Below are 72,089 nucleotides of genomic sequence, written 5' to 3' on the forward strand. Positions count from 1 at the left end.
GCACGGGCCCGTATCAACAGCGTTCATCATTATGACAATAGTTTTCTGTACACCCACTTAGTACGAGTATCGCGAAATTTCACATCTTTGCAACAGGTTTTTAGGGTAGAGTCACAGTGAGCGGTTAAAATAGGCTATAAACGCGGTAAAAGATATTCGTAGTACCATATTTCATGCTTTTGCTTATGATGAATAATGCTTAGAATCCTTTTGCTCGATAATAATGACGGCAACGGGCAAAAGCTTCAAATACTCAGAGAATATATAATTGTATATTCACTTTAAAATAAATTAAAATGAAGTAAATATTAAAGGGTTCTCCCATACAACAAGATTATGGTACGAAACCCTTCCCCGACTCGCATTTGGTCGGTTTTAAATAACATCCAAGTCTTGATAGGCTAGGTTTTTAACAATCTGATCAATTACGTAGCGCAAAAAGGTGGACCGACGACCTCGTAAAGGAAGGCACTGGATGCAGGCTGCTACCGACTGCGCGATATGGAAATCATTGGGGTAAGCCTAATTATTATAATAATTTCAGCAGTGGACGTCCTGTGGCTGAAATGATGATGATAGAGTGCAAAATGATGATAGAATGAAGTAAATGAAATCGGACGTGCTACGATTATTTCCTCTAATTCAGTTCTTCAGTGTGAATAGATCCTTCGAGCACACGCGAGTCCACACCGGCGGTATTACAAAGCATCAGATATTTGCGAACGAAACGTCTTCCTAGTACGAACCTGAATTTATGGCCCCGCTGCAGCTTCAATAAGAGCTTGTTCAACAGTTATCGGGCCTGTTACTCGGATTGCGGCTAAGTATTGTTGGAATAAGTGAGATTTATGTAAAGGATTTATGTAGGTAACATTACGAAAATGACGGGCTTATGACGTGTCCACACAATGTTATGCAAGTGATATCTCTGTCGGATATAACCTTAATGGAAACCACGTCTTAGCAAACGTGGCCTAGGATTCTGATCTCAACCGAGGACCTCTTAATACTCGTTACTCGCAGTGGCTGTATCAAACAAAGCTGTAGATCTTGCATGTGCATGTCCAGCAGTGGACTGATATTGGCTGAAATGATGAAGAGCCTCTTGTCTCATGATCATTAACAACTACGTCTTTATTGCTGGCAAGAATTTCACGCAAGGTTACCTCGATCCAACTGACACTTAGAAACATTTGAAACATCAGATTTGCTTAACAATAAACCTAAAGTTATTTGACTAACTGCCCAATCACTCCAACTTTGGAATCACTGTACCAACTGTTCTGAGCCCGAGATACATTCCCCAATATACCCTAGAGCCGTATGACACAATATTTCTCAAAGTTTCAACAATATTGAGCAACTCCGACACTCAACGGCCAAAGTTCCGGCTGCATTGTGATAAACGCCAAACAAACTTGCCAGCAACTTGCCGGATTTCGGACGAAAGGTGCAGTGAGCCATAGTAAAAGTAAATAAGTAAGCTTACTTGTGTTCCGAACGACAATAGCCTACACGTAGGGCTGTCATGTCACTTTTAGTTTATTCAAACCTTCAAATAAGAAGAAGGGTCAATTAATACGTCGCTTTACTCTATTTCGTCTCTTTATATTACTATGATTCTCCTCTAAGCTGCAAAAGCGCAGATACGTGGCGCGTGCAGCATTACGTATGGTACACAGCCTTGACTGGCGCATCTTTCACTGCCAATGTCAAATTGACACCTAAGTATTTTGTGTGCGTGCGTACGTTATACGGCGCGTTCACATACAAACCTCACTCGTCGCGTCTACCAATGAAGTTAACATACTTATTTCCTTTTACTATGATCGAGTGAGTACTCGTAAACAAACTGGCGAAGTTTTAATTGCGCCGGATTGCACCGGCACAGCCCGTTTGTGAAGTGACGGCCATAGGAAACGCAAGTTTTCGAGTTAGCCAACTCCATGTGGTCCCTAACTCAATTATAATATAGGGTAGAATAGCGTGAGACTATAATTGAATAGTCAAGTCACTTGCGTATTAGAAGTTTTTTGCTTAAGTCCTTGTGGACTTTATTCAATCCTTATCCAAATCCGCCCGTCATTCTGCCACAATATGTGACTTTAGTTGTTTTTACATATTCGTATAAGTTTACAAGAATATTTAACAATATTAAAGTGTAAACGCATCGAAAATTATGGATCTGATCGAAACAGATTAAAATACAGATAAAGGATAGATTTGGATTAGGGTTGATTTCAAAACTGGTTTTAAACTTACTCGAACTAAGATCTTGAATGTTGAAACAAAATATCTTTTTTCTGTATAATTACTTACTCCTCGAGAAATTTTGAAATATTTCTACATAAATATAAAATCAAATCATATTATTACGACTCAAAAATTCAAACAGTGCGCAAAGCCTTTCGATACATTTTTAATCATTTCATAGCACCGTTACTAAATACTTAATGAGTTTGATATTTGAATAGCAACACGAAATCTACAGGCGTGTACAAATAGCAACATAGATCCAAATACATAATTATACACACGAGATTATTAATGGAATATCAATTCCTAATTGATTAGTTACTTGAGATAAGATCCAGTCTCGCTCATTGAATATTATTAATGCAGTTGTTCAGTACCTCTAGCACGAAAAACTATCGTTTTTATCTATTTTTATAATCGCCATCGAAAGATTTTGTAGGTATGGAAACTTAAACTCTACGGTCGTAATGAAAACAAATAATTAATAGCACGAATCTTGTGACTTTTGTTTTATATCGAGATCGAATAAGACAAGTGAACGTGACGTAATGTGTACTTAGTGTGAGAAATGGCTACCATTTCAAACTAATTTTGACAATATTTTTCACGTTATCAAGTAATTTGAAGGCTGGGTGTCTTGGTTGTATACGCAATCGATTTGAAGACGAAAGTTTTTCATGCTAGAGGTATAGTACCTACAATATCTACAGCCTACATGAACCAGTAATTATGTTTGTGCAATATCAATTTCTGTCGAGTATTTGCATATTTTGCTAAGCAACAGGTAGCTATATCGACCTACGCTGTATAATAGTGTCTGGGTATTTAGTAATACTCGTAAATATTTATCGTTCGTAGTGTCAAACTCTTTATTGACATTTGAAATGTGTGGTGAAATGTGTCCTGTTTAATCAAATAAGCAGTAGATTATGAAATTCTAATGAAAATAATTTAAAGAACACAATATTTATAGGTAGGTACCTTGTGTGTAGGTAAAGCAAGAAAAGCCCTGTAGTCCTATTTTTTCTACCTTAATCGCCCTTACACCGATATGATCTGAAACTGAAGATAATATGAATTCACACTATTCACTGTGGGATTCACAATTTTCTATCTAGTAGTTTTGTTGAAACAACAGTAGAACTGCAATGAGCTCATTTTATTATATTATTTTGTTAAGAAAGAAAAAACAAAGACAATAACAACAAACTGTTTTATATGTGCGGCACGTTAGCCAAAACTGTTGTCTCAGCACTCAGCTCTTCAACGCAAGCGAGTATCTGCAAAATTGCGACAAGACAAATGCAAGTCGGAGTGGCTCGTACGGTTACTGCTCCAGTTCGCAGCTTTGTGACTTGACTCTATCTGGATCACATACAACTGCTGCAGGTTTTGTGGTCCAAGCTATAAACTTATCGTCTCTAATGCCGCTGAAAAATAAAATAGTCTTACCGGTAGACCTAGATTTAGTAACCACCATATTATGTTTTGGCTCATATTCAAAATTGCGACAAGACAAATGCAAGCCGGAGTGGCTCGTACGGTTACTGCTCCAGTTCGCAGCTTTGTGACTTGACTCTATCTGGATCACATACAACTGCTGCAGGTTTTGTGGGCCAAGTTATAAACTTAACGTCTCTAATACAACTGAAAAATAAAATAGACTTACCGGTAGACTTAGATTTAGTTACCACCAGATTATGTTTTGGCTCATATTCAAAATTCCGACAAGACAAATGCAAGTCGGAGTGGCTCGTTCAGTTACCGCTCCAGTTCGCAGCTTTGTGACTTGACTCTATCTGGATCACATACAAATGCTGCAGGTTTTGTCGCCCAAGTTATAAACTTAACGTCTCTGATACAAATGAAAAATAAAATATCCTTACCGGATGACTTGGATTTAGTGACCACTAGATTATTTTCTGGCTCTTATTTCAAAATTGCGACAAGACAAATGCAAGTCGAAATGGCTCGTACAGTTACCGCTCTAGGTCTCAGATTTGTTGCGACGCTTTGTAACTTAACTCTATCTGGATCACATACAAATGCTGCAGGTTTTATGGCTCAAGTTTTAAAACAATTGAACTGTATTCTATAAATACCCAATTACTAACGTGATACATAGATCTTTTAAATATAAAATTATGGCTTTCGGAATTATACTCAAACACTATTAACAACACTCCAGCTGAAATGTGAATAGTTTTTTTTTTACATCAGATTTGAGAATAGAATAATATTTATGATATCGCTACCGCTTAAGATTTGGACAGCTGTTAGCCACGAACTTTGCGTTCCGAGCAAAATAATAGGAACTCCGACCTTGCTTTCTAATAGTACAACGATCAGGGCGTTCTATACTATAATTTTAATGAGCCTAAATTAAGCCAAGGCTATGCGTACTGATCTCAAAGATAAGTTCAGGAGTTTTGCTCCTAATTACCGGATTGCTACTTAAACTCGATAAGATCTTATTTCGTTGTATCGCGTTCGGTCTATTTGTTTCTGACTATCAAGATCCGATTGTGTAATGCTTTCTGCTGTTAGATCTGGTGTATTAACCGAAGATAGTATTATTAATATTAGGCTTGCTTATTGACACATTAATTGTCTTTTACTAACCCTTCGTAATTAGCTAAATTTGCTAGTGTCAAGTGGGTTCAACAGCAGCGGCGGCGGGGTTCGAACTCAAGTTTCTCGGATCGGCTAGTCCGACCCCATCACCGTTCGACTATCATGGCTTATAAAATAGTATCTCAAAGTAAAAAAAAAGTAAAATAGTACCCAATTTTACCCCAAGTGGCTTTCTAAAATAGCATCCTAAATTCTTATTTGGATGGAGATTTAGGGTTATAATGCTCTGCAAGTTTCATAAATCGTTTTAACTGTCATAACAATGCATGTGCAATTCTACAATTAATCTGTCGCTAGATTGTTACATTTAAGATCACTTAAATTGCAGTTACTTAAACCATAATTACGATTCCAAATCTTAATTATAAATAGCCACATTGGAACGTGTCTCGTGAGATACATTTTAAATTATAATAATACGCAATTTAGTTTCACCTTTAGGCAGGCGAACCTGTCTCAGATATTCTAATTACCGTCCACATTGTATTGCGACAGATGACGGCCTCAAATTCTTAATAATGAAACCGAAGCGGCTGACATAACACCCCGTGACCATGATACTGTTGGCAGTAGGGTCACTTTGAAGTAGAGCACATAGCTAGGCTGTTCTAGTTCTTTTAATGGCTAGCTACTAGCTAGCCTAGCTTTCTGTTACTGCAAAAGAATTCAAGACGTCATTTTATCACAATAAAACGTCCACAAAAAATGATATATTGTAGATACAATAGTTGTGCTGTGTACTATCCATAAATAATTCCGAAAACGCTTCGTTTCTTCGTTTTTGTGCGCAATCGGTTGTTAATTTCTAAATCATGACGCATTTGTTGACTGAACCTAACAGATTAGAGTTTAACATAATAAAGTAGTTGGACAAAAATAATCCTACTTTATTAAAATCTATTAGACTAGTAACCGTCCTTCGGATAAGCTGATGAAATAATTACATACAACTCAAACACACGTTATAATTACAAATCTTTACATTGCCCACCAACTGTGTGAAAATTTTATGGAAACAATTAAACTTTGTATGGAAGCGTTCGCTGCGGCACCAGCGGATGCAATTAGCTTACATTTGTATGTAATTAATACAAACGTTTCTACAGTACGTCTACGAGGCATTTCCGAGGGCGTATCTCCAACGAATTTTTATCAGAATTGAGGTGATTTCAGTAACTTCACTTGTGCAGGTGATTGCTGGAACGAGTTTTCAAAAATTATTCCTATGTTGCCTCTATTTTCGAAATGCTGTGATCTCAATTTTAATTCTAATACTTCAAAATACCAATGCTGTACTTCCAGAATAAAATTACCAATACATGACGCAATGTCTATGCACACCTTACTGTACATCAAATTACAGATTTTTGATGCAAAAATGCACTTATACCTATCTACATAAAACGCCATCGCCACAGTTTAGCTTATTGCCTACTGTTATATTCTCTTATACACATCATCACAGAGTGGTCTTACTATTTCTCTACTTTATTGTGTGCCTGATATTATAATAACATTAGTCATTCGAGGTTTTTGATATACTTAATTTCTGGGAAACATAGAGCCTTTTACACGGCTGCCTGAGGCAAGAAGTTGACGATCTAATTTGAAAGGATTTAAGTATGATTCACGTGTCAAAATCTCGTATGATGAAATAGCTCTGAATTAATAAGCTACGTTGCTTACACGCATACGTGTCAGCGTATATTCATATAGAATCTATCTATACTAATATTATAAATGCGAAAGTAACTTTGTCTGTCTGTTTGTCTCGCTTTCACGCCTAAACCACTGAACCGATTTTGATGTTTGGCATAGAGATAGTTTGAGTCCCGGGAAAGGACATAGAAGTTTTTATCAAACAGGGACGCGCGCGATAAAGTTTTTCTGTGACAGACAAAATTCCACGCGGGCGAAGCCGCGGGCGGAAAGCTAGTATTATAATAATCTACGAGTAAAAGCGAAAGGTTACTGACTGTCACATTCACCACGAAATCTCAGAAACTACAAGTGCTAGGAGTCTCCGATTATGGAATTTTGCATGGGGGTACATTTTAGGACGTAGGTGCTAACTAAGATGGGATTTTGGAAAATTCAACTCCTAATGGGGTAAAACGGGGTTTGGAAGTTTAAATGAAAGTGCTATGTTTTCATGCGTGCGAAGTCGCAAGCGGCCGCTAGTTTTACATAAAGGTTTTAGAAGTTATTTTTAAGAGCTTATTTTGCACCTACGCGAATAAATTATTTTGTCACAAAAACGTAGTCTTTTTGTGACAACGTAAATTAAATTTGTAGCTAGAATATTGTGGAATTGAAATAGAAAATAATTAAGAATACGTACAATGTAATCTGGCTATGAAAACAAAATAATAAAGCTTTTTTGGTTTAACTTTTTATAATATTTATTCCAGGAATAAAGTATGTTTTATGGTAAAATACTTTGTTAAGGGCTGGTAATATGTTAGGCGGGCTGTTAGAATAGTATAGGTAGTATTTTAAATATTTTTCTATTATAATTTATACAATATATTGCCTCCTGGCTCTTCCCTCGACCTTTACCAGATCGTCGGTCCACCTAGTAGGAGGCCTGCCCACACTACGTCTTCCAGCCCGTGGTCGCCACTCGAGAACTTTCCTGCCGGACCGTTCATTGTGGAAAACCTTGGGGGAGGCCTTTGTCCAGCAGTGGACGTCATTTGGCTGAAACACATTGCCTCCTGACCAGTCGAAACAAAGAATCATCAATATTAAATACACAAGTTAAAATACAAACTCGAAAACTATTTGTTAACTGATAGGCTACCATTTTTCAAACGACAAATCGCATCAAGATCTACTTAAACACAAAAATGACATTTATTTACGTTGTGTCACTTAAGGTCACGCTAAATGCCAGCGTGTCAGAACTAGCGTGACAAATAAAATGGCGCGGCCCGATCGGGCATAAATTGAACACCTCTCACTTTTGCTCGAAGCCGCGGCGTACACTGGTACAATAAACTTCGTGAATCTAGTGTGCTCTGCTAAGAAGCTGTTAATGTTAATATTACTTCGCACAATGGTAATTTATTTTATTAAATAAATTATTAGAGGTAATTGCACGCTTATCATACTGTTCGGAAGAAATGTCTTTTCGTTAATGCAAAAATATTAAAAATAGTCTGCGTAAGTTTTCCTCAGTGCCAAGGGTCCGTGCCGAGGACTCTACATAAAAGAAAATGTTATATTATAAAACTTTTTAATTACTGCCGTCTTATTCAATACTCAATAGTTCATTGCATCCATAATGTTACAAATATTGCGTTTAATTTGCCCATAAGACGTAAATACGAATTAGTGACGATTTTTTCATTTGTAAAAGGAACTTGAGATAACTCTATGACAGCTTTTTTTATTAGCAATATACGAAAAGAATATCGAGCCTTTACCGCCAAATTATCGTAAGCGACACTTTTGTCAAAAAACCGTTTTTTATCGATACTAGTATTTTGAACCGTAACGGACCCATCCCTGTTGGTGTTTCCCGCCAAAAAAAAACCGTTACAAAGTTACAGCAAGTGCTAAAATTATCGTGAATACACATTTTTTCTAAAACTTAACGTAAGCGACACATGCATTTTATCGCAAGCGACCGCACTTGTTATCGCAAGCGACATTAGCGCTTCACTGAGGGCGTTTACTAATAAAAAAACCTGTTGTTTATATCAGCAAAAGTTCTGATGCAATTAGAGATTGCAATCGAATATTCGAATATTCGAATTTTTAATTTCAAATTAGTATTCGAATAGTAAATATTACAAAAATAAACAGAAAAGATAGAAAAAAGACGACTTAGTGTTTGCAAATGCAGTCGGAAGCATCAAATACATATCACCAACTAAAAAAAGTAGTCATTGATGTTACCGACTGCATTTGTGAACACTAAGTTGTCTTGTTTCTACCTTTTCTGTTCATTTTTACGTAGTTGTGTTTCTTTCGCTACTTTGATACACATAGTATAAAAGAGGCGATAGAGCGAAACCAAGGTTCCAAATAACTTGAAAGAGACAACTCTATTGATCAAAGTCAGCTGACGATGCTGAAGACGAAGGACAGTAACGTCAACAAAAGCCGAGGTTCTGGGTGAGATCAAAAAGATCTATGGACAGCTATATACCTCCCAACCTATTAATAGCTCAGCAACAGACGCAAGAGATAGGTTAACGCGACACTATACCAAAGACGTCCCGTATTATCAGCCTATACGAGATTAGGAAGGCTCTCAAACAGCTAAAGAACAACAAGGCACCAGGTGATGACGGCATAACCTCGGAGCTTTTGAACGCAGGTGGAACACCGAAACTCGTTCAGAGACTCTTTAACTCCGTCTTACTTCAGGGAACAACGCCGACGATAGGAAAAATTTACGAACGGCTCCTTAGGAAACGCCTCTGGGATTTTGTTACCGCGAACAAAATTCTCATAGACGAACAGTTCGGATTCCGCTCAAAACACTCGTGCGTACAACAAGTGCACCGCCTCACGGAGCACATTCTGATAGGACTAAATAGGCGTAAACAAATCCCGACCGGCGCCCTCTTCTTCGACATCGCGAAGGCGTTCGACAAAGTCTGGCACAACGGTTTAATTTACAAACTGTACAACATGGGAGTGCCAGACAGACTCGTGCTCATCATACGAGACTTCTTGTCGAACCGTTCGTTTCGATATCGAGTAGAGGGAACTCGTTCTCGTCCCCGTCAACTGACTGCCGGAGTCCCGCAAGGCTCCGCGCTCTCCCCGTTATTATTTAGTTTGTATATCAATGATATACCCCGGTCTCCGGAGACCCATCTAGCGCTCTTCGCCGATGACACGGCTATCTACTACTCGTGTAGGAAGATGTCGCTGCTTCATCGGCGACTCCAGATCGCAGTAGCCACCATGGGACAGTGGTTCCGGAAGTGGCGAATAGACATCAACCCCACGAAAAGCGCAGCGGTGCTCTTCAAAAGGGGTCGCCCTCCGAACATCACTTCGAGCATCCCACTCCGTAGTAGGCGCGCAAACACCTCCGCCGTTAGTCCCATCACTCTCTTTGGCCAGCCCATTCCGTGGGTCTCGAAGGTCAAATATCTAGGCGTCACCCTCGACAGAGGGATGACATTCCGTCCCCATATAAAAACGGTACGCGACCGCGCCGCGTTTATTCTAGGACGTCTCTATCCAATGCTTTGTAGTCGAAGCAAACTGTCCCTCCGTAATAAGGTAACTCTCTACAAAACTTGCATACGCCCCGTCATGACAGTTTTTACTTGAAATTGATACTTAAATAACTCCAAAAAAGAAGCGTAGGATCATTAGTTGGGAATATAGTGCCATACTTTATGAAACGACTTGAAAATTCGCCAGTTGAAAAATATCCGGAAAAGGAAGACTCAATTGGGTCGGAATCCGAATATGTTCCTGAAAACATCGTTCTGGAGCAAAGTGACCATGATTCGGAAGCCGAAGAAAGTGTTTTTGAAGATGAAGGACCAGTTGACGAGAATCAGTCAGAAAGTGAAAATGACCGACCACTCTTATGCCAAACAATAAATGTCCTGACAGCCAATAAAAAATACAAAAGTTTCACCACTGCCAGTTTTCTAAGATTATAGGTTACCTATGTGTGATAGGTTTTTTTAAATTGATTATCATTGGAACTATAATAAAAAATACTAATTTTGTTATAATTTGTTGATTTAAATTTCTTATTTGCGATTATCGATCTCATCTCTAGTTTTTTGATTTTTATTACTAAATATAATTTAACAGCAAGTTCTGCATTAAAAATTATATTTAGAGTTTATTATTTTATTTAAATTTAATTCTTATATATGCTAATAATCTGTTTTTAAAGATTGTGGTATGCTACCGTACCTAGTTTCTATGCTACAGTCTTGATACGGTAGCGGCCTCTCAGACCGCACGTCACCAGTTACGTTACACAAAAACCATGTCACCAGTTAAAGGTTAAATCTCTAAAAATCATTAACGTAAGTATGTCATTTTTCTTGTTATTAGCACACTTCTGATTAAAAATATTTAAAAAAAACCTTCTCCTGTAAAATTTGGTTTTTGTCGGTTGCGCTAAAATGGCGGTAAAGGCTCGATATACATACAGACGTCAGCACATCAGACTACATTTTTGTTGATTAGTGCTGAATTTGACCCGCTGTAATCTGTACAATACCCATATTTAAATTTAAAAGAAAATAAGTTTCATGTCAAAAAATAGTACATCACATCAAAAACTTTCTCAGTAAGCGTCGCCCCTAATACACCAGTTGCTATAATGCTTCACCGTTCCGATAAACAATTTTGCAATAGAACCTATTCCGATCACAATTCGATCAATGCCCGAGCTTACAGCTTAATCGGATAATCAGAATGTTTTACAACGCTCGCGGTTTTGGTGCTTAAGACATTGATATTGCTGTCGAACCTTGAATTTTGTTTTATTTGTAATGTCATAATGAAGGTATAAGCCATAAGGTGACCCCAATAACAAGCACAATGCACCGATACTTGCAATGAAATAGGTAGGACTTTACAATACATATACGTTATTAGGGACTAGGACTTTTTTTGTTTTATTGTGGCTCTATAGTACCATGCAACGTCGCCATAAAGATAATCAAAATTGAAAATATCACTAAAATCTACGGCGTAGACTCTACGCCTTTATTAAGTTAGTTCAGTTTTTTGCTTTTGAATAGTTTTTAAAGGAATCGTCTACAATGCAGTCGAAAATTACACTTTACGTTCACAATACTTTGTATTACGAGTATAGTTAAGGCGATTACATGGCCGAACGACCTTGAGCATTAGAGCGAGACAACGAGCCTCCCGCCGCGCGCCCGCGCTTCTCCCCGATATCAAAGAGCGCTCAGAATACAGATGCGAAGCGCTGCCAATTCTAACATAACTGCCTACGGGAATGTTGACTCGATTTTAATTTATGCAGATCGAAAAATATTGCGATGCTTATTTTGTGTTTCAAAACAGAATTAAAAAAAAATCATATATAGAATAATAATAATTCTCGTCAGCATAATTCAAACTAAAACAAAATTAAATTATTGAAATATAATGATTATATTTCAATTAGTACATCGTTGGTTCGTTCGTTCGTTTCAGCCGAAAGACGTCCACTGCCGGACAAAGGCCTCCCCCAAGGATTTCCACAAAGACCGGTCCTGCGCCGCTCGCATCCAGGCACCTCCCGCGACCTTCACCAGATCGTCGGTCCACCTAGTGGGAGGCCTGCCCACGCTACGTCTTCCGGCTCGTGGTCGCCAGTTAGTACATCATTATACTTCAATTAGTACCATAACTATGAAAAATAAACAATTATTTCCTCCTGTAAAGTTTGCTCAAAGGGACATAAAAAAAAAATCTCGTCTCGAAGTTTATGTAAATCTAGAATAAATAGATAAATAATCAGACAAATAAATCTAGAAAAATAGATAATTAGCATCTTGTGTACCTATGTATTTAAAATATTTTATAATGCCTATACTTATTTAAAATGACGTACTCAGATCACTAATTCAGCAGCCGAACTACTTTGAGTACCGAGTGTACCATCTGCGCTATAAATTCTTTATAGAAAAACAAAGGAGCGGAGCGGGTCGACATGCGACACAGCCTCCCCGTGCGAACGCTAGTGAAAGACTGAGCTCCCGCATTCGAGTGGCCCGCGTGTGGAAATTACAGGGTATTTTGAATGTATGACACGTAATACAAGATTTTTGAAAAAAAATGAACAACAATTTTTTAGACCATTAAATTATCTATCATTTGGTGAAATAATCATTAAAATAGCTTCAGCCGTTTAGGAGTAGTAGGAAATTTCTATGGTGAAATTAGAAGAAAGTTAAGATTTTTTTCTGTCAAAACTAATAGTTGTAACAAAAAAAACGAACAACAATTTTTTAGTTTAAGATTTTATATATCTCACACATATTTTTCTTTCTTGTTTGGATCATCCATTTAGGAGGAGTAGGGATTCAAAGAGAGGTCTATTTTGCAGTTTTGCCTCACCTATCGCCTTAATTTGAAATATCAAATCAATATCTTTATAGGTAGTTGTTGTAGTGTAGTGTGGCTTTCATGGAATAAAAAAAATGATATTTCTTTAACAATTATGAAAAGCTCGTTATATCAGGATTCAACATACCAAGTTCTTCGATTTCTTTCAAAAATCTATCAAATCTATGTTACCCGTAGTTTCACGGCGCAGGTGTAGCAAATCCAGCTAAAACAATTCGGTAGTCACCACGTTCACTGGGCATAATTCGCGAATGCATTTTACGCCCGTATTCACACACATTACAGTGAGGTCTCACAGTGCGCGTGGACGCACAGGGTGACACACGAACAATTCACACGCCCGTATTCACAAACGATGCTTAAGTGACGCAGCAAATCGAACGTACAGCGTTGAAAAGAGCTCTGTGATTGGTTCGTGTGTCACCCTGTGCGTCCACGCGCACTGTGAGACCTCATAGTAATGTTTGTGAATACCGGCGCCAGAGCTCTATTAAACGCTGTGCGTTCGATGTGCTGTTTCACTTAAGTAAGTATCGTTTGTAAATACGGGCATAATTTCACGAATGCATTTCTGGCCCATTTTGGTAGAGTCCAGTTAGTTACCATGGAAACTCTCAAAATTGTTATTTGCTGAAACCGAGTTTTCAATCAATTCGACTTTGCAGCACATGCTGTTCTCGATTGCATCGGAATATAAATTGAATTCGGTTTGCTGTGCCAAGTTTAGAGTTTGTTCGATAACTAATACTATTATTAATATTACCTAGTATAGTAATATAAGTAAAATGTGTAAGTATGTTTTCGTAAAAAGACTGATCCTGAATTTAAATTGATTCTTGCTTCTAACAACAAAAATATTGTTTGTTACCATAACACTGATTATTCGTTCGTTTTTGCCGAAAGACGTCCACTGCTGGACAAAGGCCTCCCTCAAGGATTTCCACAAAGAACGGTCCTGCGCCGCTCGCATCCAGGCACCTCCCGATTATTATTACATAAGTAAACTATTTTACTTGCATTTTAATTTTGATAAGGTATGTTATACCAACAATCTTAAAATAAAGTCAAAATTTTCCAAAAATGCAGTTGAACTTGAACCACACGCATTATGGATTAATGCCGCTACTCCCCGCTAGGCGGCGCAAGTATGCACGAATGCATTTTATTAACGTTGACAATATTAATATCATTCGTAAAGCATGGTCGACTAACCGTTATTAGCTATAGTTGAAATAATATAATATCATCATCATCATTTCAGCCATAGGACGTCCACTGCTGAACCTACAAGGTGGACCGACGCCATCGTAAAGGTAGCAGGGAAGCGCTGGACGTAGACCGCTACCAATCGATCAACATGGAAAGCATTGGGGGAGGCCTATGTTCAGCAATGGACGTCCTATGGCTGAAATAATATAATAATTATTAAAATTATGATAATTCTGAAACTATAGCCAAACTTCAAATGAGTTTAGATAGCACGAATCAAATATCCAATTAAGCTTTAACATAGATAGATCAACTCGATAGTTGGTAAAGATCAATATAAAACTTAGCCTGTGGCCCGTCGATCTTCATTTGGTATTCTTCGAGCGATTCCAGTGAAACATCGCAGCCAAACACCTCCCCACTGAGATTGGGTAATTTGACGTAGGTATCAGACTGGAGGATGAATTATTAAGTGTTTGCGTCTAGCATAAACAAGATTAAAGGCAACGCAATTATGAAAAGGAAAATATTAGTCGTTTAGCAGATTATTTGGAAACGGAGGTTAGGTCTGATTTTCAGGAGACAAAGTTTGGTAAGTAGTGCCTTAAATTCTGTTAATTTGGTCGGATTGAATAATTGATCCAACTGTGTGATAATAATATAACAGACAAATGAAAAGACGACTCCATGCATAAGATAAACAAAAATAAGATATCAATATGACGTAGTTGACAATACGAAACCAATTTATGACCCTTAAAGCCAAGCTATAGAAAAAAAATGCAAAGTAGGTGCAAATATAAGGTAGGTACGTGTAAGTAACGTCATAGCTTGGAAACAGTTCGGATATTTCAAAAAAAGTTAAAATTATATTAAATTTTAAGTGTAAATCAAAGCAAATTCAGTTTGGTTTAATGCCAATCATCTGCCAATAAAGAATGACGTTCACTGTAGGACGCTTTGTAGCTTAAAGGTTATTGAAGTTGTTATTTTAATCACTTTGTTACATGAAAATTAACCTATGAAATTCAAAAAGTGAAGAAAAACCATTGTGTTACGTGAACGAACACTGAAGTGTTCACAAGTCAGGTACCTTATCTTTACAGTTTATGTAATAACCACACTATGAGAAAAGTTTTCACCAACCTGGTTTAGTAAAGTCCAGACCATCGACTTGACTATACCAAATTAATTAAGAAACGAGTATTTATCTTATTTCGATAAGTGAAATTAATGAGGAGATTCAGAAATATATTTTCATTAATTTCAGAGGTTGAAAAGAAACAAACTCATCATTAAATTACATATTAAATATTTTAATGAGAATTATTATAAAATAAATTTTCACGGTAACAATTGAGGTAATAATGCAAATTGCTACCGTCAAATTGCCTCAATCTCGAAATAAATCTCGCAAAAACTTTATGGGGCGAGTAAAGTGTGAGTTTGCTCGAACGGTTCGCGGCAAAATTTATCGGAAGAGATTTGTGTGCGACGCCAATGCTGCAATTTGACTATCGGAAAATATATTTTATGACGTCCACGGCACTTTGTCGGGCTTAATAGCGGTTTCGGAACGTTTTTTCGGAGATTCAGGATTTCAGGACCTCCGACGGCAGACCTGATTTGTTGGTTCGTGGTACCCGAATTTATGTTATTACTTTTTTGAGGAAAAAATTATAGAAATACCACTATCGTCCATTCAAGACTAAGGCTGAGTTGCACCACCTAAATTCACCGTGACTATAACGGTAACCGGTGTTTTTTGTATGGAGTTTGACAGATTTTTGACGTTTGCTAAAATTATAGAGATGGTGCAACCCAGCCTAACATTAGTTATTCTTTTGGCACATAATTTCGGCAGTATAGAGGTGATAACTATGTCGCTTAAACAGCAAAGAAGACGATATGCCCCTACATTAACTAAGGAGGCTTTTTGTTTACCGTAGATTTTAAATTAGATATTATTATTCACTTATCAAAATATTTATCATACAAAACGAAAGGGAAAACATGAAAACAGACTTTATTTATCTAAATGCAAGTACCAAAATATTTATTGTAATATTTGTACTTTTCTAAGATTTTTCCTTTTACCATATGCTTTCACTTTGCTGAGTTAGGAATTTTCATAACCGCAATTTGTCAAGAAGTGCTTGAAAACTATGGTTTATGTTTAGATTTTCTTTACACAAGGAAAATAAAATCGCTGCCGTAAATTGTTTCTCATGAATAAAATAATCGTTAAATCTTCTCTAGTTTAAAAAAAAATTAAGATTTTATAAATACTTTTGAATGTTAATAAACGTAAAAGATTAAATACGACAAGATGTTGATTATTAATGTTGTATAACTTAAGTTTATATTTTTGCTTACACTCGTAGGCAATCATTGTCCTTTTTCCATAATAAAATATGAACTTTACATCTCATTCAAGCCCGCGGCGACTGACTTTAAAGGCCTAAAATGATGGAAGACAGTTGTTAATCACCAAAAACAGAAAAACTACGCCCGTTCAATTTCAGTTCCCTTACAACTCAAAACCGACTGAATGTCTTTATTAGTAGAGTATATTTTTGTGTTGGTAGTAAGGTTTGAGTTGATAAGCATCGGGCAGATGCTGCGAAGAACCTGTTAATTACGAACGACTTTTAAAATACTAGTTTCGCAATAATTACTCGGTAGGGCGCGCGACGTACGGCGGCAAAAAGCTGAACAAAAATAACGCGTCTGTCTTGATAAAACTTGTTGATTGCAAGATCAACTGAGAACTAGTCTGAAGCAGTCAGAGATCGTTTTGTGCCTTCAATTAAATGGCATAAAGATTAGAATAAGAATTACGGTAGGTTTTTAAAAAGCTTGAAATGCATTTTAATGTGCTACTTCATTTGTTTTATAGAATGCTCGAAATGCATTTTAATGTGCAACTTCATTTGTTTTATAAAATGCTCGAAATGCATTTTAATGTGCAACTTCATTTCTTTTTATGTTGAAAGATACCTAATTTAACTTTAATAATAAAGGTGTTAAAAATATTTAGTGAGAAAGGATAGAATCTACCAATACTGAACATAGGTATTTATCTTAATTAATATTGGCTAGTATTTATTTTTGCGCCTCAATTTATACTTAATTATTTTTCTCGTTATTACATTTCTTTTTGTTTCTGTACAATAATCTCCAAGTTCAAGAGATCGCTTCCTTATTATAAGACCGCCTAAATGTGCGTGTCTATTTTACCTATCTATTGATTTTATGTCAATAATTAAAGGTTTTAAATATGTTCTATTCTTTACGCAAGTACATTGCTTTTCACTAGAATTGATACATTTACTACTTCTTAGTCTAAATCCATAGTCGTTCGTAACTACTTATTAAATTACCATCATTTAAACTTCCAGTTTAGGTTGAACAGAACAATGTGACATTGTGACTTTGTAACACAAATCTAAAGGGTCTGTTAGCACAACTATGCAGCATTTAAAGTATGTCCACAGTGTCACTTCTACAATGTAACTCATCTTTGCGATCCTGTAGGACAGCGGTCAGCTGGCGTCAAGGACATAAAACGCGGACAATGTATGTACAATTACTGCAGTTGGACGTCTTGTGCTCGTTCCAATTAATTTAGAACGAACCATCAACACGGCTCGTGCAAATAAAGGCATAAAACTACACGAATCTACAGTTTAATATAGAGTTAGTGTTCTGTAAGACCTATAATCTTTTATCTATGGTTAAAATGTAAATTGAGCTGCCATATCAAGATTTAGTTTTTAAATTATATTCTTTATGATATTTTTATCACAAAATTGTAACAGTTGCAGAATAAATTACAGTTTATGATCGCCTAGAGGCAGTCATTATAAGATTGTTAACAAAACTACGAAATCGACTAATGTTCGGTAAAGTGGTATAATTTCAGCTATTCTCGTTCTGCATTACTTACATTATTTACAACGTGTAACAAGGACAAAATTCTGATAATAATTTATGAAATATAGTAATGGAAGACAAATTGCATTTGGTAATACCGAGATGATTGTTAGATTGTATCTGACATTTTGTGCAAATAGTTCAAAGTGGTTATATCTTCACAATCCAATTTAGGTTTCTCTGGCGTCTTCTGTAAATAGGTATCTATTTCAGTATTACATTAGTAAAACCATAAAATTGCTATAGGAACATTAGAAGTAAAATTTTAGTCTAAATGAATGGTACAAAGAAAAAGAAATTCCACAAAATAGGTTTCTTGTTCTTTCACAGTTGTTTTTTCCTATGTAAAATAAGTTTTTGCTTCTGTGAAGCAATGTCAGTGTCAATTTTCCGGCCAAGCCAATATTGGCGCGAAACGTTACCTACACTAGTCCACCAAGTTTCACTATTTTTGTATCCCCTTTACTCACCTTATTTTATAAGCGAAATAAAAATAACTGCACACAAAAACTGAAAGTCAAAGCATGCGACAGCAAATATTTCTGCATCAAGCATCCTCAATACCAGACGATATAAAGACTTAATGACACGCGACCGGCACCAGGTTGAAGGAATCACAAAAATGACAAGTGATAAAAATATGAAAAAGAAGTACTTGATTGACCTTATAAGTAAGAAATGGGCTCAGAAATCTGCCCCAGTCAGCACCTGTCACCGATTAAATGGACAAGCAACATTGCAGCCGTTGTAATATTCAAGGCATAGACCATTTTTTGCGGGCAGTACTGGATGCGGGTGCGTTTACACATCACGATTGATATTGGAATAAAAGAGATTTATGCGATTAGAGCTGTAGATGTACAACTTAGTTTTATTCACAGTAATGTAAACCTTGAAAACTGAGTGTTTATACGTATGTACAGTCAAGGAATGAAAAGGTTCGTCAGTTTTCAAATTGATTCCTTCAACGAATCGCGAGCTCATATTACCTTTTGAAACTATGTTACAGAATAATCTCGAGTTAGAGAAAATAATCTTTAACTGTTCGTCAGTAAAGTTCAAAATTATTCAGATCAAAGTTGTTTGACGATTTATCTTGTCAAGATTATTATGATTGATAAACTAAAACCTTCTTGTTGGTTCAGCCTGCCATTATTATTTCTATTAAATAAAAAAAAAACTACATTTTGTAACATTGCATGGGATAGAAAATTAAATAAGCAAAACCTTATTCGTCAGCAAACGTCATATTTATTTAAATGTTAGCAGCACTGTTTCTTGCACTGTTATGTTGGCAGGTTTGACTCTTACAGTACCTAGTGCAAGCGAAAACCGACACTAAGGTGACGAACCTTTTCATTCTGCGACTGTACAACAAAGTTCACGTATGTACAGGTTTGTTAGGACGGTTCCCGCAGAAGTACATCTCCTTGTTCTGGCTATTGGACAACTTGTAAATTATCTACCTACATAACATTTGTTAATTTCTCATGTAAGTGACTGTAATGTTTTTAATAAGAAATAAATGTTCTTTAAACCTAGCTCTTGCACTTGTTTTATGACGAAGTGCATGATAACCAATAAAATGATTTCAAATAAATTAAAAATAACGTTTTTACAAAGTATGATGGTGATTCCAAAAGGTGTATTAATATTAATAACCCAGCACTTAACTTTTCATAAATGGTACTTTATCTACCAGGAAATAAATCAACAATCAAAACCGATTTCCCATGAAAAAACCTGAAAGATCCATCGATCAACTTGCGGTTTTAACTCAACATTATTGAAATAAGTTTTATTCATAGCGTATACTGAACCTTATTTTTACTGGAAAACAATTGAACCTTGCGGTTTCTAGTCCAGTCAATAAAGCATTATAGATGGAAAACTGTAGAACACAATTTCTGACTTCAGGACTTTATTTAGACTAGTTAGGAGGTGAACATAGCAAAAGTCCCCGCCCTTAGCCCTTGAGCCGGCGGGGAGAGGGGGGTTTAAAGGTGCCACTTTTCGGTTTTTCGCTTAATCCTCGGAAACTATGCGTTCTAGTGACATGACTACTTTGAACCAAAAAAAGCATATTCAATTTGATACAGGTGAGATAGACAAGTTTTTCTATAAATTGTATAGTTTTCGCGGCATCTGCTCTAGAAGGTCTGTAATATTGGAAATTTTATTTTTGTCTTACATGTTTCCATCAGGAGAAAATCGACTAAATCAACATTGAGCAATCATTCTAGACATGCGGGAGCATGTTAAGCCTATGCTCCCGCATGTCTATAGTGTTTGCTCAATGTTGATTTAGTCGATTTTCTCCTGAAAGGAACATGTAAGACAACAATAAAATTTCCAATTTTACAGACCTTCTAAAGCAGATGCCGCAAAAACTATACAAGATATAGAAAAACTTGACGGTCTCACCTGTAGCAAATTGAATAAGCTTTTTTTGGTTCATAGTAGTCATGTCACTAGGAGGCATAGTTTCCGAGGATTAAGCGAAAAACCGAAAAGTGGTACCTTTAAACCCCCCTCTCCCCGCCGGCTCAAGGGCTAAGGGCGGGGACTTTTGCTATGTTCACCACCTAACTAGGCTAAATAAAGTCCCGAGGTCAGAAATTGTGTTCCACGGATTTCTCTCTACACCGTCGTTAAGGCATTCATTGACTGGACTATTCGCCATATTTTATGTTGGTAAACCAATAAAATTGTTTTACCTAAATATTGGAAGTCAAAATAAGGACTAATATTAAACGTAAGTTTTTTTAGTCACTTTTAATGGCCGCTGACCAGATGGCGAAAACTTAAATCTGAAACATTTATTTTGTAATAAATGTTTACATTTGTTTATGTATCATATTATTATTACCGTACCTACCTATGCATTATTTGATACTTTCTTGTCTGATAAATCATTTTATCAGACAAGAAAGATCAAAATAATCAAAATTATTTTATTAATTGCATTGCTTTTTATGCCCATTTCGCACACGTAATTATGTAAACTGCCTAGACAACGTTTTTTTTTCAGTCATGACCTATTTTTCAACTTACTAAATCGTCTCGTAAACGTGTCGTGTCATATTAATCTCATTTTCCGACTTGTGCCACGACGGTTTACGGGTGAAAACGAGCTAAACTAGTTATCACTGAGTGCCAGGTGCATGCGAAAATAGATTTTAAATATAGATCATAATTACTACTGGCGCTCTTTAATTTCCTTTCGATAAATTAACAGACAGGTTGAAAAGGGTNTCTAAGAATGGGGATAGAGAAAGCAAGCGATGTTTGTGAGGTAATGATTGCTGTGATTTAAGAATGGCATACTCATTTGGAAATACTTCAATTTGTACTTTACGAATTATTAAATTTAATGCATTTTGAAGTTCTTGTGTTGAAAGATGACCGACTAATTTGTTATCTTTATGTTTACAATTGTGTATAAATCGTAATAAGTATGCCATTGAGCGTTGTAATGACATGAAATTTGATTTTTTATGAATAAAGCAGCTAACTACGTCCTCAGCATTACTATCTACTAAAGCGACTAAATAAGCATTAGGTTGATCATTGCGCGCTACTGCTGAAGAAACCAACTCTGGTAGATCTTGTTTCTCATTGGGCTTTTTAGGCCAATGGGTTGGATCCCGTAATAAGAAGGTGGGGCCTGACCACCACAAAGTAGAACCGCTGATAAGATCGGCCTTCAGCCCCCGGGAAACAAGATCCGCCGGATTGTCGGCCGACGGTACGTATCTCCACGTGTGACCCTCCGTGCTCTCCTGTATCTCGTGAACACGGTTCCGAACGAAACTTTTAAGTTCACCAGCCGCAGTTTTTAACCATCCGAGCACTATGGTGGAATCACACCAAAAGGTACATTTGTGAATAGGTATGGTTAAGGAAGCTAGAACCTTTGTACACAGTCTAGTGGCCAGTAAAGCAGCGGACAGCTCCAAACGAGGAATGCTAAGGGGCTTGATGGGTGCTACTCTACTTTTTGAAGTGAGCAAATAAACTTTGATTGACCCTGAATTATCGATTGAACGTATGTATATACATACTCCGTACGCTCGTTCTGAAGCGTCTGAAAAGACGTGAACTTCGTGCGTCACGGAGTTGTTTGTGAGTATCCAACGAGGTATTTTTAATTGATTAAGAAAGGGCAGTGTATTTGCAAAGGCTAACCATGATTTTTTTATTTCATGACAAACTTCCTCGTCCCATGTGCATTGTTTTATCCATAAACTTTGCATGATAATTTTAGCTTCAACGACACATGGACCTACAAGGCCTAAAGGGTCAAATATCTGACTAATAACTGAAAGTATGTGCCGTTTAGTTACTTTACTATTTAAATTAATATCAATAGAGAAAGACAAAAAATCTGTACTACAAATCCAATTTAATCCAAGTGTTTTAGAATTTGAATTTAAATCAATATCTGATAAATTTAATACTTCAGTTAATTCAGGGGAGGAAGGTGAAATTTGGTCAAGTATTTTTTGACTATTTGATTTGAATTTTCTAAGATGAAATTTGGCACTTTCTAACGTGGCTATGACGCCTTTGCAAATTCTTACCGTGTCCTCTATAGAAGATGAGCCTCCTAAATAGTCGTCGACGTAGAAGTCTCGCTTAATAGCCTGTTTCACGTCCTCGTCCTGAAGATGTTAAATTGCAATGAAATGAAAATATGCACTCACTAAATTGGGCTATTAGCAATTCTGTAGCGAAAAGAAAGGGAAAAAGAAGGAAATAAATTGGAACGAACTCACAAAATACCCAAACCGGCTTCCGATCCAAGTTCGTTTCCTCGCTACGCCTCGAACAATCGACGGGTCCAAAGTCCAACTCGTTGGTCGATCGGCTAAAAAGCTTCTTTCTTGAGCTTCAGTGGCTGCGATGCGTAGATTCTTCACCAGGGATAAGACCTGTCAGGTTCCCGAAGAAATCTTGCTGCTGAAGACCGCCCTGAAGAGCTCTTGAAATCTTGCGTACGTCGACAGTCCGATACTATTTCCTAATCGCGCGACTTTTTGCGAAGAAGGACCAATGAAAAGGGTCCTACTGGGAACTTAAATGAAAGAGTGGACTGTATTTCAATAGGGCTGGTTTAATAGCCGTTTACAATTAGGTTTAAGTATTAAACTACGACGTGGTGATACAAAATGGCGATCGCGAGTTGGAGGTCCGAACGAGTAATACGTGCTATGTACGGCTGGGGGCCCAATCGAGTGTGTGGCGCGCTCGGCGGACGGCGCGCTGCTCGTGGTGGTGGGATTCCTCCCGCACGTCTCCTCCCGTGCGTCAAGACCGGTCCGCGACACAGGTTGTCGTGTGTCGAGGCAGTCCTGACGCCTTTGAATCTTATTCGTTTTGAAATTAACTGGAATAAAATTCATGGTACTTTTGGTTTGATATTTGCTCTATATTTTTCGTTTTAAAACACTGTATTCATTATACCTAAAGTTAAACTTAGGAACTTTTGAAGGCCTCTGACATAACTGGGAACATATCCACCAAGTTATTTTACACTAGTAAAGTGACATTGTGTGAAAATCAATTCAGAACTCAAAGGCAAGTCTTGAGAATCTTTACTTATACAGAAGAAGAATTAGTACTTATGAGTTATTAAGCCTATCGATTAAAAAATGCTTCTCAGTACTTCGAACTCCAAAATGATGTCTTAGGCATATGAAGATTACTTTTTGCCAAAGAACCACTTTGGTCCCGCACCACTTCCATTATTCTATAAAAATCAAGCATGCATTGAGGGAATGTGGCCGCTTGGAGGTTTGTTTAGTGGCCACAATGCACTACGCTAACGAGTCGCGGGCCTGAATAAAACATTGCCGGTTTGGTAGGACAAGGGACGAGCAGTTGCGGGTTAAAATCTCTGCCTCAATTATGGGGTGGGACCAAAGAATTTTCAGAGCCATAATCTTAGATTAATCCGTATTTTAGAGGTAGCATCAAAGTTATTATGGGTACAAGATGGTCCCCTAATAAGCGTTCTAAACGAACTACAGTAAGAGGCGAAACAAGGATAATGCTCAGGATCTTAATCTTAGTCGCTAACTCGTGGTTGCGAATGAATTTCATAAGAAAACTCCGAATGTTTTGTTAGTGTGACAGTTAAATTACCTATCCAATCGATGTTTGGACACATGTAATGCAAAATGAAAGATTTGATTTGACATGATCATCAATGTCCAAGCTCTAAACATAATGATTAGTTTGAGCTTCAGGCCTTCAGCTTCAAGATTTTCGGTTTTATTAATTTATGTAATAAGCTCTACAATATCTACAGGAAGTGATATCACTCCATATAATTATTATGTGACATATAGGGTATCTGATCTAACATTTCCATTGGAAAAGATGAACTTTACATTGCGTGCATTATAATGTGCAGTGCAGCTGTTAATTGCACCATGCACCGGATTGCACCGGTCTCAATGTAAGTACCTGTTACAAGAAAACACTCTCATTCCTTTAAAATCACGTACCTAACTCTCAAGATCGCCGATGAGTCTTCATTAAAACCCTCCTTTTATCCCTTACACCATCTACCAAACAGGAACGTTTCACTTTGCACAATAGACACGGTTTGGCTGTAACCTAAATATCGGATTGTGGCGGTACAACGTTCTAGGGAAATGCTGTTTATTCTATTGAATAAAATATAATTCGGTGGACGCGCACCTAATAATTTGGAATCGCAAACGAGCGAGCGCAGTGGAAGCCGATTTGTGTTTCAAGAACTAATGCTCCATTGCAGAGTGGTGAGGAAAATATGTATTTTGGGGGAAATATAATAGTTTGTGATCATTTTGGCTATCATTACGAAGCAAATAGAGACAATACACACAAACCGTCTGATAAATGTGACACAAAATAAACTTGAGTGGACTAGAATATTTTTTTAAAAGCTAATTCTAAACAACAAGATGTAATAAATGAATATGTAGAGTCCTAAGTAAGCAATCGGTTTTAACTTTCGCGCGTATTCACAAACATCACTATGAGGTCTCACAGTGCGCGTGGACACACAGGGTTACACACAAACCAATCACAAAACACAAAACACAAAAAATTAGCAATTTGTATTACCCAAATTACTAATAGTCCCATTAGCCCCTCATGTTAAGCTTAATAAGCTTGTGTTACGAGTGGACTCACCACAATAGTCGAGCGGCGGTGGGATTCGAACCCGCGTTTTTGAACAATGTTTAGAGCTTTTGGAACGCAAAACAATAATAATGATGCCAACAAGTATTCAGTAGTACTTATATTATAACAATTTTATTGTATAAACACTTTCACTATTAACATATTGTGATGAACATATGATAGCATTCTGTATTCTTCCTTTCGCATATGTATACAGCCCTGAGGCGTCAACAGACCTTAAGGAAGAAGCCGCTTGTATATTTACGTTTACATTACGAACCATAATATTCCATAAGATAAGATAAAAGATATCTTAATTAAGTCGATATTATACCTAATTATAATAATCAAAACGAAACATAATGCAGTAAAATATTCTAATTAATACATCATTTAAAAATGTTTAACTTTTAACAATAATTTGACTTCTGGCTTGACCTCTGTTGATATCATATTTTCACCAAAATTCTTGGAAGTAGGTTCAAAAATCAAGAGTTTTTTAACTCACGGGCTAAGTTTTAATTACAAGACAAAGTTTAAAAATTAAAAGAGACCTGTTAAAGTCACTTTTACATGAAAATACATCAAACAAATTTTACAAAAATTGCGTTCGTATTTTAATGAAAAAATAAGATCATGCATCTATAACACTAACTTGAATTAGAAATGAGATGCCTAATAAAAAATCACAAAACTGCAAAAAAAAATTAGCTAGACGATACTTTTCTAAAAATTGACTAAGTATGGCCACCACCTAACTTTAACAATGACTATAACGATAACCGGTGCGTTTTGTATGGAGTTTGACAGATTTTTGACGTTTGTTAAAGTTAAATTAAGATGGTGCAACCCAGCCTAAGTATTTAGCTATGCTCGTGATAATATACGGAAGGGGACATAAATGATGTGACAGCTCTACTGTCACATACAAGTCGTGATACAAGTCTGAAGAACATCTGAAGTTAATTAATAAAATGAAATAAATAAATAAATAATAATAGCTCGTAGAGACGATGGCCGTTGGGGCAGGAAAGTTCTCGAGTGGCGACCACGGGCTGGAAGACGTAGCGTGGGCAGGCCTCCTACTAGGTGGACCGACGGTCTGGTAAAGGTCGCGGGAAGAGCCTGGATGCGGGCAGCGCAGGACCGTTTATTGTGGAAAACCTTGGGGGAGGCCTTTGTCCAGCAGTGGACGTCATTTGGCTGAAACGAACGAACGAACGAACGAAATAAATAAATGTTTCGCTGACGTTTGCCACAAAAAACGCTCTCCCGTGCCGCTCCCTTTCCTCAGGCACTGTATGTCTCAGTTAGCCGCTACACTTGTAGTTATACAGGGTGACTTTGCAGTCTCCAATTTTTTTTAAATAAACTCTTTAGAACAAATCCACCCTGTATAATTTTGATAATGTTAATTAATTTTCTGCACTGTTCGTAATGCGACTATAACTACCCATAACTTGCTGTGGTAATACAGCAGTTGCAATATGAGCACTTGTTACTCACGCTCCACCTAAGTGGTTCCGCGGTAATGCACACATACTCGTATTTGCATTTCATTACCGCACCGCCCTGTTTTGTTGTGCTTACAATAATAAAGACGTGTTGCGGGTGATGTGTGAACCCAGACATTAATGAGAAAGACTGGATCAAAATGTTTGAGCACTTTGTACTCATTTTGTATGGCAATAGCGAAATACTGTTGGATCAGGAATTGCGTAAGACTTAGATAAATTTCACAAAAAGTTCCTCGTACTAGTTTGCAAATGTCTAAATTTTATAAACTGTATATTGTTATAAATACCTATATCCATTAAAGTTCATGAAATTTGCTTCTGAAAGTTTTACTTATCACAGTAAAATTGCCACTAGGTAGGTACTTTTACTAACCAACAACATTTAGCTGGCACTTTACTAACTCGTGTGCCTGTGAATGAAACATGACGTGATAGACGTTTTATAAAACGGCTGACCAAACAGTTTATCCGCAACAGCTAATACTAAGCCCGCTTATAAACACCCTCCTTACAGCTTTCTAAACTGTATTAGGGTAGAAGTCTCAGTATTTGAATAAGCCCGTAGTAAACCACGGTGTTTTGCAAAAACCCTACTTATTAACCCAAAATTTTGGAAGTAAAATAATTATCATTGGATCATTGTTATCTTTAAACGAATAAATTGAATTGAATTGAATTGAATTATTTGATGACGTATGATTGTTTGCCTATTAATAGAGTAAGTATCATTATTTGCAATAAAACTATTTCTGGTAATAAAAGAACCAAAGTTCGTCCTACCAAACGGAGTATCTGTTATTTTACTATGACTCTTCAGTATTGAAATTGTGTGTCTTTCATTTTAAATGAAACATGTAGCGCAGAATGCAGAAGTGGAAATTAGTAGCACAACACTTTTTTGTCCAGCAGTGGACGTCAACTTTTCTTACGCGGTGGATCGCTTTCCTTCAAACTTATCCCGATTATAATTGAATATTTCGACAGATTTGTTTACAAGGGATGTTGATATTCATTAGCATCCATTCAAATTGCAAAACATCTTAACCGTGATTAACTTTGTCCAAACGAATCAGGAATATTTCGTTGAAGTATGTATCAATCCGTAGATTGATCTCAGAAACGGTCGCACAATTACAACAATTGGTCACAAACGTTGATCACACGTCGAATCACTGAGCCCACATTACCGGCTCACTAAAGCGATAAATTCGAGAGCGAAGCAGGAAATGAACGGCAGCGATCGGCTTATGCAAAACCCTGAATATTTGTTCACATCATACAAAACGATGATCGAACGAAGTGTATTGGCTGAAAGTACATACAAGCTTTTTAATACGATAACAAATTTTTGGTAATTTTTAAATCGCTTCCTCGAAGACTGAATTTAGAATGATCGGGTCTGTTCTGGTGAGCTTGGAAATTTAATTCAGAACCACCGATATTGTCATTTAATTTTTACGAAAACAGGATTAATAAGAAGCTAAGTGAAGGATTTAATATGTTTGAAAGTTGATAATGTGATGATATGATATCACGAATTTATATTGCATTAATTAATAAAATTGATCCTAATTAAAATTAAACCTTCAATCTTATTTCATTTTATAACGAAAACCTTCATAGTAAGTGAGCTGGTAGGTACCTACCTACTATTTTAGTTATAATTTTTTACGACCTAACTTCGCAAAATTTGGTGCCAGCAAATATTTAACGTTCCTATTTCCAATGAAACCAAAATTTCAGAAAAAAATATGATATCAATATGTCGGTTAATCAAGTCCAGTGCTTGTTAGATGACAATTAGCGTATAAATTATCAGATGTATTCCAGTGAAATCACTTATAAATGCCGTATCAAATGATATACATGCCAGAATTAATTAATATCAGTCCAATTGGTAGTCACTTAAGCGGAAGCAAAACAGTTTACCTAAATAATTAGCATAAATAAAACAAAGCATATTTCGGTTAACCACAGCGTCATGGATAGATCTATAGACTATGGGAGACGTCAGCTGTGTTGTAGTGATGTGCGGGATCTGTAGTTCATGTATCATAATTATCGATATTATTTAATGTTGAATTAAAAACAGTGAGTAATTCTGCGAAAAAATAATAAGTATCAGTTTTGTAAAATAGGACCCCAGGATAAGTTTAAATAGATAAATTAGGTACTAGGTTATCTATCACAGTAATTAAATTATATTAAGCCTATCTTGGCTCTTCTTTCTTATTGTCATATACAAAAAAATATTATACCTCACTTATACAACTTACCTGACCAAAAGGTTTTTGAAATAAAACTTAGTCTATGCAGAACGATACAATAATAAACGTTTAGAACTTCGTTCAGTTGTAAATTAAATGCAAATTTTGTCATAAGGCAGCATTAGGCTTGTGCTTGTTACCTTTGTTCATGCAGATCGATATCGATCAATTTATCATGTCGACACATGGCCAACACTAATCTGTTCCACCATGTTCACAGCCATTTCGCAGACTGTAAGTGCGTTCAGGAATTAATTTGCAACGCAAATGAGATCGAGCAATAAATAAAAAATATACGCAGACATAAATGGATGCGAAATGCATAGGTTGGAATATGCAGTAGTTGTCTGTGAACTTTTTGTAGCATTGTTCAGTAGTTTATTTCATTTAGGTATGATAATATTGAAGAAAATAATAAATCCGCAATTTCTGTAAATGTATTAACATATTCTGAAATACATTTATTTCACACTAACTGACCCGGCAATCCTCGAACCGATAACAAAAATCAATTTTGAAATAATGTTGATTAACAGGGATATGAAGGATTCTAATAATAATCTTGCAAATCTCTTTTCGTTACCAGATCTGAAATAAATATGTTTCAGTTAGGCTAATTAAGGGATCTTTCCCACGGTGTCATCCCGTTTTTTGCAGGAAGTGTCCCGTTTTTTTGCAAAAATCGCTTCATGCGAACTTGAAATTCGAAATTCAAACACACTTGTGTTCATATGACAGTCCAGTTTTGCTCTTGACGGGATCCCGTAAAACTAACCCTAAGGCCCAGAACAGACGGTGAAACGCAACTGCAACGAAACTGCAACTTTGTGATGATTCTGATGAATGAAACTGAAACTGAAAGTTTCAAACTGGTCGCGTCATGTGTGGTCTCTCAACGGACGCTATGGCAGAAACTTAGATGCAACTCAAAAGTAACTAGCAGTTGCAATTTCGATGCAGTTGCGTTTCACCGTCTGTTCTGGGCCTAACGGTTTGCTGTGAGATTAGTAGTAAGCGCTCTTTCACATTTAGGCAATTTAGCAGCGCGACAAACGCACTGCCGAAAATTTCATACTATGTGACAGCGGATGCATGCCTTCACATTATAAAAACCCTTTATGCGCAAATTGCCAAATTTGCAAAATGTCAAATGCGCAAATTGTCAAATTCGCTAAATGTCAATTTTTAAAAATGTCCAGTTGTTTAGGTTTAATAACAAAAGTCAAGTAATTAATTGGCAGAACTTTTAATCATTAAAATGTTAAGGTTTTTTGAAATATGAAACCATAAAATCGTAATATAAAGACATTTTTAAACATGTCATTTTGCGAATTTGACAATTTGCCCATTTGACATTTTGCGAATTTGACAATTTGTGAATTTGGCAGATTTCGACCGCTTGACAATTTGCGAATTTGACAATTTTCGCATAAAGGATAAAAACGCCGCTGCTGCGCTGCTGTCGCGCTTCTATCGCCCTAATGTGAAAGCGCTCTAAATATTAATATTATTTACTTGTCAATCTAGTTATTATTATTAGCACTATTCCCCTGTCGAAGCTTATTAAACCGACCCCAGTTAATCCTAACTAGGTCCTACCACGTGAGCGATCCCATTACTCAATTACCTATCGAAGATTAGTACTTTGGCGTGTAATTAATGATTCTGGTATTCAGTATCGAGATTAGGGCCCTATCTCACGACAATCCAGTTATGTATTATTATCTCAATACATACTTCCATAGTGAGGATTTACTTGAATGAAATAATAGGGGAGAGAGGAGATATTTTTCGGCCGTTTGGTGTAGTGGTTCAGAACGGACTACTATGCCGAGAGGTCCCGGGATCGATTCCCGGCCGGATAGAAATTGAAATGATAAATTTTAATTTCTGTGACGGATCTGGGTGTTTTCTATGTATAATATGTATGTTTTTTGTAAATACTCGTACATACATACATATGTACAAGCTTTGCTTAGTTTGGGACTAGAGGCGCAGTGTAAATGTCCAAGGATTTTTATTTATTATTATAGACTTATTACACAGACACACGTCATAATAATAACAGCACGTACACTTTGGTGCAATACATATGCATCAAAATCAAAACAACATCAAATCTTCAGAAAGTTTACTTAATAACTAACCATCAAATAAATAAATAAACCACCCAGACAACATATTGATGGAGTTAGCTTCTGTTTTGCCACGGGAAAATAGGGCTAATTACCATGAACGCTTCGCACCATTTGTTATTGAGCATTTCTAATTAAATTGACAGGCTCACCTACGAATGTGACAACACGCATGATTTCCCACGAGCTGTTGTTGGCTACAATGAAATATGCAAGCGTGACGCACGCGTGAAATAACGTTAGGCGTTAGGGTTCGGCCAAACCAACGCGATCACAGCGCGATCAGCCGGCGTGCAGCGATGGCGACCAGACCTAAATGCATTGATCGCCATCGCTGCACGCCGGTTGATCGCGTTGGTTTGGCCGAACCTTTACAAGTCTGTACCAACCCTCTGTAGAAAACTCGGCGACGGAACGTTCGCGTTGTCACCTACGATACGATTTTTAAATATCTCGTACGCGTAAAATAACGCTAGGCATTTATTTCTTTCTTCGAAACGATGCTTGTCTATTGGGCAAGCGATTCGATTTTAAAAATCCCGTACGCCTAAAGTAACGTGTACGTTAGGCGTTTCTTTCTTTCTTTGAAACGATACTTATTTTTCTTGGGCAAGCGTCAAGTATTGAATGAGAGAGACATCAAGAACTTTTTTTGTTGTTTTTTTTTTAAAACATGGTATATTTTATCAAAAAAATAATAGGATGGTAGTGAAAACGCTCACGCAGCTTTGCATTGTCGATAAAGTTCTGATATAATTTTTTGATATCGCCCGAGGGGCGCTTTGACACCGCCGAAGCGACTCCGATAAATTCGAATCTAAATCCAATATCTCTCTTTATAACTCGCGAAAGTATTTTCTGGTATGAAATCTTTTTTCAGTAGTCGGAATATTACTAGTTCTTTAAATATTAATCGAACGAGTGAACTTGCAACTTGGCTTTGTATGTCAAAGCGCGAACCATCTAAAAAGCTTTTAATTATTTATCATTAGTAATTAAAATAAGGTCCAAATTGTAACATACCATTATAACGCCCGTATTCACAAACGATGCTTGCTTATGTGAAGCAGCAAATCGAACGCACAGCATTGAATAGAGCTCTGTGATTGGTTCGTCCACGCGCACTGTGAGACCTCATTGTAATGACGTTTGTGAATTCAGGCGTAAATCTTAACGTAATCGTAACGACCACCAGTATCCTACTTGTGTAGTTATGTGTATCTTACTAAGGAAAATGAGGTCTACAATGTTTATCCTATTTAATATCAGTTAACAAACAAAATTAGTGTTGACACAAAATTGCTCCGCTGACTTAATTTCCCTGTATTTTCCACCCACACAAACAAATAAATAACTCACTCATAAACTCAAAGCCGTATATTTAGTCATCGTAACGCAGACGTAAACATCATAATGGTTTCTCGTATTGATTTTCCAATCACACATTCAATTTGGCCCGATCTCCCTCGACAGTTGGTGTGTCAATAATAATTCAGGGTAACTGTATACTGTTGAATAAAATGATTAACCTACGGGTGGGGTACGGCTGACCGGAGTTTTGTTACTGTCTGACTATACAGGCTGGTTTTTTTATGTAATACTAGCGGCCGCCCGCGACTTCGAGCGCGTCCCGTTTTACCCCCTTCATCTATCTTACGCGGTTTAGATTTTTTCATACAAATGTTTTTTCCCGCTAACTTCCGTTCCCGTGGGAATTTCGGGAATTCCTTTCTTAGTGCACCTCTACGGTACCTAAGCTACGTGCCTTCCAAATTTCAAGTGCCTACGTTTAGCCGTTTAGGCTGTGCGTTGATCTGTAAGTTAGTCAGTCAGTTTCTCCTTTTATATATTTAGATTTAGGTCAGGTTAAATATCTGAGAGCATACTGTGAGTATAGTGGTTTAGAAAGGACTACTGTGCCGAGAGGTCCCCGGTTAGATTCCCGACTGGGCAGAAGTTGAAATGATGAATTTTAATTTCTGTGACGGGTCTCGGTGTTACCTACTTACTCGTACTATGTTACGGATGTTAGATTAAGAACATGATTATACGAATTGTAAAATATTAAAATTATAGTATTTTCCCTTTGAACTACGAAAACATGTCAGACTGGACGTAATGCCATGTACGTAATTAATCAATTCGATAATAATGATGCCGAAATTACAGTCTGTAATTTGAATCATTGACATTCTGTAGTCCGATATTAATAGACCGTTCCACGAAGTCGGACCTTTCATCGACATTTGATTGGACAATTTGTTAGAAACAAAGAACACCCTCTATTGTTAACAAAATGTCAACATGGAAGCATCGCGAACATTGGTGGATATGACATAAATTTTATGTGGACCCTACTTACGAATCGAATGAAATAAAGAGCATACGTATATCGGCTCGGGTTACGTGCGCCGCCTGTGTTAATTCCATAGACTGGGTGTGCTTTAATTCAAAAGCTTACGTTTTACTTTTAAATTCTGTGAACTGGGGATAAAATTTAAAAGTTACAAATTTTAAATTTAAATACACTCCAAGGTAGAGCACAGAGCATTTCTAGTTAAAAAAAAACAATTGAGTACCTTCTCCTTTTCTGAAGTCGGTAAATTTGTGATTATTTCAACTTAAATCCACCAAACAATATGTATTAAATTTCATTATTGTTGTGTAGCAACAGTGAAAAATAAAATATTACTTGAATAGCTCGATATTTATAGAAGTTTTTGGCTATTTTGGGTGTTTCAAACCACTTAAGTACAAACTAATTGAAGCTGATGATTGTACCGTTTTGCTTCAATTCTTTCTTTTGGCAAGTACGAGTAGTACGAGTTCCCTTAACATTTTGAATTCTGGTATTTAAAAATCTAGCTAACAGATTGTTATTAGCTACCAACATCAATTGCTTCCACTCGCTTCCTCCCACAACTCGACCTCCCCTTCAAAAGCGATACACATTGTCATCGCTGCACACTGATTGTCACAGCTAAAATCAGTATGACAGCTCATTGTGGTATAATTACAGCGCATTGTTCATTTATGTGCCCCCGTATTGTCGGGATCATACAATCAGACTTAATAAAATCAGTTGTTTTCAACCTGCTTTGTTTTTTTGCATTGTAAAGGGCATGGAAAGAGCAACTGTTTCAATATGTTACAGTTTGTCCTTAGCGAAAATGTGCCATTGAATGAATATTGAAGTTGAAGTGGCAATGGGCAGGGCGTCCACCCACAAGGTTGACCGACGACCTCATAAAGGAAGGCGCTGGATGCAGGCCACCACCAACCGACCATTGTGGAAATCATTGGGGAAGGCCTATGTTCAGCAGTGGACGTCCTATGGCTGAAATGATGATGATGATGAAAGACAACATTGATTATTTCAAGAGGTACCTTCCTTGGAATAGTTGAGTTTATTCGAAGATATAAGGTTTGAGTTTCAAATAGATAATGCGTTCTGATATTTATCAGTTAAATATCATGATTGAAACATCGATTTCAATTTGCCTTTCAATATTTGACATTCGGTTCCTGAATATCTTGGAGATCAGTGCATAAAATAACACGAGGAACCGGAGTCAAGAAACCTGAACCCACCAAAAACATTCTGTAAAAAACTAGCCAAGTCTCGATGGAGCTGCTTGTTTATCTCTAAAAAGTAATGAAATCTAGACAAAGTCGTGCCAAGTCTATGGTTCCTTACTGCAATTTCTTTATTATTATAGTTAGTGTTGTGTGACTTGGCCGTTGAAGGGTACAAAACCAGGTGCTCCATGACACCATTGCACCAATCTGTCGCCAGAACCGCTACCCATTGACGATGGAAAATTGCCACTTGGAAAACGTTGATTCAATAACCAGTCAAGTAGGCTTGATAAAGCTGCGTATTTCAATAATACTCATGTATGAATCTTATAAAGATTGTTCAACGGCCAAGTCACAAAACATTAACTATAATAATAAAGAAATTGCAGTAAGGAACCATAGACTTGGCACGACTTTGTCTAGATTTCATTACTTTTTAGAGATAAACAAGCAGCTCCATCGAGACTTGGCTAGTTTTTTACAGAATGTTTTTGGTGGGTTCAGGTTTCTTGACTCCGGTTCCTCGTGTTATTTTATGCACTGATCTCCAAGATATTCAGGAACCGAATGTCAAATATTGAAAGGCAAATTGAAATCGATGTTTCAATCATGATATTTAACTGATAAATATCAGAACGCATTATCTATTTGAAACTCAAACCTTATATCTTCGAATAAACTCAACTATTCCAAGGAAGGTACCTCTTGAAATAATCAATGTTGTCTTTCATCATCATCATCATTTCAGCCATAGGACGTCCACTGCTGAACATAGGCCTTCCCCAATGATTTCCACAATGGTCGGTTGGTGGTGGCCTGCATCCAGCGCCTTCCTTTATGAGGTCGTCGGTCAACCTTGTGGGTGGACGCCCTGCCCATTGCCACTTCAACTTCAATATTCATTCAATGGCACATTTTCGCTAAGGACAAACTGTAACATATTGAAACAGTTGCTCTTTCCATGCCCTTTACAATGCAAAAAAACAAAGCAGGTTGAAAACAACTGATTTTATTAAGTCTGATTGTATGATCCCGACAATACGGGGGCACATAAATGAACAATGCGCTGTAATTATNCGGCAGTGTTTGCTTCGCGCTCGACTTGGCGGGGGCACTGCCGTGCCCCCAGATTATGCATGTGCAAAGTTCGGCGAAGGAATAAACTTTAACAGCTCTATAATTACGCAACATCGATTCAGATAGCATCGGCGGGTATCGGGAATATCGAGATGCAATCGATTCATCGTACGTCCCGAGATCCGATTCCAATGACCGCGTCCAATTTTATTCAAGAAACATTTAGGGCTAGATAAGATCTGAGTCTCGGGTTCAGTCTTTAAAACAATATGCGGGGTCGGGCGTGCCATTGTGCTTCCAAGCTGGTATCTTCTGACGAACTAGAAGAGTTAATACATGGTAAAACAGGTGCCTATGAGTACCTATTAAGTTCCCTTAATTATTTGGATACTTTTTGAAAAAGCATAGATTTTGCCAAAACAAAATAGAAGAAAAAATAAGCTACTATTTATCTTACAGCTACAGCTATTTTTTTACATTTAACTAATGCTGTAATTTAAACAGGGCCCCACATTATTGGTTTAATTACTTAAATTAATTTGGTCTTTTCAACTTTTTCTTAAATTAATTTCTTTTTGTAAAAGTTATTTGATTTTTTAGTAATGTTACTCTTTGTACGCCACATAACATTACAAAATAAACGGAATGTTTTAATGTTAAAAAGTATAACGTGTAATTTAACATAAAATAAAAACTGACTAAAAAGAGCACCAACGCCCTTAAAATCTTTTAAAATTAGCAACAGTTATCTGTAGGAGCGTAACAATTTCGCGATCGGTAAATTTCAGAGATAACGAACGATACACGGAAGCGAAATCAGGACGAAGATTGATCAACTCGAAAAAGGTTTGATAAAAAAGTTCTTAATCGCCACATCTGAGGGGAGTTCCAATTATTATTAAAATCGTTTTCGATAAAATCGAGTTAATGACGAACTCTATAAGGGCGCGTCTTCATCGAGCCGAGATTCCGATCAAGTACACATCGATGGTGAAGAAAATTGATCCGTTATTTGGCAGAAACTTTCAGTTACTCGTAAAACTGAAATTCGTGTGGAAATATCTGATTAAAAATATCCGTCAAAAGTACAGTTATATTAACAAAAAAGAATAAAAAGTACATACCTTTAGTGAAGACAGCGACTTGAAGAATTGTGGAACGCGAACATTTCAAATCTTCTAAGATGATGTTCTTTTCCAACCGGGTAACATGGAAAGCATTGGGGGAGGCCTATGTTCAGCAGTGGCTGAGTTCCTATGGCTGAGATGATGCTGATGATGATGATGATGATGATGATGATGATGATGTTCTTTTGCGTTCGCTTTGGTTTCTAGAAGTCATACTAAAATGTCATAACAAAACTTTGCTCCCTTGTCCCCGTACGGGTGCTTTGCTTGTACCTACGGGATTTGGACTCGCAACTGCTAACATCCTAGACTAGTCTAAATCTAAAGGCCATTATTAGCCGCTATTATCGCTACAATGATCGGATGCTCCGCTTACATTCTCAGTGTAGTCGCACCTTTAGGCGATCGACAGCGTACCAACTTTGAAATTGATTTCATTCCACGGACGCGAGTCGATGCCGCCCGATATCGGCCCGATATCATTTGCGGATGCTTTCCGCGTAACCTTTAAAGCGGTTGGATGCAAAATAGCTGAATTTGTTTTTGGTGCGTGCATTTGCGGTGAGGTGGGCACGTAGTGATAAAGTTTTTTGTTAGAATAGTTCAGATTTCATTACACTGCCGTTTCAGCCAAATGACGTCCACTACTGGACAAAGGCCTCCCTCAAGGATTTCCATGACGAAGCTTCAAGGTGGACCGACGATCTGGTGAAGGTCGCGGAAAGTACCTGGATGCGGGCAGCGCAAGGCCGGTCGTTGTGGAATTTATGGCATTAGATCAACATTTCAGAGATTATTGATTTTTTTTATCAACCGTCTTACTTAATACCCATGTTACACCAAATAAAAAAACAAATGAAAACACACTTGTCGCATTTAAAACCCTTTGATGACAACGCCGCGTAAAGAGAATATTCAAATTCATGTTCTCGTCAATATCGAGATGGGAAGCCGCTGAATACAAATAGGTTTTTGTAAGTGGTTAAGAATAAGTAAGGCTTTTACTCGTGGATTTGCGTGAAATTCTCTAGAATTAAACTCTAGTTTCCTGGTAAAATAGTAGCCTAAAACAGTCAGTGTATATGTTAAGTAGCTACCTACTTACTACTACTAGTTTTTTTAGTTAGACCTACGTCTAACTAAAAAAAACGGTACTTTTACTTTACAGCTTCCCACTTCTTCTTCTTCTTGTCGTGTCGACAACAAACCTACACAGCGTCGGCCCAAAACTCTGCCACAAGAATGAAGCTTCCCACTGTTATAATAGTAGTCTAATAGGTAGCTTACTTTCAACTCATCCTAATCATGATGCTCATCAAGATAGAGGACAAATGTCAGTGAGATGAACACCTACGTCACGGATATTATTAAATATTCAAAAATGTTTCTCAGTTTGAGACTAAGGCTGAGTTCACCACCTAACTTCATATGTAACTTTAACAATAACTGGTGTTATTTGTATGGAGTTTGACAGATTTTTGACGTTTGTTAAAGTCAAAGTAAGATGGTGTAACCCAGTCTAAGTAATTGGTGCTATATCTATCACAGTACGCTGAGCGACACACACACGCGAGAAGTAATCATAAAATGTACTGACTGATATTTCACCTCTTTACAAAATTGGTGTAGATTAAAACAACATTATGAGGGTGTGCAAACGCGAAGCTGAAAGCTTTTAAATGTCTATTAATTTACTCAGCTTTGGACATTCGTCACATTGTGTGTTTGCTAATTTTCCAGTGACACTCGTATAATCACACGGAGCTTATGAAAATACAGCTGGCGAGGTCGGCAAACATGCGTAAACAAATATGAAATGTTTGCGTGAATATGTACTTACTAATGGTACACCCGATACGTTTAGTATGTACCTGTAATAAAACCTATTTACTAGTAAATATCGCTGATATAAATATTACATTTTATATTCATTATGCGCATATTTTGCCTTAATTTATTTTATTTATTAGTTTTCAAGGCGAGAGTGAATAGGCACTTACAGGGCAGATATTATGTACCATCCTAGACTGCATCTCACTTAACACCAGGTGCAATTGCGGTCAAATACCTGCCTTGTCTAGCATAAAAAAAAACGAAAATAAAGAGACAATATATTGAAGTAGGTAGGTAAGTACATCATCGGCAGCGCTAATGGTCGAGTTTTGAAATTATTTGTCAACTAGCTTTTGCCAGAGGCTTCATCTGCGTGATATTTAGTTTGTCACAGATCGATATAAATTATAGCCTATATGTTATTCTGGGTTATCTATACTTATAATAAATCTGTAGAAAGGTCAATTCTGTACATGAAATATATTTTCAAAATAACTATCAGGGGGTGATTAGTGATCGATACTGATGCCAAAAATGCAATCAGTAAAATTTTTGTCTGTCTGTCTGTCTGTCTGTCTGTCTGTCTGTCTGTCTGTATGTTCCTTATAGAAACAAAAACTACTCGACGGATTTTAACGAAACTTGGTACAATTATTCTTCATACTCCTGGGCAGGTTATAGTATACTTAGGAATTCCCACGGGAACGGTAATTAGCGGGAAAATCTTTTTGTATGAAAAATCTAAACCGCTTAGGTTAGACGCTTGAGGCACGCAAGTATCTTAGTAAACTTAAAGCTTAGTTACAACAGGTTATTGCAAAATTCCCACGGGAGCGGGAATTAGAGGGAAAATACTTTTGTATGAAAAATCTAAACCGCTTAAGTTAGACGCTTGAAATTTGGCATGGAGGTACCTTAGTAAACTTAAAGCTTAGTTACAACAGGATATTGGAAAATTCCCACGGGAACGGGAGTTAGTGGGAAAAAACATTTGTATGAAAAAATCTAAACCGCCTAAGATAGACTCTTGAAATTTGGCATGCAGGTACCTTAGTAAACTTAAAGCTTAGTTACAACAGGATAGGTACTGCAAAATTCCCACGGGAACGGAAATTAGCGGGAAAAAACATTTGTATGAAAAAATCTGAACCGCATAAGATAGATGAAGGGGGAGTAAAACGAGATCCACGCGTACGAAGTCGCGGGCGGACGCTAGTTAACAATAATACTGTAAAGTTTCATCAAAATCCGTTTAGCAGTTTTTGCCTGAAAGAGTAACAAACATGTTAATACTTACTTATCAATGGCGATGATTGCCTATTGTTAACTCCTTTAAACAAACATTTTGCTCTGTAAGCTCTACTCCAGTAGATCACAAATTGAGAGTTACAAGTACTTCCATAACAGCTCACGTCTTTAATTACTTAATTTAAAATCTTTATGAGAACGCCCTCCTGCTCTCTACTGCGGTAGACGTTTGTGTGGCAATTACAAATGCTTATTACAATTTGTGAACAAACAACTGTATGAAGCTCACGAAATTTTAATTGGACAAATTCTGCCGTTGCAGGAATCTCGTTAATTTACCTTTGCCATTTTATTTTGAGTACGAATGAGTTTTAATTTACAATGTGTAAGTAATTTGAATATTATTTCGTTCGTTCGTTCGTTTCAACCGAAAGACGTCTACTGCTGGACAAAGGCCTCCCCCAAGGATTTCCACAAAGACCGGTCCTGCGCCGCTCGCATTCAGGCACCTCCCGCGACCTTCACCAGATCGTCGGTCCACCTAGTGGGAGGCCTGCCCACGCTACGTCTTCCGGCTCGTGGTGGCCACTCAAGAACTTTCCTGCCCCAGCGGCCATCAGCTCTTCGAGCTATGTGCCTCGCCCATTGCCACTTGATTTTAGCGATTCTGCGGGCTATGTCAGTCACTCTGGTTCTCCTACGGATCTCCTCATTTCTGATTCGATCACGCAGGGAGCGCCCTCTTGCTCTCTACTGCGGTAGACGTTTGTGTGGCAACAAAATGCTTATTACAATTTGTGAACAAACAACTGTATGAAGCTCAAGAAATTTTAATTGGACCAATTCTGCCATTGCAGGAATTTGAAAATTGCCTTTGCCATTTTATTTTGATTAAATTAACAACGTGTAAACAATTTGAATATAATTTAGGTAACTACAATTTTAGAAGTAGGTAAGCACTTTTTAAGACTGCGTGTTTAGATGTGCACATCGTAGTGATCAAGGCGCTCTGGACGCAGGCCACTACCAATCGATCGACATGGAAATCATTGGGGGAGGCCTATGTTTAGCAGTGGACGTCCTATGGCTGAAATAATGATGATGATGATGATCATTGTTGCGGGCAGTTTGACCAGCAATGCTTTTTTGATATTATTTATGTTTTTTTTTACTTTTTTTTAATATTGTTTTTGGATTTTGAAGTTGCTTTTTTACTGTCTCTTCAAAAATCAACAAAATCAAAATTATCTTTATTTGTTTAGACTAATTAAATTAGTTCTTGCAAATCGTCAAATGCTCTTAAGGCGCCTATACATGTCTCATTCTTTTTTTGCCCTACCAGCGCTTCGAGACAAACATTTGGCAAGTGCTGAAGTCTTGTCCGGTCTAGTTTATGTTTTGAGCTAATATACTGTTTTTGCCCCTCCCATTAACAATCATAATGATCGGTTGCTAGTCCAGTCAATAAAGCATTATAGATGGAAAACTGTAGAACACAATTTCTGACCTCGGGACTTTATTTAGCCTAGTTAGGAGGTGAACATAGCAAAAGTCCCCGCCCTTAGCCCTTGAGCCGGCGGAGAGAGGGGGGTTTAAAGGTAACACTTTTTGGTTTTTCGCTTAATCCTCGGAAACTATGCGTCCTAGTGACATGACTACTATGAACCAAATAAAGCTTATTTAATTTGCTACAGGCGAGACCGTCAAGTTTTTCTATATCTTGTATAGTTTTTGCGGCATCTGCTCTAGAAGGTCTGCAAAATTGGAAATTTTATTTTTGTCTTATATGTTTCTATCAGGAGAAAATCGACTAAATCAACATTGAGCAAACACTATAGACATGCGGGAGCATGTTAAGCCTAGTTCCAGGGAGGGGATTGCACCGTGCGTATATTTAGACGAACTAATTGTAGCCACTTTTGACTCCTCATCATTCAAAAACTACTGTGCATTAACACTTCAAATTTGGCTCATATGTTGAGACTTGCAAGATATACATCAGCTTCAAATTTCATAAATATGCCTTAAACGGTTCTTTAGGTATTGACGTCCAAAAATCTACACGTCTGACCTATAGACCAAATTCTAACCACTTCCAGATGACCTCGAAGGTTAAAATTTTGCATCCAGGAAGGTAGTTATGTAAATACAAAGGAACAAATAAAAAACCAGTAAATTTTAACATTTCACAGGTGATAGATAGATTTTAGTGTTCTAAATGTCGATTTTTGAACGTCAATACCTAAATAACCATTTGAGGTATACTTATGAAATTTAAAGCTGATGTATATCTTGCAAATCTCAATACATGAGCTAAATTTGAAGTGTTAATGCACAGTAGTTTTTGAATGATGAGGAGTCAAAAGTGGCTACAATTGGTTCGTCTAAATATACGCACGGTGCAGTCCCCTCCCTGGAACTAGGCTTAACATGCTCCCGCATGTCTATAGTGTTTGCTCAATGTTGATTTAGTCGATTTTCTCCTGATCCCAACTAATATTATAAATGCGAAAGTAACTCTGTCTGTCTGTCTGTCTGTCTGTCTGTCTGTCTGTCTGTCTGTTACGCTTTCCCGCTTAAACCTCGCAACCGATTTTGATGAAAGGCATAGAGATAGTTTGAGTCCCGGGAAAGAACATAGGATAGTTTTTATCCCGGTTTTTGAAACAGGGACGCGCGCGATAAAGTTTTTCTGTGACAGACAAAATTCCACGCGGGCGACGCCGCGGGCGGAAAGCTAGTACAAGATATAGAAAAACTTGACGGTCTCGCCTGTAGCAAATTGAATAAGCTTTATTTGGTTCATAGTAGTCATGTCACTAGGACGCATAGTTTCCGAGGATTAAGCGAAAAACCAAAAAGTGTTACCTTTAAACCCCCCTCTCTCCGCCGGCTCAAGGGCTAAGGGCGGGGACTTTTGCTATGTTCACCTCCTAACTAGGCTAAATAAAGTCCCGAGGTCAGAAATTGTGTTCCACGGATTTCTCTCTACACCGTCGTTAAGGCATTCATTGACTGGACTATGCATCTTTTGACGAATGTTCCGTATTTGTATAATGTTGAAGATAGAACAAAAAAAAACACAAAGAAATGAATTTAATTACAGTTACGAGCTGTTAACAACAGTCCAAAAAACTTTGACACCCCTGACACTAAGGAATGAGTACACTGGTGTTTTCGTAGTCCACTTCATAAGATCATTATCTTTTTATTACCATAGATGTGTACCACCTTTAACCAAAGTGTCGTAAGGGTTGAACCGAATGGGAAACGACGTGCTTCGCATTGGAATCGTTCCCATTAACTCGCATAGCTTTTGAGATGTAAATGAGGTTTTTTTTTCTTAATAAAATCTCTTCATTGAATATTTCACCGGCGTTTGTGACCGAATTTATTTCCTTTCCCACTCTGAATGCTGAAAATTTAAAAATCAGCGGCTCAATACTTATAAATTATTGCGCGTGATTTTTTGCGGGTCTCAATATCGATGCTGAATATAAAGGGTTTCAAATAAGTTCCGATTGGCAGAAGGTAGATTATTGTGACAAGTTTTTGAGTAAATTACCTTTTCGCGTCTATTTAAATGTATTGATCTAAGAACTTTTCACAAACAGTCGATTCTTTTATGTCATTGTACCGAATTCTCTATTTAAGCCACGGCCTTTAAACAGTGAATTTTTTGAAGCCAATTTTGCCACAAAGCACTTTTGACTTTCAAATTTAATTTCGCGCAAAATTTTACAGCACTTTACAAATAGACTGCACCTAAAATCAGACCCAAATGTTTCAATATATTTCGTATTCATGGCAGCCATAAAAGTGTCTGCGAACACGAATAGGGTAAAGGTACCAATGATGGTCCATTGTTCGATCGTACGCCCCTAGCCGTGTTGTCACATAATGTCAGTATCGGGGGCTCAATGTGTCACCCCTGTCAGACGAGTGCACTTGCCACGCGTTATCCTGATATGTAAGAGGGCGAATACACTTGATACATTTCACGATGACAGTTGACAACTTTAACTGTTTGAAGTATCTCAAATCAAATTATAATTCCGCTAAACAATTCCGTTCGACTTACTTCAACTTTTCCAGAATCAAGATAAAAATAAAAATAACTTTGTGTCTCATGCGTACATAAATATTATCATATTCAGATCAAACTGATATCTTGCAAGTATTCTGCATTTCTGACAAGTAATTTAAAAGCGTTTGCATTAATTAAACATCGTATCTACTCCTATTACAACATTTAATATATTTGATCTATTGCAATATTTAATATTTTTTGCTGTTAAAATATTATTAAGTGTGCCAGTTCCTTTACAATTGCCCCGCTACTTTGAATGACGACTAATTCCATTGTTAACGCCCCGGCATATGCCCATATGGGCAACATGGCAGCGATTTAGGACGGATTGCCAATATTCGGAGTACATTTTGAACTAAGCTCGGGTTATTTGCAAAGATCTTCCGTAGATAGCAATAATAAGCCCTTTGGCTTTGACAATGGTTTTTATCTGTAATCAAAAAGTTTGGGGTGATAAGTTCCTCCCTAATACCGCTTCCATAGGTTGCGCTTTTCGTTTCTTGCAAAATATCCAAAAGTTTTAAAGAAACAAGTGTATTGTCTATAATAATTATTTTGGCTTGAACCCTAAATTATTTTGCGAAAATTACTTAAGAGAACAACTAGCAAAAAAGCATTATATTAAAATAGCCGTTGCTACTCTGTTTTATCAAATGTTTATACCTATGAAAAAAGAAAACGGAGTTACCTAGGTAACTTTTAGGTCACTTTTTTAATTCTACAATTACTCTTAAAATCTCTAAAATCTATACAACACTGCATTTCGTTTAAATTTCTATTACTGTCACTGCAATGCATTTAATATTAATTGGTAGTAATTAGTATTTGTGGCTGCCGCGTCATTAATTTCGGCACCTGCAAATTTATCATTCTAAAACAATTCATTTTATTTGCACGCCGAAAAGCGTATTTCAGTAAATTGCAGTTTTAAAATTCATTTTTAGGATACATCATTTTTACGAGTCAAGATCCTAAAACGAAGTGTTTTAAAGCCCAAAATTTTCACTAATAAAACACCGGTGTTATTATAACGCAATTGTATTTTAGAGCCAACAAACAATTTAGACTCTCATAATTATTTTGGCCCAAATACAGAGAATGGCGAACGCGAAAATATCAGAGCGACACGAGGCCGTTAAATCGCTAACAAAAACACAATTAGCAATTGAACAAGGGTGGAAGTACAATGAACTTTAGAAGTAGAATGTCGTAAGTCCATTTATTCTTAAGTGTAGTTACGGCATTTTGCTATCGCATGCTAGGGTGGGTCGCGCTTGGTACAGTTACCCTAATTTGTTATTTCTGTCAGTCGCTCGGTGAACTTGTGGTTACCTTATGCTAATAAATGGATCCCACCCCACCGATTGATATACTGTATGAGCATAATCGACAAAGGTCGGTTTAGCGGAGCAGTTTATGATGTGGTTCACTTTTTACTTTACTCCATATTTTGTTGACTCTGGAAACGATATGTCTCAGTTTCAGGTAGGTACTAATTATTGTGTAAGCGCGACAAAAAAAGGTTAATATAGGTACGATAATTGGCAAATAAATTAAGTATCCACATAACACATAAAGATTTATTACTTATTTACCGCATATTTTCATATTTCATGTACCTCACTTAGATAGATCTTAATAAAAATATACTTAGGTCAGTTTCAACTTATGTAAAACTCATAAAACTAATTTTATTCTTGCTGGTAGGCTTTTAAAAAGCACTTTTACACGGCTCAGTATTAACCCTACCTACCACTGTTTCGGGACAATAAATGGGCCAGTGCTGAGAAAAAGCAGCGCAAGAAACTCACGCTCACGCCCCTATTCACAAACATTACTATGAGTTCTCACAGTGTGCGGTAACGCACATGGTCACACATGAACCAATCACAGAGCCCTATTCAACGTTGTGCGGTCGGATTTGTTGCTTCACTTAAGTAAGTATCGTTTGTGAATACGGGTGTTAGTCACTGTAATATTAATAGAAAAAGTAAATCTGAATAATGATACACTAAAGACCGTAACTAGTCTTGGGCTGAGTTGTACCACCTAACTTTGACAGTAAATTTAACGATAACCGTTGCTTTTTGTATGGAGTTTGACAGATTTTTGACGTTTGTTAAAGTTAAAGTCGGATGGTGCAACCCCTAAGAGATCAGCTAAAAGTCATCGCACAACATTTTTCACCTAGATAACTTGCACATTCATCTTTCTAGTTAATTGATTAATCCAGTAAACTCAGTTCATTTGTCTTTTCTTGAAAACCATTTGCCAACAGTATGTTACGTGACAAGCTTGGAACAATATTAATCTCTCGATCATTCATCTTTTATCGCTCAAGGTTGCATGTACGTCCACAGCACATCGGACTATACATTTTTATCAAAAAATCAACCCTATTACAAGTACGTAAGAGTCCACAGTGTTCAGCTTAATGTGCCGTCTCTGTACGTATCAGCTCGAATGTAATAAATCAGCTGCTAAAGCTATCCTTGGGCCTTGAGCACGATGCTCTCCTATTGTTAAGAAAAAACGAAAGAGGATTAAAGAATGTTCTTTATTCAAAAATAAATAAACAATGCGTGGAGAAAATAGGTCGCAACTTTTTTTCTTGGTTATCAGTATCACCAGCCTGTGTCCAAAAAGTTTTAACCGTATAATGGTGTACAAAATACTGACCATGTTTTCCAATACTTCTTCATTTTAAATAAAAACTTTCTCTAATAATAGAATATGATAATTTAATCAACGAAAAAAGGTTTTGTATTTACAAGGTATCCAAAATTGAATTCCTGACCTGATTTCGAATTTACCCACGCTTCTTCCTATTTATAGGCTAGCTTTACACGATAAAAAGAAGTTATCTTTTCACTAACATGTATCTTCTCAATTGCCAATATGCATGCCCCTCAACAGTACTTAATATCGCGATAAACGGCTCCAATATCGCTCTCAGACCGTGCCAAGACGTAATAAACGCATGAAAAGTGTTACCACAGGATCATTTGTTGTGCAATCTAGATCATCCCTTGCAACCCCTATTACCGTGCCTTAAGGCTCACTTTATGGTGGATTTAAACGCTAATATCTAGGATAAAATTAATGATGCGTGTACTGGATATCGTTTGTTTATCGAAACGCGAAAGTTACTTCGTTTGCGAATTGAACTCGATTATAGTTTGATTAACTAGCAATATTTTTACTTAAACTAAAATACCAGACAACTAGGTATTTAAATTGGCTCATTTACGTAATTATAGGGTAATACATGTAAAGTACATTCGATAGCATATCAGACAGTATATTTATGTCGTAAAATAGCAAATTTTACTACCACATAAATTGTAAGTAGGCTAGTGTTTAAATATATTAGCTTGATGTGCTTTACATTGATTGTTATAATTTTGAAGCTACTTTAATGAAGGCGCAGGCTGAAATAGGTAGTTTAGTTAAGTTTTAGGTGACGTTTTTATGCATTGAAAATACAATATAAACCAGCATCGATATTATATGTAGGTATTAGGTACGCACTACATTTCGCGATCACTCGTTCTGTGCAACTGGAATGTATTGCATGCAGTGCAACTTCTTTAGTGCGACTTTGACATTCATAAAGCGATCTAGCGCTGCATGTTTTAAGCTTGGTTAGACGACAGAACTAATGCAGCTGCTGCAGCGAACTTTAGTTTAAATCCTTTCCTAAACGGAGCAAGAATTTTGCTTACGATAGCTTTTCTATTCATAATAATATGATTTTTAATAGCGAAATGTTACTCATTGACTGACTGACTGACTCACTCATCACGAAATCTCAGAAACTACAAGTGCTAGGAGTCACAAATTTTGCATGGGGGTTCCTTTTATAACGTAGGAGCTCACTAAGACGGAATTTTGCAAGATTCAACCCCCAAGGAGGTAAAACGGGGTCCACGCGTACGAAGTCGCGGGCGGCCGCTAGTGCTTTATATCCCTATGATTTCTAAATCCATTTCATAAACAGTTAAATCACAACATGGCACTCGCTAAGTAACGCGATAAACTGAACAATACCGGTCCCGTCACTCGATACTAGCAAATGACCGGCCGATTTGTCATGTGATATCAGACACCATAAATCGTGGTCCCATTATCATAGCCTTCGATATGAGGTCTAAATAAATCTTGCATGGTTTGACTTTTTGAGAACTGACGCGTTTTGGAGTGGTTTAATGTTAGAAGTAGAAGAGAGTGTAGTGCCCGTTTTCGACATCAATCCCTAATTTTTAAAGTGACCTCTAGGGTAACTTAACAGGCAGGCATTTTGTTTTCATAGGGGTCACTTAAAAATAGGGATTGATGGTGAAAACGGGCAAAAAATCAAATAGTTACATAGGTTAGTCAGTGTCAATTAAAACTGCCGATTTTATTAATGTCTCAGATATTACAAACAGGGTTAGGTTTGGTCGTTATCACAACGCTTTATAGTACCTACACTAGGTAGTGACCCGCCCCGGCTCCGCACGGGTGCTTATAAATCTTCTTCTACCAATCACTCTATTTATCATTGAAAACCACATCAAAATCCGTTGCGCAGTTTTATTGATCTTAAAGAACAGACAGCAGGAGCGACTTTGTTTTATATTATGTGAAGCTAGATGAAAGTAGAAGAATATTGGTGTTTTATTCAATTAGCGTAAGAGAACAGAGATCTAAATATTGAGTGCTGAATCAGTTTTATGCAAAGTTGATGTTAGTAGAGCCCAAATAAATAAAATTGATGATGTTATTATTTGCTCACTTTTAGCATCGTTAGGGTTAAAGCTAAATAATACCTTTGTAATAAGTAGATAGATATTTTTCGATAGGGTTACACCGACATTAGTCACAGACTGAAATCAGCCAGTCCTTAGCTGAAAGTTTTAGTTTTTGGCTAAAAAAGTCGATTACAAGAAAAATTGCAACGACTTATCGTTGCAATTTTTCTTGTAATCGACTTTTTTAAGGAATTTTCTAAGGAAAATATTTTTCAATGAGGATTTGGCCCCATAAAACTCTCCTAACAAATCCAAAGCTTTTAAAATCTATTTCAGCATTTCTTGCGTCATAATCGTATGCAGTTTTAGACATTTTCGCGAATCAGTAATGCAGGCCTTAAATCAGCCAGCTGCATTTGCATATGACTGGGGCGACAAAGAACAAAGAGAGATTTTTTTTCTTTTTTTCGGCAACGGCTATCAGCAAAGGCATAACTCAGGCTATCTGCGGCCTGTGAATCATTCGAGTTTGGTCGAAAAAGTTTTATATCATAAAGGTAAGGCCGTATTTTGTGTTGATACGGAAAACGCTGGTTTATTTTGAAGCAAGATGGCGCTTTGGTTTAGTGAATCGTTTTCAATGGGTCATAGGTCAATTATTTGTTTTACAAAAACATTATGCACGTACTTACATAACTACTTAATAAGCAACAATTGAACTTATAATTCAAAATGTACAAAACATTTAGTAGATTTTTTGCCTACTTTTAGTTCTCTTTAAGAAACATAAAACCTTTGTTTTCTAACAAAAAAATAAACTTCACAATTAAGTTGAGGCACGTTCTAACGATTCTTTAATTGAATTTTAAATAAAACCTTTTCTATCTAGCTTAGGTGTGTTGTACAGAGACACGGGCTTAAAAGCGGATTACTAAAACTAATTTCAGTGGCCATTATAGAAGTTTGTTGATTAATGTTGTTTGTTGTTACGTTTAGCACTAAACCAAGCTTTGCATTTAAGTAATATGTTCGCTTTGCAGGTGAATCGAAGCATTTGTAAAGATTAGTTTAATCTCTATGAATTGTAGGTAAAGTATTTACAAACTTGTTTTGAGACTGCTCAATAGAGCTTATGTTTTGGTGTTATTTTCGTTTAAAAATGTTATGTTTTGTTTAAGTTTTTGCTTTAATTATTAATTATATTATTATTTTTGATGTTCGTGGGCTGTATTATTAGTTAAAGGTATTGCGGTCGAAAATCTACTATGGAAGTATCGCGTTTGGGAAGCTCTATATGAATTGATTGTTGTTACCTAGTATCCTATTGATGATTTTGAAAATGAGAGAAAGGCATAAAAATTTAAATAAATTATGATTTTTTTTGGTAAATCGCACTTTTCTAACCACTCAGCTCTATCCCGCGCACGTGTTCAAAACACTATCAACTCACCATAGACGGGGCCACAGTAACATGGCGTCAGCAATTCCCGCCTAATTCTATATTAGCACCAATAACTCACTCTTATCAGGGTATTTATAAAGTCCACAATTCTGTAACGAATTTAATATTTAAACTTGTCATACCCAGGGAAGTGATCCGTCAACGACGACGTAATCAACGCATGTTACATTATAATGATCTTTAAAATTTACCAACAAAGGTAAATTGATTGGCTTTTATTCAAATAGGCATAAAGTCGGGATTAATGCACGTAATTTGATTTCCTTAACTGTAAATATTTTGACATACTTGGACGTTTGTTTGTTATGTAGAATTACCGATTTAAATTTTAAATTTAAATAGATAAGTACAGCCAGTTTTAAGACTCTACATTTTGATTGAAAATACACTCTTATTTCAACTACATTAAGATGCCAATTGTATCTGTATCTGCCGTTTGCATTCGCAATAAATAATAGAGCAAGTTTTTATACATGTACAACTAATTGTTTAAATACCACATCCATTATAAAACCGGAAAATTAATTCAAATTAAAAGCTGAGAGGCGAGCCAAATTATTATTTTTAATCGCTAAATCTTATTTATCGTCATAAATAAGCCGTAAACCGTAACCGAAATGTATTTAACAAATTCCGGTTGAAGATAAAGACATTAGCAAGGCTTGAAACCAAAAAGTGTATTTAATGTTATGCTTAAAAATGTCGAATTGATTTGGATCCTTTGGGCGAACAATTAAAATGTAAATTAGGTCATTGTGGGACCGCCCGAGGTTGGGTAATGCCACATTAAAAATAGGTAGAGTAAGTTTGTTAAACTCTACGCATTTGGCTTGGTCAATATAAAAGTCAAAGTTTTCTATTCAATATTTAGGCCTTTTTTTTTAATGCATAACAAGGCAGGTATTTGACCACAATCGTAATTATTTATAGTTCCCACCCCCATCGATAGTAATACAACACAATGGCAATGTGAAATGGAAAGCAAATTTGATATTTTACACCTACCTACCTTATTTTACGTATTTACTTACTTCTCACTTTAAAAGAGAAAAAAAATTGTTAAATGTTCACTTATTTTCTAACTTCTACAGTCTTATTTCTAAAGGCTGGGTTTCACCGCCAAGCTTTGACCTTGACTAAGGCGATGACCGTGTTTTTATATGGAGTTTGAGAGATTTTTGGCGTCTGTCAGGGTTTGGGGTGAGATGGTGTAACCCGGCCCAAGTTGTCATACAGAAGAGCAGTCTCATTCTAACACAAGTTTTACAAACTCAAAAGGATGAGACTCACAATATCATTGTTAAGAATTTTATCGATAAATAAATAATTTTGAATTTTTTTGAATTTTTTTTTTTAATCGCACCTGATGTTAAGTGGGATGCCGCCTTTCTAGCCTTCCAGGGCGCTTAAGCACGTCCCAAATAGCTTGCCGTACCACCAGCACGGGACAACTTAATACTCGTATGAGCTGGTGCTCAGTGTGCCTACCATGAGTTTACGTTAGGTGTGCTCGCTAGCGACTGCGTAAAAAAATGACATTTAAATGTATGACATAATGTGCAGCGCCCCTAGCGGCTACTTTCAAGAAATAATATCTTCATAGAATTTTTTGACGTATTCGCTAGCGAGCTCACCTAACGTAAACTCATGGTAGGCACACAGAAGAAGTGGCGAATGAACTCAGTCATTTTTGTCGATTTTTTAAAAATTAAAACATAACTAAATTTTTGCCCGTGGCTTTGCTCGCGTTAATTTCGGTCTATCACAGAATGTGCATATCCGCCCAAACTCTATGATAAGAGAAATACACAGTTGTTATTTTTTTGGATTTTCTATATTTTATTAGCAATATTCTATATATTTTTCGATATTAAAGGAAATACTCCCACTTAATTGCTCTGTTATTTTGAAAAGGCTTACCTTCTGTACCTTTATGCTTTGTGATCTCCGGATAAAATGAGAAAAAAATAACTGAATGTCTCTCATTAGCGAACATCGCGAAAGTATTCATTTACATGCAATGAATGTACAAAATTAAAATACAATATAAAAACAAGATAAAACAAAAAGTTAATTTTCAAGGTAGGGTATGATTGTTATCATAATATTGTAAGGAATATTACTCTTAGAATATTACTGTCTGGAATGTAATAATAACCTAGGCAATAAAGTTTCTGTATTTTAGTACCTACTTACCTACTTTATTGTTACAGAAATAAATAAACACTCAAGTGACAATATCTAACAATAAACGTTGATTAAATTGCAATATTTCATTTTTTTTTAATAAATTTCATATGTAATTAACTAAAATGATAATATTGCTCAAGAAATGTTAGGTTACCTTTTGTTTCTTTAAGTTTATTTTTTCTACTTTTTTCGAGTTTGTTTGAGCGAAATCTAGAATCAAATATCAATCTAGATTCGGTATTGTACCGACTATTGATTGATTCGATTTCGATTTGCGATTCCCAGAATTAAAAAAGTAAAACTTAAATTATGAACTTCTATAACTCCAAATCCTTACCAAAACTTAACACATAACCAATTAATACATACCTACCTTACCTTTTTACACCAGAAGTGGTTAAATTTATAGCCCGTCCATGATAAGCCCAGATAAACACAACCAAAGCAGGCGTCTGGAATCGTTAATGAATTCCTATAAAATCTTATCTTACCCTTGCATTGAATCGTAACAATATGTCATAATTATTTAATTAATTCAGGCACAGGGTTATCTCCGTCGTTCATAATTCAAACTACCTACACGAGGTGAATATTCGTATGTAATCAGGGCAGGATAACGATTTCAATACTGGTTCTGTTGAACAGTGGGAGAAACGCTAACCGGGGCGTGCAGTGCATATGGCAATTAGGCAGTCTACATGGAAACTGGGGTCTATTGATGAAAACTGGGTATTATTGATGGAAACCAGAGGTTTGATTCTAAGTAGTACGTACTTTATATTTAAACTAATATAGTAAGATACGGGTCTTAACGCGACGTTTATTAATGAGTTACATTATGTATTCACGGCTTGACGTTTCGGCTGCTATGCTGCAGCCGTGGTCACATGCAGACAGTTGAAATGGAACGCGAAAGTTTGAAATCTTATAATTTATATTTATCTCTGAAGTAATGTCAATAATGAGATGTTATTCGCTGAAATGATTGTAAAATGCCGTTTGAATATATCGTAATAAAAAAAAATTCTTACCCAATGTTTTTTGATACCGCTGCTCACCACTAGAGGGTCTACCTACAGTGTTGAATGACACCAAAAATAAATTAAATTACTGCTGTTTTGACAGTTCTAATTTTTTTTTTTCTATTAATAATTAATTGTTAATTTTGTTTAGGTTACTGTGTGATTTACTAACCATAGTTTATAAGACCTTTGTTACTAACACTTTTATGGGCTATGCCTGAAATAAATACCCTTTATTTTATTTATTTATTTAATTAATAATTTATTAATTAAAAAATACAAAATCGAGTCCCATGTGTATTCTAATACCACTTATCTACTCCGTTCAACTGCATCCTTCCACCTGGTAAAACTAATAATAACCTAAGCCTGTGTTCCACTACAAAGGTATTAAGGTAATCATGTTTTGCCCACGCACGTCTTAATTATGCGTCTGTATGCCCACATGCTGTCAATTAATTGCACCTCGCTTTGTTTCTCTTATTGAAGCCATGTCTCACTGGGAGGCTGTAGTAGAGTCACCATATTCTTAAACCATAGAAAAATCTGTAAAGAGCCGAAATGCGTCAGAGATTTTTGGTGAAATAAAAATCATAGAGATGTAACTGCCAATTTAATAAAGATAAGTTATATTATGGTATTTTAGGTATAGGTAATGTTTCTCTTCCATCGTTGTAGTTCTGTACCTTATCGATTTGCACTTTTACCACTATGTTTTAGTTAAAGGCATTTCAGTTACAAAATTGGACTGAACTCCTATTAGGTCAAAATGCCAGTATTGGAATCTCCGGATGTAGTTGAAAGTTGAATAATGTTTGGTTTCTTCTTCATCAGTAGATTGTCTATACCCTGGTGTTTACGTTTCATTCACTAGGTACCACGCTACACCACGACCACTGCATCAGCATCTATAAAAAATAATGGAATTTACTGGTATTTCCTGAATAAAGACTTATGATTTACCCACACCAGAGCAGCAGCCTATATGCAGAGTCATCCTAGTGAGATATGCCTTTAATAAAACCCTTATTACATTCAAAAAGTTAGCATTGACATTTGCTATGCCAGTTTTATGACTTCAACAAACAACATAATAAGACCAAAATATAATTAAGAAGTTGTATACGACGCTATTAAAAGTTTCGTTGTTTCGCCAATTGCTTTACATTATTTCGTATATTGATTTTGGAAAACGTTAAGTCTTTTTCATTAAGTTTTGTGGCTTTATTTACATATTATTATATCGCGCTGAACATTTTTCACTGTAATTTTCAACCGACTTCAAAAAAAGGAGGAGGTTCTCAATTCGACCCGTATGTTTTTTTTAAATGTTTGAATTGAATTTATATTATTTAAATATACTCAATATTTAAATGTATTAACCACATTTTAATGGGAAGTTCATAAAAACTGGAGCTTTAATTCTGAAAAATACGTATCATATTTTCCTTCCCTGAATTCAATATAATACTTTTTATACCTTTTCATTATAAACGTACTATCAAAAATGTAAATAAAACATTCATTTTATTAGGCCTTTAGCACGTGCGACAAATAAAAGCTTTTACTCCTAACAAGTTATTAAATACTTTTTATAATCCAATCTCAAGATCAGAATAATCTTGAGATATAAAATATCTGCATTATTAAATACGCTAATCCAGGCAAAAACATAGCATCTCCGTGCAATATTTTAGCATTGGCGATGCATTCACAACGTATCAGATGTAGCGGCGTATTATTAATACACTTGCGAGCAAAAGTATGGAATCACTTACATGAAGTTGTTTCCACGCGATCTTGTGTAGTAACGAATTTTTTAGTAACTAAAAAAGTAAAATCATTTTAAAGATTAAACTTTTAACTTTAAATTGATACCAAATTCATTTAAATCACACCGGTATTTAAAAAGATATCCCGGCTGATGTGAAGAAGTAAGAAAAAAGACATGTACCAACTGTTTGATACATCGCGAGTTGCGGCCTATTTACCCCCTATAAAAGGACGTGTTTTCGGATTTTTGCGTTCACACGTTGATCCATACACATCTCGGCTTCTTTTGACACTTTACCTGGGATTCTACACCTTCAGAAGCAGCACAAATCGTTGCACTATTGCAAGAAGGGCTAAGCCAGCGGGCTGTCGCACGTCAGCTCCACATAAGCCAGTCCTGGGTTTCAAAAGTTTTAAGACGCTTTCGGGAGACTGGTGGCTTTATCCCGAGACCAAGTTCTGAACATTGCCGGTGCACATCGCAGAGGGAAAACCGTTTTTTCATGTCAACTTCTCTACGAAATCGTCATTTGACTGGTATCGACGTCCAGCAAGAGCTCAGAAATGTTCGTAGAATAGCTGTTAGCGAGTGGACAGTTCGTCTAAGATATGAGCAATAAAATTTGACTCCAAAAAGGCCTGCCACAGGCTGGAAACTGACGGCAGGTCGCCGACAAGCACGCTTTCAATTAGCTCGCACTCGGAAGGCGAGTAATGGAGGCGAGTTTTGTTCTCCGATGAATGCAGACTGTTTTTGCAGTGCAGCAGTCGAAGAGGTCGGGTCTATAGACGGCCTGGGGAGCGATTTGTGCAGTCCTGGTTCGCTAAAACATTGGCTTATGGGGGTGGCTTGCTCGACTTCCCATCGAGATGTGTAGGAGCAAATTGAAAGCGTGCTTATCGGTGACCTGCCGTCAGTTTCAAGCCTGTGGCAGGCCTTTTTGGAGTCAAATTCTATTGTTTATATCTTAGACGAACTGTCCACTTGCTAACAGCTATCCTACGAACATTTCTGAGCTCTTGCTGGACGTCGATACCAGTCAAATGACGATTTCGTAGAGAAGTTGACATGAAAAAACGGTTTTCCCTCTGCGATGTGCACCGGCAATGTTCAGAACTTGGTCTCGGGATAAAGCCACCAGTCTCCCGAAAGCGTCTTAAAACTTTTGAAACCCAGGACTGGCTTATGTGGAGCTGACGTGCGACAGCCCGCTGGCTGAGCCCTTCTTGCAATAGTGCAACGATTTGTGCTGCTTCTGAAGGTGTAGAATCCCAGGTAAAGTGTCAAAAGAAGCCGAGATGTGTATGGATCAACGTGTGAACGCAAAAATCCGAAAACACGTGCTTTTATAGGGGGTAAATAGGCCGCAACTCGCGACGTATCAAACAGTTGATACATGTCTTTTTCCTTACTTCTTCACATCAGCCGGGATATCTTTTTAAATACTGGTGTGATTTAAATGAATTTGGTATCAGTTTAAAGTTAAAAGTTTTACCTTTAAAATGGTGCTACTTTTTTTGTTATTAACAAATTGGTTTGTAACACAAGATCGCGTGGAAACAACTTCATGTAAGTGATTCCATACTTTTGCTCGCAAGTGTAGTTGGCTCAGATACCGCTTTCGCTTAACGACTGTAGTAATAGCCGTTAAAGAACAGCCAGCTCATTTAGAACAAGTCTTTCTTGTTTTGAGGGGGGTGAAGTTCAACGAAGGTGACGGCTGCCATAATACGGCGACTACGGCAAAGCCAAAAGAAAAGGGTTAAGATGTCACCAAAACTTTCTAGGAATAAATAAATTAAGTGAGATGATCTTGAACCTTGAACATCTGTTACATAATTAGGTACATAATTGAAATACAACATAGGCATAATTACATAATTACTTGATAAAAACTACTGAAGCCATCTGAACAATTGACGAGCTACCAACACGCTCCCAACCACGGTTAATTTATAAGGAAATAATTCTGTAAAAGTATTTAGGTAACATTATTTATGCCTGCGATAACGTACATGAATATAGTAATAGTATTACAAAAGACACAGGTAGTTTTAGATGACATTACAAAATTTTAGCATTAGCATGATGAGTTCTGTCATTAGAAACCATGGTATAGTGTAAAACTGGAAAGAAATAAAATTGTGTTTTCAGGTAACATTATGCTCGCTCCCTCGTTCATACATAATTCAATACAATTTTACGAAACTGTCTCTTCTCTTCAGGCTATGTCCACAGGCAGGAACCAGGCTGTAAGCAACTACTAGTTTCTTACAATGCTATCTCCAAGGCTTCAAAACCAGTTACGGGCCATTATCAGATCCTATGCCTGGGGTGGCATTAAAGTGTTGCCCTCAGCCCTGCTTTGTTTATTAAATTATGTCTACCGTCACCATAAATATCGGAGCAAGACGCGTTCATTTAGTGAAATACCGATCTGAGTTACGATAGTATATGAATTATGCCGTGTCCTTAAGAATATCGTCTTAGACCCGCATAAACAAGGTTAAGAGAAGAAAAATAGCCCTTATCTAGATCCAGCGAAGGTTGCTTGCGTGTTAGGTGCAAAGTTGGGCTTTGAATATTTCCACGATGATATTGTATTGAGGAAAATTCCTTACAAGTTTGGCTTTAGGCAAGCGATAAGCCGCGGGCTAAGCGTTTCTCTTATCTTTTCTCATTTTTAACCCCCGGAGTAAACTGTTAAAAGATTTTTGAATAAATGGCCGCGAAATAATTATTTTTGAATAATTTTTGAAAGGTGGAAAAACAGTAACGATGTTTCTGGATAAAACAAAAGCACATTCTATTAATAGAAATCGGTATTACTAATGTGTTTTTAAGTGTGTTATCATGGTTGATAAATACCTACTACTAATGGCAGGAGTTATTATACACAAAAAGCAAATTGATCTTTTCACAAATCGACTCATAAAATTTCGTAAAAAAAATTGAAGCTGGTTTTGTTGCGAGTAAAAGTAAAACTTAAAAACACTACAGTGTGCCTTCGCCTTTAGCATGTAGGTTAATACGGTAGCGAAATAACAATACGTCAACTCCTCTTTACGTTAAACGCACTGGCCGAACGAGAACGTGTGGATAAAAACAACTGAAGCCATCGGAACAATTGACGAGCGCCAACGCGAACCCACGGCTAATTTAAAAAGAAATAATTCCTCAACGTTTGCGTTTGCTGCCAGATATAATCGCGTATTAAAGTAATTGAATCAAAAACAAACGAAAATCGAGGCGAAGCGAAGAAATAAGGAGGCGAAAAAAAGTCGGTCTCGAGATGTAATGATGGAGATAACTTCAACCAATTACCGGCTGGTGCTGCATCGGCAGGATAAAATGGACTTCGGGGCGCAAATATGCAAGGACGGTATTACGTAAAATACTCCAAGCTACAGGTCGGGAGGAAATGCCGGATATTTTTATTTGCCCGATATTTTTTTCGCAATTTAAGTGCGATGGATTAAGAACTGGTGATATTCACTTTGCGTGGCCATTACTTTTTGGTAAACTATGTAACTTATTAAATCGGCATAAGCTTTTTGGAAATTAGATAGACAATAGTTGAAAATGAAATTTTGTCATGTTAAGTATAAAAAGAACGGACTGAAAGAATGATTATCACGCTCCGGCCAACTCTATTAATCTAATTCTAATAAGACCTAACATGACTTTTGGTGTACTCAAATATTATAACCACATCCTGTAAATAAAGAGGACGATAACATCGGCAAGACGCTGACTCATTACTATCGTTACTCTGTTTTTAAAACCACATTATTAACACTAACTAATAGTAACTATTATCATCAAACTCTACTGGAATTAGACTTGCTATGGATTTTCCTGTCGAAATATTAAATAGTGTCCGACCGAAACTAGTTTTACGACCGAAACCGAAACCGAAAACGAATTTCGGCAACGGTGTCTATTTCGGCCGAAACCGAAACCGAAACCGAAACTTCCTTACAAGGCTCATATTTTGAGGGAAAAATAAAGAAAACGTTATTATAATCAGTCAGTCTTTATTGTTTTCTCTTTAAATCACATAGATTTTCATGGTAAGACAAGTGTAGTTTCAAACCAGTAATAGTTTGCCTTCTAGGCTCGGAACTTCCTAGTGAATATAATTTATTGCACTGTTCACTTAGCTTTAGATAAATCAGATGGTTGGATCGCCTTGTCGACAATGCCAGCTGCATTTTTTTTTGTCTGCGTAAATATGACCATATCTATTATCTATGCTTACCGTTCTCAGCTTCAATGGCTGCCTCTCCCGCTTCGACGCAAAGTCAGAATTCTCTCTAGGTACCCTTTTTTCAATTCTAAATGATACCAACTCTCCTTCATATCTTAAGTCTCAGTTTAATCTTCTCAGCTCTACGCACTCACGTCAACTCCGCTCCTCCAACAAGTCCGTTCTTTCCACTCCTCTTCACCGAACTGGTTTTCTCTCCGACTCCTTCCGTCTCCACACCCTGTGAATAAAGGGGACGAGATAGGCTACGCGAGAATAACGATAACATCGGCAAGACGCTGACTCATTACTGTCGTTACTCTGCTCTTAAAACCACAACAATTATACTCGGATATAAAACGAAACAGGTAAAGATAATTGTAAATAGCTTCTACTGATAACGGATGAAAATGTTTAAATTTAATTCTGCTTCAAGTTATTCCAGATAGAGCAATTTCCTGCCCGCGTGAGAAATCATGCATGAAAATACATATTTTTCATTGGAAATGGGTTTGATTAAAGATATTCGATTTGTTCTGAATAAATTCATCGTTTATTTGCCTGCTTTATTTCGTCATTCAGATTATTTGTAAAAAGTATTAATAAAGAGCGCTATTTACTTTTACAAAAGCGCTGTATTTAAAATATGTTTTTTTTTAATAATAGCCACTGACTAAAACCGATCGCAATAAGTCAGATTGGTTTTTAAAAGTTTTTATAATTGGACCTTTATCTCAATAATTGAAATTCATAATCCATTAGCAAAAGTTGTCATTTTGTATAGTGAATGTTTAGATTTTAGTAACTGCATGAATTGTTTTATCGATAAACTTCCCATTTCCATTGTTATATGAAATTCAGCATTAGATTAAAATGTTCTTTTTAATTATTTACAAAAAGGAGTATCTCCTTCAGCGTGCCATACTTCGTATTAACAAATTGTAAGCCATTGCATAACGAAATGCCTTGTTTAGAACAAATGCCCTCTTATTCGGCACATGACAAATGACTGGCGTGTCTTAAGTCAGATCTAGGGCTGGCACGATACAGTTAAGGCACTCTAATAAATATTACGGACGACAGCACAAGACAAGACAAGCTGAACACAGTGGCAGTCTTACATACATAGACAATTAGACAGTGATAGTAATAGAGGTAATTTTGCAACAAAAATGTAGTATAATGTAGTTTTATGTGCTTATTACGGGATGTGACGTAGAGACGATGGCCGTTGGGGCAGGAAAGTTCTCGAGTGGCGACCACGGGCTGGATGACGTAGCGTGGGCAGGCCTACTAGGTGCTACTAGGTCTACTAGGTCTACTAGGTCCTACTAGGTGGACCAACGATCTGATGAAGATCGCGGGAAGAGCCTGGATGCGGGCAGCGCAGGACCGTTCGTTGTGGAAAACCTTGGGGGAGGCCTATGTCCAGCAGTGGACGTCATTTGGCTGAAACGAAAAAACGATGTGCTGATTGTGTATCGACTGTACTGTAATAAAAAAATCTTGTGCTTTGCATCAACAAATAATAATTAAATCTCTACAGGTGTCAATATTATTAATTTGAAGGTAGCACTTTACGCTAAAACTGGTTGTCCTTTGCATTAGTTTCGTACGACAGTTCATTGCGGTTATAGAGCACTTCCTTGGCAAAAAATATTTAGTTGAAAAAAAAAATTAAAAGATCAAGCAGGCTTAAAGTGTATCAGTAAAACTCACTCTTGCCAACCCTGATCAAGATGAAAATCTCGAACACAAACGAGAAAGTATAAACATTTACATTGAGGTGCGCCGCCAAAAAAGCGGGCCGTCCAATTTTGGAGTTATCTAGAGACGCCTTTGTTTCCTTGACAGGTGCTTTAGGGCTATCACGCAACAATTAAATGCAGCGATCGCGCTGTATCACCGTGATGCGTGATACGTGATACGTGATACGAGATACACGCGAGGTACGGTGAGTCAAGTTCATTGCAACATTGATGGCGTATATTGCTTTGTGACTTTCGATTATCGGGCAAATTGCTTCACGAGTGGTATGTATAGGTAGATGCATGTGTTATACTAAGCATAGTCTATTACACTTAGGCCGGGTTGCATCGTCTTACTTTAACTTTAACAAACGTCAAAAATCTGCCAAAATCCATACAAAAAGCACAGGTTATAGTAATAGTTAAAAAAAATTAAGATTGCCCGTAAACTTGACTGAAACATTCTTAATCAATGAATCTAGCCTTTTTTGTGTCTCATAACTATTTAACTCTTTATAACGGATATTAACGCGACGCTTCCTAGATTCTCAGTTATGTTAATAGGTAATCCTTATAAATCGCGAAAATAGGTAAAATCTTTTTACAAGTAATTGTCCTCAAAAAATGGGCCGATAGAGAAGCCAAATTAAAAAAAAGTACTGACGTAGTTTACGAGTACAGGTACAACAGAATGTATGATAGAAGTCATTGACCCTTTGCTTGGATATAAGGGCTACCTTTTTCTTTTTTTATTATTTTCTATTGACGTTCATAAGTGCCACTTGTGGTCTAAACTGAATAAATATTTTTGATTTTGATTTTGATTTTTTGATTTTATAGATAGAAATATTGCTACAGTAAGTAGGTACCTACGTATGTACGTTCGTTCGTTCGTTCGTTTCAACCGAAAGACGTCCACTGCTGGACAAAGGCCTCCCCCAAGGATTTCTACAAAGACCGGTTCTGCGCCGCTCACATCCAGGCGCCTCCCACGACCTTCACCAGATCGTCGGTCTACCTAGTGGGAGGCCTGCCCATGCTACGTCTTCCGGCTCGTGGTTGCCACTCAAGAACTTTCCTGCCCCAGCGGCTGTCAGTTCTACGAGCTATGTGCCCTGCCCACTGCCACTTGATTTTAGCGATTCTGCGGGCTATGTCAGTCACTCTGGTTCTCCTACGGATCTCCTCATTTCTGATTCGATCACGCAGGGAAACTCTGAACGTATGTACGTACACAACCAAAATGTTCTCGGAATTGTGTTTCATTACCCGTAGTATTTATTTATCAAGCGTTATCAAAAGAATTGCTTGTGACATGTTTGCAGTATTTATTGGAGTATTTTTTACGATATTGCCTTGTTCGTTTCATCCGCCATATTTTATCGGTTTTGCAATACTGATTTTGCTTATCAATACTGTCCTTAATAAAGAACCTACTCCAAAAATAAAGCCGCTATACAAGCCCACGCTTGGTGCAAGCAGAGTAATTTTTTCGTACGTAATAAAATACATTGTTGTCGTTGATCCAGAAGACATGAACAAATAAAAAGCTTGACTCTTTGCTAGGACAAAGTTCTTTAACTTTGATGAGTAGTAGTTGGTAGCAAAATTAAATGACTTGTTTTATTAAATTTGAAAGAACACATTCCTTATGAAGATACGTGTTCCTTCTTACTTATAACATTTTACGACAATGTTATGTCATCGTTTAAGTTTCTAAAGCCTCTGTCACTTTCTTTGTGTTCTGTTTGTTGTTTACTTCAAATAGTTACATACATTAGTTTCACTCTCATTCAGCCAAAGATACATACCTAAAAGAGTTTTATTTCAATAGTTGGCAACATTCGCGAACTAATCACAGATACCTACTCAAAGATTTTTGTCTGTTATGGCCTTTGCCTCTGTGACTATTTCTTAGACTTTTTTTTTTTTTTTTAATAAATATCTTTGGACAATCTCACACAGCGCCATCTAGCCCCAAAGTAAGCAATTAATATGCTTGTGTTATGGGTGCTAGCTTAACGGATATACTACTTATATACTTTTTTTTTTAAATACATACATATTATACATAGTAACACCCAGACCCGTCACAGAAATTAAAATTCATCATTTCAATTTCTGCCCGGCCGGGAATCAAACCCGGGACCTCTCGGCATAGTAGTCCGTTCTGAACCACTACACCAAACGGCCGACTGAGTTTTCTATAGCAAAAGCCGTAAACAGAATAACTAATAAGCACTAACGACAACTACTAGAACATAGCTTAGGTAATGGTATAAACTCATACCACCTTAATACCCTACCGTCCATAGCTCTATTACGGCGATAGCCTTCGTTTTACTACCAATCAGACTGTTACTCTTACCTGCCATTTAAAAGCAATAAAACGGTTTTTTAAGATACAGCCTCAAAGTATTAGATGCGTGAAAATATGTTCTTTTAATAGCACCAACCAGAGCGTTCAGTAACCCTGCGGCATTCGTATTAATATTATAATCGGCCGTTTGCTTTTGCTCCAAATTGCTTTATAAGCAGCTGGTTATTTTCTACTTGGAATAATTTTGTTAACAGGCGTATATTTTTGTGTAGGCTTAAGACTGGGTATTTTGTACTGCTCGGATATTTGAGAAAATGATTTTATTTTAATGTTTCCTTTTGTTGATTAAGTCACACCTACCCTTTTCTTTCATGTAGGTTTTAAGGACTAGGTTCAAAACCCTTGATATAATATAAGGTTTTATGAGCCGCCAAATGACTTAATTGAACCAAGGTACTCATTATATTTTGTATGTCCCAGCGTTTAGTGATCCAGAACTTTCAGATCTGGAGATTTTGTTCACTGACCATGAAATGTAGAAATAATTATTTAACTGATCGTATGGTGTTTGGTGAGATTACAGACACAATATTTTTTTCGCCCGGATTCATGCTAGAGCATACGAAAGGTTGATTACTAGTTAAAAAAAATATTTTAAGGCTGAGTTATCACCATATATAGCCACCTTATTTGACGATAACCGGTGCATTTATTATGGAGTTTGACAGATTTTTGTCGAAGTTAAAGTAAGATGGTGCAACCCAGCTTAAAAATTCTACCACAAGTATGCTACCGTTGTTGTTTGCAGTGGTAATTTCATACGTATTCCTACAATTACAATACATCTCGCCGTAGAAAGCTATCCATTCGTAACTCCGCTACATAATCGCCGGATCAAGTTTCACTAGCATTTAATAGTACAAAGCAAATAATTATAATCGGCTTCTCGTGTCGTGCGACTTCCGCGGTGCGCCGGCGCATGGCACGAATGACCAGCAAAATATCGGGCTGTAGTGCGATACATTGTTCGATGTAAAGGACTAGTGTTGTAGTCCAGTTTGATTTAATTAAAAATCTTCACCTTAAAGGCCGGCAACGCACCTGTAACGCCCCTGGGTCTGCGGGTATCTATGGGCGACGGTAATCACTTACCATCAGGTGATCCGTCTGCTCGTTTGCCTACTGTCATAAAAAAAAATGAAGCAATCTTTTTAATGACCTATGAATGGTTGCAACTGCTAGGTCTGAGACTAGGGTGAATTTGGGTGGCTTGTCAGATTTTTATTTTTGTTACTACATTGCTGAACATCAATGAACGTCAGATAAGAAAATCTCCTTTTCAAACCAGTACCGTCTTTCACTAGGTAGATAGTTTTAACGTGGTTTACGGTTAATGCGATAGTTTCCGTTTCTTACGTTAATATAAATCGCATAATCGTTCCTAAATTTGTATTTAGTCATTTAACTCCAACTATATTTTTTTTAACTATTGCTGGATGGCAGATAGGTGATCAGGATTCTTGTAAAGTACTCATACTGATTCCTGTCAAAACTGTATTATAAATTTAAACCACAACTCCCAATCCAATGTTACACCGTTTACTTACCTACGTCCTATTAAAGGTCAACAGAAACGGACCATAAATATGGTATTTAACCAATGTGTGTGGGCCCAGCCTTAACGGGCAAGGCATTCATGGGAAACCTTTGGGCTATTACAATGCTCGCTATTTATTTGGTGTTCGCATTTGAAGTATTGGAACAGGTTGCTTTGACATTATCTGAACAATGCAATTGAGAGCTATTTGAATGTTAATGCTTAGGGTAATTTTAGTATTTGAAAAGTGAAATTTAAAATCAAATCAGTAGGACGATGAGACGACCTTCGAGTTTAATTACAAACCAGTATGATATTTTATGTTCCCAATTTAGTTTCAGTAGTCTTGGATCGACCTGATTGACAGAAAATAGTATGGTTCCATTCTCTGGAATAACTTAAGGTACTACTATTACAATTTGCGCAGTATCTTGCCCGTCTTAAATAAGGGTTTATAATTTTCTTTCATAATAAAAAAGTTCGTATTTTGACGCAGACAAACTATTTTATTAGACGCACATTAAATTTCTATATTCTTGAAAATGCTTCATTCTCTTGTTGTGATGCAGCATCATAATTTAATGTATGTTCAACGTAAACCATCCGAATATTATATTAGCAAAATACTTCAAATAACAATAAACGTCCAACCTGTAAACGCCCCTAAAGCTCTTAGATTAGAAATTGTATTTCCCCGCCCACGACCAAATACGATCTTCTTAGATGTTTCGTTGCCCATTGAAACGAAACCTGTATGACCTTTGAAGAACCTACTTCCTTAACAACTTTTCTGTGTATTATTATCCGCGTCCCTATTTTTTGGGATCATTTCAAGAAACTCTGATCTATGGAAATGTATTTTACTACTACTTTTAATCCTGCTCTTCCCTTTACTCGCACTGCCTTATTAAATAATTATTTGCATTTTTTATTTTTTATTTATACATAAAAAATAAATAAATAGTATAGACTATCTATACTTACTTCTATACTAATATTATAAATGCGAAAGTAACTGTCTTAGGATAGTTTTTATCCCGGTTTTTGAAACAGGGACGCGCGCGATAAAGGTTTTCTGTGACATACAAAATTCCACGCGGGCGACGCCGCGGGCGGAAAGCTAGTTTTTCTTATAAAAAAAACTTACTCATAATCTAATTAAAATTGCGGGCAGCTTAGGTCCACCGATCGTAGTGGAAATCTGTAGGGAGGCATTTGTCCAGCAGTGAACGACATTACGTTGAAAAAAATTCATAGATCTTATCGACGATAGAATGTAATAATCACCGTATTGATGTATTAATATTAGCCTACGTCAAATACAACAGCTATCAAAATAACTTACCTTACGTCTGGCCACATATCAGCTAGCACTTACTACAATCTGTGAATGATACGTTTATCGACCGAGCCGAGCATATAATAAATAACTCAAACCTTAACAGCTATTGTTATGGCAGAATAAATCTAACTCCAAACCATACAGATTCCTAAAAGTGAACTAGTTTTACGACAGCATTATCTTTGTTTTAGAACCCCTTGTCAATAAACCTCGATAATATGGCCACAGTAAAGATTAGCAGCAGTAACTCTAGTTTGAATTAAGTGAAATGTTATGTCTGACAATTAAAGCGTTATTCTAGTACTAGTAATACGTACTTGTGAGTTTTTGTGGCTTGTTTAACTTATGTATCTTTGTAACTTTATGAAAGAGCGGGGCCTCCTAACACATGTATTATACTTAAAAAAAGAAACCCCAGCCACTTGTAAAAATATGTTAACTTCAAAGATACTGCATAAATATTTTTTCATTTTCATTTTTTCATTTTCAATTCAGAATTAACTCGTCAACTGTATTATGAGGCAAAACAAGTCTGAAATGTAATTATGGAATTTTAATGAATTTGTGACTGAAATAACAAATCATTTAATTTTGTTAATATTCACCTACAACTTGTACACGGTTTTCATCATAACATTAACCAGCGTGTAGTTTATTTAAACAAAACTTATTACGTATGTATACGATGGTTGATAGTCATAAAATCATCAATCATAAACAATCTAAGTTACTTTACATTTTTACTTTGTGGTCTAGGCAAGGGAATGGTTCTTGAGATTTTACAGTTGCAACTTTATCATTTCCAACGCAACGCAACCAGAACCTTGGCCTGTTTATCTAAATTTCTCCTTTTACTATGAAAATCATGGTGCATAAGATTTTTAGTATGGAATAAAAATAACATAAATTTGAGTTGGTGACTAACAGAGGAATCTATTTAAGATTATTTTATTCGTTCTGGTTTACGACTGAGCTATAGCTTGATTGCCAGCAAAAGGTATACCTTTTGCTGGCCTTGCTTTTACTTATCTGAAGAAAGTGAGGTTAATGTTTTTCTCATGTCTTATTTTTAGGGATACAAATGTACATAGTGACTGATCCAGACTCGTTCGTTCGTTCGATTCAGCCGAATGACGTCCACTGCTGGACAAAGGCCTCCCTCAAGGATTTACACAAAGACTGGTCCTGCGCCGCCTGCATTCAGACATCTTCCGCAACCTTCACCAGATCGTCGGTCCACCTAGTGGGAGGCCTGTCCACACTACAGACGATCCAGAAAGTACGGTCCAGACTTTAGCCAGTTATAAATTATATCAGAATTTAAAGTAAGTATTAGTATTACACTGCATGTTTTAAAGGTAGAGCTTATGTAGAGTTATTTACAGTTATATTGTGGGGTCAAATTATGTTAGCTCAATCATGCTAACTTATGTTTTAGAGTAAAAATATTTCTTTTAATACAAAGGTTTGGACTCCGTGGGTAGTTACCAAAAATATGTGATTTTTTTACAACAACAAACCGCCTACTACTGAATACAAATGGTAACTTGATAAAAGTCGGTCTTCGGGAACTATAAACAAACAAAATTATTAATGGAGATTACAGTGGGCAACGTTATCGTGAATGCTTAACTTATAGCCCAAATACTACGGACAGTTCAATTGATTTAGAATTTATATTGTTTTGTAAGATAAAATAGGTAAATTCTCACTGAGTGTATTTTGTGCTACCAAACGTACTATCGGCGTTAATACAGGTTGTTACTTTGCATCTTTGCCAAATTCACAGAGATAAAAGTTAGGGAACAATACTTATTTTATCTAAATATTTATGTAACTCAAAGGTGACTGACTGTCTGACTGACATAGTGATCTATCAACGCACAGCTCAAACCACTAGACGAATCGGGCCAAAATTTGGCTTGCAGGTAGATGTTATGACGTAGGCATCCGCTAAGAAAGAAACTCCCGTAAACAAAGCACATAACCCTTTCAGACCTGAAAATTTTTTTCTACAGAATTTATGTTTTCTCGGATTTTATCTAACATTTGGTCCATAAGGAAGACAAGAAAAATAATATAAAAATTTTTCGACTTTCCAATTTTTCAGAAAAGTACCCGCACTATCGTGCGGGTTAGGACTAAGTGCACTATACGCACGCTCGTGCATAATTAATAAATTAGAGGAAATCCATAAGAAAAGACCCACTTTTTTGGATATTATTATTAAAATTTAATAATAATCAGCTTTTACTTGAATAAAACCATTCCAACTCATGACCCTTGAAGTGTTATGAGCTCCTGGTGGAACAGTTAGAGATTATCATAACAAATGTGTTGTATTTCCATTTTAAGAGAGCCAAGTCATCAAACACGAATTATTCTGACTCTCCTCTTTTCATCTTATGGTCAGACATGAAATTTAACGTTTTTCGTTGAAAAATACCATTCATCATAATGGTGTTAGTGCCAATCAAAGGCAATCGCTGTCAAATTTCTAATAACATGACTGACGCTGGTGAAAAACCTGTCGAAGTATATAAATCTGTGTGGAGGAACTGCTTAAGTATACAAAATTACTAGTGCACCAACATCCTGCTCTTACTCAGCAAAAGCTGTACTTGCATCCAAATAAATACTGAAATCAAGCATCAGTCTTCCAGCTGTTAAAAGCCAAACAGAGCAAGATTCATTTCTTACAACCTGCATCTGTCAGTAACATAATATACTCATTATATAAAAGTTACTCATCTATTTAGTAACTATTAGACACTCTATCCATTTTCTGACAAGCTTACAAGACTTTGAAGGCTGTACTTTCCACAAAAGGTATGTCCTCTAGGGAAGTGGGATGGTCATAGGGAACAAAATTCAATTGGCTTCGCCACGTTGCGAATCTTAACGTCTTCAGAATGTCACCTATGACTACTTATCGTATATTTAGTCACCAGAACAGATACAACTGGGGAAAGAAAAAAATCCATGTATGAAAGCATACCAAACATTTTATCAGCGGACGTATTAACGGCTCGCCCAGTTTTTCTCAAGTAGTAGTTATTGAAGCATTTGGCTCCTAGTCTATAAAATTATGGTCAAGGAAGTTTCCAAAGTACTTCATTGGAGTCTGTACAGTCGAATAGATTGATTATCTATCAATATCTTTCATTTATTTTACAGATATGCCCTTTGTCACCATATCCTAGCCCTTTTCTCTCTTCAATTGGCGTAATACATGGTAAAGTTACTTTTACGGAGAATTGAGCACTACTGGTACTCCCTAATGGCTCTGTAGGCTCAGATCTAGCCAAATCAATGGATTGCTGGCATAAAATAACTTCATTTCATACTATTTCCTTCTTTTGATCTAAATGGTGCAGAAAGTAGCTTTCGTTTGGATTTTTTTTAATATCTGAGTCATTTTCATCACCTAATAAGCATAAGATAATGTTTTCTGATAATTAAACTGCTACATCAAAGAGTTAAATTAAAAAATGACTACTATTTGAATTAAATATCCAAAAAAACAATACGCACGAGCGTGCCGTTTTTTCCGTTTAAAAATGAATTTAAACCGAACCGCTACGATAGTGCGCATTAAATTTAAGTTAGTTTTAAGTAAGCAATAGTATAAATTATTTTAATGGTTTTTCATTTATTTATTAGAATACAATATTTACTTTATAATTTATAACATTTTAACAACAATACTAGCAAAATACTATTTTTTTATATACGTACCTCTCCGGGAGTTCGCGCCTAAAAATTCTGACATCTTTCACAATCGCTGTCCGGCGACGAACTGCCCGCAAGAGGGTCCTATATTTTTTATTAAAAGTATCATAATACGCACGATCGCCGTGTATCGATTTCGTTCCGAAAAACAAAATTTTGCCAAGCAAATTTTTATTTTAAGTCAATGCGCACGCTTATTTAAGTAAGGTCTGAAAGGGATAAAAGTTTAGGTAAATTTAAAAAATGTAGATGTAGTTTGTTGTGTTATTGTTTGCAGTCCTTGTTTAAAGTAAAAAGTTAACTAAGCGACTAGGGACTTCAAAGTTGTTGCCACAGTATTAATATATCAACAGACTGTTCTATTTTGTCTACATTGGATTCAGAGCGGCGTGGGCAGACTTAAATGGTAGTGGAACCACACAACCTGTATGAGACATAGTGTATCATTTGCAATTACATATTATTGTACCTTTCTACTACGTAATTCCCGATCAGTTCGTTTAAGCTGCATTGTAAGTAATACCGGCATTTATTCCTGTCAATTTAATAGTAAAAAAGGACTGCGAAGAGATTAGGTGCCCACACATATCATTTTAATCCTCAGAGAGGAATACAACTTATACCGGGTGTCTTAAAAATTTCGAGACGGTCCAAAATAGGCAAGGTTTATTAATATTGGTAAACGATTCAGAAAAAGATGTGTATTTTTATACTTTTTGATACAATATACATTGAAAAGCTCCGTTTTCTAAAAATGCGGAGGAACATCGAGTAGTAATATGAGTAAGTATATTATGCTCTGTTTGAAAGAAAGAAAGAAAAAAAATTATTTTGTGTGTACTGCTAATATACTAAACAGAAGATACAGACTTATGATACTGATTGAAGCCTCATCATCATCATTTTAGCCATAGGACGTCCATTGCTGAAGATAGGCCTCCCCCAATGACTTCCACATCGCACGGTTGGTAGCGGCCTGCATCCAGCGCCTACCTAATACCTTTATCAGGTCGTCGGTCCACCTTGTAGGTGGACGTCCCTGCGTTTTCCGGTACGTGGCCTCCACTCCAGAACCTTGCTGCCCCATCGGCCGACTGTTCTGCGTACTATGTGCCCTGCCCATTGCCACTTCAGCTTGCTAATCCGTCGGGCTATGTCAGTGAGTTTAGTCCGTTTACGTATCTCCTCATTTCTGATTTGATCTCGATTGAAGCCTATTAGTTGTTTAGTCTTTAGAAACAAAATGTTTGGACGTATTAAAAAACCGGAGATTCTAAATTGCTTAGGGTCATTCTAAGTCAGCTAATGATTCCCTAATATTAACACCTGACCTTTTTGCGCTGACATTCATCCAGGTAATTTGCGAAACCATTAATCATTAGCCTAAGCTCATTACTCAGCAAAAACACTGGATACAACCTAAGGGCATGTTCTCACAGAGACATCCCGTTTTTTGCAGGGACTGTTTTTTGCAGGATCCTGTTCAGTAGTATACCAACCGCCGCCTCTGTGGTCTAGTGGTAAGACCACCTGCTTCAGACGCAGAGGTCCCGGGTTCGATTCCCAGTGGGGGCAGTTTTTTCTGTTCGGTTTGGTTGGTGGTAGGGCTTGTTCTAAGTCCGCCTGGCTAGCTACCACCATCTTACCTAAGTCTGTCGCCATAACAACAATGTTAACAGCAGCATTGTTGTGTTCCAGCAGTTAGAGGTAAGACAGCCAGTTCCTCCGTGGTTGAGGATTCCGGGTGAAGCTCGCTTCCA

The sequence above is a fragment of the Ostrinia furnacalis genome, unplaced genomic scaffold (genome assembly GCF_004193835.3).
Source record: "Ostrinia furnacalis isolate ACB-3 unplaced genomic scaffold, ASM419383v2 OfSCF4557, whole genome shotgun sequence".
Lineage (NCBI taxonomy): Eukaryota > Metazoa > Arthropoda > Insecta > Lepidoptera > Crambidae > Ostrinia > Ostrinia furnacalis.